Source organism: Zalophus californianus, chromosome 13, assembly GCF_009762305.2.
Source record: "Zalophus californianus isolate mZalCal1 chromosome 13, mZalCal1.pri.v2, whole genome shotgun sequence".
NCBI classification, from domain to species: domain Eukaryota; kingdom Metazoa; phylum Chordata; class Mammalia; order Carnivora; family Otariidae; genus Zalophus; species Zalophus californianus.
In genome coordinates, this window is record NC_045607.1 from 39938086 (window position 1) to 40003417 (window position 65332).

Sequence of the window (65332 nt, forward strand, 5' to 3'; positions counted from 1 at the left end):
CAAGGAACCCCGATAAGATCAACAGCTTATTTATCATCAGGAAAAAATGTGACCATAAGGCAATGAGATCCTGCATTTAAAGTATTGAAAGTTAAAAAAAAACTTTCAAGAATTTTATTCCCAAATTTTTAATATCAATAATAACACATTCTAAAATACTATTCTAGTGCCAAATGAAAGCTACATTTTTCCAACTAAATGCTTTCCATACTGTAGCAGATAAAAGAGGACAGTGTAGTACAGTAGAAAGAACATAGTATTTGCACTTAAGAAAACTATGTTTGAACGTAATTCCTTTCATTTCTTAGCTGTCTTGTAGTGGGGAAAAGTTATAGTCTCCATATCTCTAAAATAGGAATGAAAATACCTACGTCACAGGGTCATGATGAGAATTAACTATGGTGACACATGCATGGGTAGTGTCTAGCACAGGGTGGATGCCCAGTAAACGTTTGCTCTAGTAGAGAAAACTACCATTCTTAATATATGGGACACTGCACTAAGAACTTTATATATAAAGTTCATCTTAACTATTTTACCCAAAAGATTGGATAGATAGATTTATACTTTGAAGTGAATAAATGGTAACATAAATATGTAACAGGATTCATCCAATATCTTATATTTAGAAGATCTTTATTATAAGGCTCCATATACTTCTATGTTCTGAATTCTAAGAATTTGGTTGCTCTTTTCACTGCTGTTTTCCCGGTGCCTAAAACTGTGATTGGAAGGTGGTTGATACCCATAAGTATTTCTTGAGTGAATGAATGCAAATCTTAATCTCATTTCAGATATAATACCAGTCCTGCTGAAATAGGGGGAATTGCTAAAAAATTCAGTATTCGGTAAAACATAAGCCTTTGTATTATTTAAATTAAAAGAAAATCATTTAAGTTTTCCTGTATTCTTTTAAAATTTTGGCATAATATTCCAGTCAATATTCCAAAGAGTTAGTCTTTCTGTAGTCAAGAGGAAAACAAAATCTAGCTATTCTAGATTTTTACCAGGCTTTACATGAACAATAGTTTGAATTTTGACCATCATAAATTTAATGCATAAACTCCCCCAAAAATCTCACAAAATTCAACATGTCAGCAACATGTGATATCCATCAATTGGGAATGTGTGATGTTAGATATAGTATGTAAGCAACATATTAAATTAAAGTTGGACATTTTCCAATGAGTCACATCAGTGTCATTTATCAGTACCTGTCCTTGGTCAGGAAGCTCAAGAGATCACACATTAGTCAAAAAAAATTTTTTTCCAGAGAAACTAAATCGAATTTTGTCTGATTAACAAAGTGTCAACACTCGGGGGATTTCCACAAATGCCCTATTGCCAATGCTTGATTACAGTAGAATGATACGATGTTTTAAAGTATTCTAAATATTTCTTTATTATCTTAAGTAAGCCTTAAAATGTATAAGTAAAGCAAATTCACTTCTAAGTATTTCTTTATTATCTTAAGTAAACCTTAAAATGTGTAAATAAAGCAAATTCATTATGTAATTGACACTTAAAAATGAAGTCACTGGAATCCTACTGTATCATGATTCAGCAACAGAGTATAAATCAGTATACGCTGATAATGATTTAGACCTAAGTTTTCACAGTATCTTCAAGCTGCTCATAAAATATCCACTCCCTTTTATTACTGGGCACTAAGTTCTCTGACTCTCTTACAGTTAGATGAGACCATATGACTGTGTTCTTGCTAATGAAGTAGAATTACAATGTGACATTGCCAGACCAGGACTTTATGAAGTAAGTGTGCCCACTGCATTTTCTTCTTCCACTGGTGGCATTCAGGAAACACGAAGGCTTGGGGAATAGGAGAGTCACTAATGTCCCTTTAGCGTTTTGTAGCAGCAAGCTGACCCCCAATCAGATCTGTTATTAATGGATAAATGATTGAGCATAAAAGTTCTAGTATGTTTGGCCCATTACATATTTTGTGTCTGACTTTCAGTACAAACAAGGCATGCATTCATAAGCATGACATTAATTAATGCAAACCACTTTAACAATTGAAGTTAAAAGAATTTTATTTATCTATGGGTTCCTAGAGTTGTTCATTATGTAGTAGTCAAGGGCATACTTTGTGTTAGGCTTAGCATCAACACCAGGGATAAAATAATAAATAACGCTTGGTACTAGCTAATGAAGATTTTATTATTTCATTCCCTGAATGGACAGATTTCTTCTACTGACAACTCTACATTATGGAACAGTGAGCATGAATTTTGGTAGACTCTTTATTGTCTCTGTTACAGATATTTTTCCGGAATCTATAGTAAATCTGTGGAGTACATTGGAAAGATGTCCATTGATATTTTCAAAGTGTTTACATCTTCAGTCTAATAAAGTAACCACTCTTTCAGGAGCCTTTTTGGTTTAGCTCTTGTTTTAAAATATCCCGTGTTGATATTGTGAGAATTATGAATTATACTAACTCTAGTGGAGTCTAACAACTATATTTTGATGCTTCATTGTGATTGTGTGTGTGTATGTGTGTGTGTGTGTGTTTGAAAGTGATGTAACAAAAGAAAAATATCCATGATTGGTTTTGGAATGCTGATACATGATAAGCTTTTATGTTTTTAATTAACAACAGAATATTTATTATACTGTTTTTGTTGGCAAAGTTAAATAATACAAATTGTTTTTATTTTGGCCCTTAATTAACCAGTCTGGGAAATGGGAGGAAATATATTGAGTGGCAGGTGGAAGACAATCCAGACTTATACTTTGTGCTATATGAACAAATAACATTCTATGTAAGCATTTTATTTGAAAACAGAAGGTAATATAGTGGACTAAAAAATACCAAGTAGAATGAAATGTTTAACAACAGTCATTTCTATACATTTCTAGTTTGAGTATAAATGATGAAAAACTATTTTTCAATTTCTTATTTGTTTTAACATACACTTACTTACTCTAATCCTACATTTCTACTCCTAAGTATATATCTAAGAAGAATGCTGAAGTCTATAAAACATTTTATACAAAAATGTTTATATAACAGTTTTAGTCTTCACACCCAAACCAAGAAAATTCCAAATGCATTTCAATGGGAGAATAAACAAATAGTGATGTATTAATATAATGTAATACTACATAGCAATAACAATGAACAGACTCCTAACACAGGTAATAGAGCAGATTTGTTTCAAAAACATTTTGAGTAGAATAAGCTAAAAACGAATGCAAATTGTGTGAATTCATTAACATGTAGCTTGAGAACTGTGGAAATTAGTTTATATTAACCTAATATGACTGGAAATACCTTTAAAGAGATCATTAACTGGGAAAAGGCATAAGGAAACTGCCCATAGGTATGAAAATCCCTCTCATCTTGATTTAGTTCGTGGTCACCTAAGTGTATTGATATGAACAAAGTAAACATTTTAAAAAAATTAAATAATTAAAATACTTTTGAAAACATGGGATCACGTCTTCAGTTAAAATACCTGGGTCTCAGATTATTCATTTTCTCACCCATTTATTCTCTCAATATACATTAAAGATTTATTAAGTATTTACTTTGTAACAACTGCTTGGCTCAGTGGTGGGAATTTAAAGTGAATCAGGTATTGATTCTGTCTTCAAGAATCTCCCAGTGTATGAAGAAAATGAATACAAGAATTCATAATTAGTAATTGAATCCTTTCCATGTTAACAGTATTTGATTGCACGTGGTGTATCGCATGCAAGATGTGTGATTAAAGTAAGGAAGCATATGTAACAGATTCCATCTTCAGTGTTAGAAATAGCACCCTCCCCACAAATCACAAATATGGGAAAGTTTTGTGGCTAACCAATCTTGTCTGTATTAGCTTTTTTCCCTTCATTACTACCAGTAGTCTGAAAATTGACACCATTTCTAACACCAGCCACCTGGAAAATATGGATTTGCTATGGAATGGCAATTAATGAAATTGCTTTTGTAGACCCTCAATCTCAAATTCTTCATTGGAAATAATCAAATGACATACAGGAAAAAAAAATCCCTAACCCAAATTAGAATCTGAAAAATTAATAGAAATTTACAAAGAAAGTATCTAAAAATAAATGATGTAACTTTAATACTTTGAGATTTTCCATTCTGGCTGTGAAGGAAGAGGTTTCTTTCTTGCCATTGTATTTCTTCTTTCTAGTCTGGAACATAAGGCCCATCTTGAAATTCTCTTTTTCCCAACCCTCTGCTGAAAGCACCCAGATGGTCTCTTACACTTTTTTGGTGGACTCCTCCCATAGCTTTTGCCTTCATTGTAGTTATTTTCAGTTCTAGCACTAGCTCTCTCCTCTCTGCATTTTGAGTTGCAATGAGGGATGGCTGGATGCAAGGAGGGATGTTTCATGGGTCCTTTCCAGCCAACCCATGGTTAATGTGTGATATTTTATATTCCTTTTTCAAAGAGTAGTTATAGTGTTGTAGTGTTCTGAAATAAAATGAGAACACATCGTTTATGCAAACGGTAAGCTCTGTCTCCTTAATTGCAACGTCAATAACTTCAGTGAAAAATAAATAATTGAGCTAAGATCTCTGGCAGAATAAGAGTTAGGCTTATTTTGAAATTCTTTCTTCAAAGACCAAAGCATTAAACTGCATGGTTATAAACTCACAGTTCAAATAAAAAACCAAGTCATGCAAGGCAAATACTATTCCTGTAAAAGAAGTCACATAAGTAGAGAAAAGCTGAATCAAGTGGAAAGCTTGGCAAATATGTAAATATGTTAACAAAAGCTATTTTCTTACCAAAGCCAGATTGATGCTCCCTGTAGTTAAAAAAACAAACTATAGTACCATCTAGAAATCTCAAGCTTTATAAAAATGTATGGCTACAGAAAGAATGATCTAGGCAAATGCACATCATGTAATACATGCTGAATTTTACCGAGTAATAAAAATTTAAAAATGTAAAACCACAAAATAGTGGATTTCAAAGAGATTTTAGAAACAGCGCTGAGTAGGTTCTGTTTGTATTACCATTACAGGTGAATCACAAATACCAGATTCTGCACAAACCTCCAATCATTCACCCACTAGAAACTATTCAGAGGCATACACATCACTACTGGCCAAGAAACAATCAACTTAAAGGATCCATGAGTGACTATTGCATGAGCTAAATTGCACATAGCTCCCAAGTAAGAATTATTATTTAATCTGTCAAATTGTTCTTTCAGAAGAAGGTGTGTTTAGCACATTACCCTGGGAGTTGGGCTGGGGAACTTGTTCTCAACAGTGAGTAGCTCAGTTGTGTCTTTAGTACCTCACTGTAGGCCAAGAGTGGGAATTTTGTTTTACCTCTTTCTTTTTTTTTTTAATTTAATTTTATTATGTTATGTTAGTCACCATACATTACATCATTAGTTTTTGATGTAGTGTTCAATGATTTACTGTTTGCATATAACACCCAGTGCTCCATTCAATACGTGCCCTCCTTAATACCCATCACTGGGCTAATGCATCCCCCCACCCCTCTCCCCTCCAAAACCCCCAGTTAGTTTCTCAGAGTCCATAGTCTCCCATGGTTCGTCTCCCCCTCCGATTTCCCCCCTTCATTTTTCCCTTCCTACTATCTTCTTCTTCTTCTTCTTTTTAAACATATATTATTTGTTTCAGAGGTACAGGTCTGTGATTCATCAGTCTTACACAATTCACAGCGCTCACCATAGCACATACCCTCCCCAACACCTATCACCCAGCCACCCCCTCCCTCCCACCCCCCACCACTCCAGCAACCCTCAGTTTGTTTCCTGAGATTAAGAATTCCTCATATCAGTGAGATCATATGATACTTATCTTTCTCTGATTGACTTATTTCACTTAGCATAATACCCTCTAGTTCTATCCATGTCCTTGCAAATGGCAAGATTTCATTTTTGATGGCTGTATAATATTCCATTGTATATATACATATATATCTTCTTTATCCATTCATCTGTTGATGGACATCTTGGCTCTTTCCATAGTTTGGCTATTGTGGACATTGCTGCTATAAACATCAGGGTGCACGTACTCCTTTGGATCCCTACATTTGAATCTTTGGGGTAAATACCCGGTAGTACAATGGCTGGGTCGTATGGTAGCTCTATTTTCAACTTTTTGAGGAACCTCCATCCTGTTTTCCAGAGTGGCTGCACCAGCTTGCATTCCCACCAACAGTGTAGGAGGGTTCCCCTTTCTCCGCATCCTCGCCAACATCTGTCATTTCCTGACTTGTTAATTTTAGCCATTTTGACTGGTGTGAGGTGATATCTCATTGAGGTTTTGATTTGGATTTCCCTAATGCCAAATGATGTTGAACACTTTTTCATGTGTCTGTTGGCCATTTGGATGTCTTCTTTGGAGAAATGTCTGTTCATGTCTTCTGCCCATTTCTTGATTGGATCATTTGTTCTTTGGGTGTTGCATTTGATAAGTTCTTCATAGATTTTGGATACTAGCCCTTTATCTGATATGTCATTTGCAAATATCTTCTCCCATTCTGTTGGTTGTCTTTTGGTTTTCTTGACTGTTTCCTTTGCTGTTCAAAAGCTTTTTATCTTGATGAAGTCTCAGTAGTTCATTTTTGCCCTTGCTTCCTTTGCCTTTGGAGATGTTTCTAGAAAGAAGTTACTGTGGCCGAAGTTGAAGAGGTTGCTGCCTGTGTTCTCCTCTAGGATTTTGATGGATTCCTGTCTCACATTTAGGTCTTTTATCTCTTTCTTAATGAGAAAGCGACTCTTGGAATTTTCATCCACCATCCACATATGCAGGCTGCTCTGCATATTGACTATGGGTGGGAAGGAGGGGTCATTTTAATAGGTGTAGATGCAAGCATAGGAGGATTTGCTTGAGGTATGGGGGGGCGTTGTCCCATTGTTACCTATTTCTCTAGAAGTGAAGAAAGTAATTACAATAATATTGCAATGTATTTTGTTGTTGTGAAAGAAAAAGCAGGTAATATTTCACTGGCGTGGAATTGATTCTAGACATTTGGGTGCTTTCTTTCAAATTAAATACTTCCTTATACTGGAGAAATTTTCTGTCATTTGGCAGCATTGGATAAAATGATAAGGTGTGTGATGAAAATAAGATCTTTAGAAATCCCATAGTTTTATCCAACCTGGTCTGCTCAAAGTGCTTCCTTTTATTCTAGTGATCTCAGAGAAAGAATGGGAGTGCCTATTTGACCTTTTTCAAATAAACATACAACATATTATAACTCTTAAAAATATAAAAAGCAAAGTTTGTGTCCTTGCCAATAACCTTCTCATTCTAGTACAAATTAACATTGAAGCAAAAGCTTTCACTGAGTTATCAGAGCTATTCCATTTATTCTCTTGTCTCTGGAACTTTTCTTTTTTTCTCTTCCTCAGTTCTCTTCCAAAGGATTTTTACTTCTGAAGAAAAGACAAATTTATATTGCAGAACTGAAACACTGCTGTATTGCAGGCTGTCATTTTGTCATGGTAGACCAAGGTTCTTATAATATGTTCGTAAAACAGAACATCAAATACTTTCCTTACACGCACTTAGTAGAAATTATAAACTCTTCTATTTACTTTTACTGTAACGACTGCCTATACTTCTTCGGTATTCCTTATATGTGTGTTTATGCTTTTATTATTTTAATCCTTTTCTCTACAGTTTTAGATGTTTTCACTTTGAAAGCAGGAGTTTCCTGATAAGGTACAAATTCATCCATATTTGTTTTCTGTTGTACTTGATAAATCATAAACTATGTAAAGTTTTAAAATTAAGCATGAATAATCACTCTGAGTTATAAAGATGTATGCTGATCTTCTAAATCTATCCTTGTTTTTAAATATGCAATTATTTCGATTAGGTTATTTTCATGGAAGTTTGCCAGATGTTGCACTGGCATCCATATACTGCATTTTGATAAGTAGGACAATACATTTGGTGATAGTTCCAAATTGATGGTGCATAAACTATCATATGTTAAGTACGACAGTACCAGACTTATAGACTTGATTACTATTCTTTTTTATAAGAAATTTCCCCATTAAAAAAAAAAAAAAAAAAGAAATTTCCCCATTAGGGGAAAAGTTATTATATAACATTTAATTTCTGATGAGACACCAATGAACACTCAAATCTATACCTTAAGTCATTGATCTCATTAAAGCACCCATACCTTCTTCTATTTAAGTGTCAATTTTAGCATGAATTGATGTGTATACTTTTTTTTTCTGGGTGAGCAGAGAGTTTATTATTTCTAAATGTATAAATTCCAGCATTATATACTATAGTTCACTCTTAGCAAAAATAATTTTTTATTGACCCTATGAATCCACTTTCTATCCATAAGTAAATTTCCCCTTGCATTCCCTTAATTCTTTATCCATCATGTAGTCAGTAGTCCATCGTTATAAGCACTCTTTTCCAAAAATCTTTAGCTCCCTTCCCTCTGTTTTCCCATTTTCCTAATTTAGCAACATAGTCATCTATTTTCTCCGTGTCTTCAAACATGCAGCTGAGTATTGATGTTGAAAATTCCACAGCTCCAGAAATTGATGTTTAGGGTCGGAGCCACAAATGTTATGGAAATCAAATAGACGAGCAAAACTGCCTCAGTAATATGACTCTCATAATTTCAAAGAAGATTGTTTTACATCTTTTTTCACATCTAAATTTCATATCAGCCTTTACTTTGAGCCAATTTTAGCTTTACAGCTTTACTTACAATACAAAGTCACCAGGTTTAGATTCCCTATCTTTCAGTCAGCAGTTCCAAGCTTTGCAACTGCAATTCCCTGGTAACTTGACTAAAACACCAGTCCCTTTATTACTTGAGAACCTCCTAACTCTCACCATGTTTGCCTTTCCATCTTTTGCATTTGGAGACCACCAGTTTGAATTCAGAGACAAATCAAACACAATTATTAAACAGCTGCTAGTGTCAGAATCATACTATGAGCTCTGCAACAGAAGACACAATAGAATACTTGTATAATTAATTAATTAATTAATGAGTCCCAAGATTAATGAAGGCAGGCATAGTAAGCATTTGCAAGCCTGTTGCAGAGATGTGATTTGTTGTTTTAGCATGAATTATTAATTAGATAATCTACTTAACAGATTACTTATTAGCCTTTATTCAGTGTTAACAGAAATAAGGGAGACTTTAATCAGTGATACAGTTGATGGAAATTTTTGTCATATTTTTGGCTTGTTGGGGAGTTACATAAACAATAAAACCATCCATAAAACCAAGAACTATCTTTTTTAAAAAATCATTTAAGTATTTATTTTATGCCAGTCACTATGCTAAGTGTTTTAGAAGTATGATATCATTAAATCTCCACTTTGAGGTAGCTGCTCTTATTAACCATAATGTCACCATAACACCAACATTTTATAGATGAAAAAGTTGACGCTTAGAGGTAATATGCAACTCATCCAGGATCATTCAGCTAGTAAGAACACATCCAGGACCTTTGAATCCAGTGTGCAAATTACTAACAATCATCTCTTCCTTCCCTAATATTAGAATTTGAAAATGCTACTTCAGTCACCTGGAGAAAGAAGTTTATACTCTTATGTAACTTATAACAGACCTACATTCAGATTAGATAGTAATGACTACCATCTAATAATTTCTCTTTTTTTATGTCAGCAATTGCTATATTCTTTCTTAATATATCTGGTGAATGTTAATGTCAAAAACACTATTTTATTCTAGATAATCTACTGTCTTAAGACAGAGTCCTAAACATAAATATCCACATGTAGTGTTATCACACTGGATAGGTTTCATTTTAATCTGTTTAATTTATCTGTTAAATACCTAGGGATCTATGTCTCAGTCAATACTCTGATCTTTTCAAATTAAATTATCCTCCTTTAGGGAGATAGCCTGATAAAAATGATTTAAGTAGCTCTAACAATTTAAGTTCATTTCCCTTTTCTAGTTTGAATCCTATTAAAATAAGTGCCTTTTTTTTATTCTGAAATTGAATTACTAATATCTGCAGACATTGCTCTGAATGACTAAGGACTAAAATTAGAAACATAACCCCTAGATATTTAGGTAGTTTTTTAAACCTAGTGTTTTTTGAAAGATGCTAGTGATTCTTTATCCTTTCTTTCTTTATTATTTCTTTACATTGGCTTTACAGTTTGTAAAGCCGTTTTTCTGAAAATAATATAGAAAATATTGCAAATTAATTGTTACGTTAAGTGACTAAATTTTGTTTGATATTTGAAGTTGTCTTGAGATGAATTCTCTTCAGAAGTGGAAAATCTCTTATAATAAAAATTATCACTAAAGGTATGTGGTAAGTTAAGATATCCTGATTGATAGTTGAGACTAGTCGGCTGGATTTTGACTTTCCCTGAATAATAGATTTGTTAGCCAACAGTTCTTGTCACATGTATTTAATAAATAGAGTAGGTTCATATTTTTAAGAGCACTACTTGTTGGAGTGACCTTCAGATTCTACTATATAATTAAAAAAGACAGTTTAACTGATTAAAGTCAAATGGCAAAATGGCAACATAGATTTTTCTCTTTAACCATAATTTTTAAATATTTAATTTTTTAACATTAAAAATATTAGAGGAGTACTCTTGAAACCTTGTTTGTAATGAGATAGGATATAGTTAAAGGAAAATAACTCTTGCCCGGGTATAGCTTGCTGAAAGCTTTGCTCCCATGTGTCTTATTTCTGCTGTTTAATATTGGTAGTCAAGGACAGAATTATCTGTTAATTTGAAACAAAACCAGAAAGACATGCAGAAAGTGTATATGTGCACAAATAAAACCTAGGGAATGAATTGTATGTTAAAGACTAAAATTAAATATGTTAAAGATTTAATTGGCTTTGTTCAATTGTTCTCATATTTTTTCTTTATATAAATATAAATAAATGGATAATTTGTTTTAACTAGAACTTGTAAATCTATGTTCATTTGCTAATTCATTCCCCAAGAAAGGAATTCTCCAATGGACAATTGAACTCTGAACATATTGACTCAATTGTTCCAAATTCTTTCTTATTCCAAAAAATAACTGTAAATGAACATCAGTGCAACTATGATATTTGTTCTTACTTAAATCATGAAAGATATGTGTTAGAACAAACACAAATCCCTACCAAACTATACTGGGATAAATTAAGTTAATCATACTAACAGCTTGTTTCTTAAAATACAGCAATATTTTTGAATTTTTGAATTAAGGATATGAATGACTATAAACTCACACATCTAATATAAACACAATGTTTATAAATAATATTTGGAATTATATGCTTTCTATTGAATTGACTACAGTCTCTCACTTAAATTTTTAGTTGGTTGAGAAATTTTGTTTAAAATAAACTATTTCTGGAGTAAGAAATTTCATTTTCAAGATGACTATATTTACCTTCCTTTATATGTTCCATGAGGTCTCTAAGCAAGATGTGGGTTTTAACTTTTTTGGACCAAAACTCTATATGCTCAAATTTATACCTTTTTTTTTTCCTCTTCTGTATAATGTAGCAAATGGGCAACACAAAGAGTGGTAATTCTGTCACCATTCTAAAAGAGATATGTTGATTTATAAATTCATTTGATAGTTGATTCGGTTAATCTAAATCCTTAGTGATTCTTGAATGAGTTTGTTAACTGGCTTTTGTAAGGAATGCAAAATAAATAATCAAGGTAAACCCAACCCAATCTAGAAATCAGTGTTATAGTGTTCATCAAATATTTTACCCAAAATTTATCGTACACATCCCTCTGACCTATTCCCTATTTGTATCACGTAGTCCTGTTGACATTACTTTCTTACCATCTGTTGAATCCTTCCCTCCCCACTGTTATTGCCTTAGTTTATATTGCTGTCACAAATGTCCCTGTTTACTGTATTTTGTCCTGACTTCTTTCTCAAATTTACAATCTTCTCTCTTATGTTCCATTTTGATTCCATTTTCCATTTCATTATCAGAATAATACATTTTGGGGGCGCCTGGGTGGCTCAGTTGTTAAGTGTCTGCCTTCAGCTCAGGTCATGATCCCAGGGTCCTGGGATTGAGCCCCGCATCGGGCTCCCTGCTCCGCGGGAAGCCTGCCTCTCCCTCTCACGCTCCCTCTGCTTGTGTTCCCTCTCTCACTGTGTCTCTGTCAAATAAATAAATAAAATCTTTAAAAAAATGAATAATGCATTTTGTTTTTTAGGTTATTAAGAAATATAAAGCATTTGATAAAACTTTATTCCATCAAAATTATATGGATGTTTTTATATGTTTAGTATCTTATTTTTCATGTATTTGTGTTTCTATAAAATACGTTTTGTGTGTGTGGATTTGTGTATAGGAAAATTCAGAGATTAAACTTTTTTTTTAAAGATTTTATTTATTTATTTGACAGAGAGAGACACAGCAAGAGAGGGAACACAAGCAGGTGGAGTGGGAGAGGGAGAAGCAGGCTTCCCGCCAAGCCGGGAGCCCGATGTGGGGCTCGATCCCAGGACCCTGGGATCATCACTTAACGACTGAGCCACCCAGGCGCCCCTAGAGATTAAACTTTTTAAGATAGGTTAATTGGCCAACTTGTGAACTTTTATAGTGTATTTAGTGATTTTCCATCTTTTAACTAGAAAAACACATCAAAACATAACAATGCAATTTGTCTTCATGTTTCCAATAATTACACATGTACACTGCTTCTTATATTATATTAGGTTAAAAGAGTGTTTCTTTTTTTATTATTTTTTAAATTTATTTTTATTTATTTTTATTTTTAAATGTTTATTTGCTTGTCAGAGAGAGAGAGAGCACAAGCAGGGGGAAGCGGCAAGCAGAGGGGGGAGCGGCAGGCAGAGGGAGAAGCAGGCTCCCCGCTGAGCAAGGAACCTGATGTGGGACTCAATTCCAGGACTCTGGGATCATGACCTGAGCTGAAGGCAGATGCTTAACTGGGCCACTGAGGCGTCCCAAAAGAGTGGTTTCTTTAAAGTATGCTCTGTGAAACCCATAGGTAGGAAGATGCTGTTTCTTTGGGTTCATGCCCTTGTTATATCTATGGCAGTCTTACTCCTCTGTGATTCACCTACTACATTTCTGCAGACAGTTTAATTTGACAAAAGTTTACCTACTATTTTTCATAAATATGTAGTTATTATGTATGTCAAGTATTTTCATATATTTTTCAAAAATCTTGATTTATTTTCCTTCTTACAATAATGTTATTTTATAATTATCTTTGTTATGCCTCATAAGGTCTCTTAAGTGACCTGAACTCTGTTTTAGAATAGGAGAGTACTAAATATTTATATTATATATTAAGTAATATTACATTTTAATCAAATACATTGTAAAATAAGCAATTTAGGATATGCAACTATCTTCCATCATGAACATATCCCCTTCATGCCTTCCAAATTCCTCCTACTGTTCAGTTAGAAAAAAAGTTTTTGATATTTCCTGCCTGGAAAATTACATTTTCTGATCAGATTATTAACAGAATAACATATTTTCCATTTCTGTAAAATAGCCTTTTTCTTGTTCACTTCTTCTGTCATTGAATTAACTATCACCCCATCCCACACCAAGAGTTTCCTGGAATAGTTTGTGTGTGTGTGTTTTGTTTGTTTTTACAATGGATCTGGGTCACAAGCAACATATTGTAGTTGACAAGTCAGTATGGAATAGTGTCTAAGCCATGGATATGTTGAAGAAGTGTTTTGAAAGTCGTATTGGATTACATTTTACACATTGATTATTATTATAGTTTAGGTATTTGGCTAGAATAAAGTAAGACTAGTACAATCTCATTCAAAACAACTTCTATATCATTGCACATGACAAACTATATGGAAGCAACTTAGTACATAGTGCTGTACAATGCTTAAGTTGGTCATATGACCATTATGAGGATATATTTAGTGATTTAATGTTAATGTTTCAACTCTGGAGTATGTTAGTTTTCAACAGTAGATGCAGTGCAATATTGGTATATGTTTTGACCTACAGTTTTTGTATGTTCATTTTGGTGAAATGTTTTCAACATTCTGAGTTGGATAAATATTCATTTATCCTCTGTAATTTTAGAGCAATAAATTGCCTCAGTAAGTTTTATGAGGTAGTTTCAGTCTCTGCATTATTTGAAAGACTTAATGATTCACAGAAAATCAGAGATACGTTTTATGTCTGTGCATTTAAAATATCCACTTCATTGGAAATGAAGCCAAAGAGAAACTGGATCTTATTATATTGACAACAGTAACTATGAAAATATAATTTGGATTCATTAATGCATTCATTTATTTAAGATGTTTATTGAGAACCTACTATCTTACCAGGCACTTGGGATAGAACAATTAAGAAGTGGTTAATCACATATACCCTGCTATAATGGAGAACATATTTTAGAGAGTAAATACAAACAATATGTATGTGTGTATGTGTGTACACTGTGTACATGCATGGTGTTAGGGAATGATAAGTGCTGTAGGAGGAAAAAGGAAGCAGGAAGGTGAAGAGTGAGTATCTACAGAGGGGAGTTCATTTTTAAGTAGGTTGGTTAGGAGAAAACTCACTGAAAAATCTGTGATAGAACAAAAATAAACATGAATGAATGAATAATGAAGATATATGGTAGAAATTCCAGTCAAATTTAAGAGCCAGATCAAAGACTATGATGTTGCAATATGTATGGAGGTCAATACAGATGTAGCTGAGAAAGTGGGAGAATGAATAGTAGGTGAGTCCAAGGAGGTGATGGAGTACCAGACTGTCTTGATAATTGTGAGCAGTGATCAGGTTGTGAGCAGTGGCATAATATGACCCATGGTTTAAAAGGATAATATTGATGCTAGAGTAAAAATGGTTGGATAAAGACAAGAACAGAATTAGGGAGATGAGTTGAAAGATTGTCATAATAATCCTGATAAGAATGATAATGGTCGAACCAGTTCTGTGGTGATAGAGTCCCCTGTCAGGCTCCTTGCTCAGCAGGGAGCCAGCTTCTCCCTCTGCCTGCCACTCCCCCTGTGTGTGTGTGCTCTCTCACAAATAAATAAATCAAATCTTAAAAAAAAAAAAGCATCTATTTCTTGGTTGCCTCTCTCTCTCTCTTTCCTTTTGTTCATTTGCTTTGTTTCTTTAATTCCACATATGACTGAAATCATATGGTATTTGTCCTTCTCTGACTGGCTTATTTTGCTGAGCATTATATTCTTTACCTCCACCCATGTTCTTTAAAATGGCAAGATTTCATTCTTTTTATGGCTGAGTAATATTCCATTGTGTGTGTGTGTGTGTGTGTGTGTGTGTGTGTGTGTGTGTGTACCACCTCTTCTTTATCTGTTCATCTATCAATGGACACTTGTGCTGCTCCCATAATTTGGCTGTTTTAAATAATGCTGCCATAAACATAGAGGTGCATATATCCTTTTGAATTAGTGTTTTTGTATTTTGGGGGTAAATACCCAGCAGTGTGATTACTGGATCATAGGGTAGTTCTATTTTTTTAATTTTTTGAGGAACCTCCATACTGTTTTCCACAGTGGCTGCACCAGTTTGCATTCCCACCAACAGTATATGAAGGTTCCTTTTTCTCCACATTCTTACCAACACCTGTTGCTTTTTGTGTTTTTGATTTTAGCCACCCTGACAGATGTGAGGTGATATCTCATTGTGATTTTGATTTGCATTTCTCTGATGATGAGTGATGTTGAGCATCTTTCCATGTGTCTGTTGGCCATCTGGACATCTCTTTGGAAAAAAAGGTCTGTTCACGTTCTCTGCCAATTTTTGAATTGGATTATTTGGTTTTTGGGTGTTGAGTTTATCAGTTCTTTATATATTTTGGATGCTAACACTTTATTGGATATGTCATTCACAAATATCTTCTCCCATTCAGTAGGTTGTTTCTTAGTTTTGTTTCCTTTGCTTTGCAGAAACTGTTTATTTTGATGTAGTCCCAGTAATTTATTTTTGATTTTATTTCCCTTGCCTCAGGACACATATGTAGAAAAATGTTGCTATGGCTGATGTCTGAGAAATTACTGCTTGTGTTCTCTTCTAGGATTTTTATGGTTTCCTATCTCACATTTAGGTCCTTAATCCATTTTGAGTTTATTTTTGTCTATGGTATAATAAGGTCGTCCAGTTTCATTCTTCTGCCTGTTGCTGTCCAGTTTTCCCAACACCATTTGTTGAAGAGACTACCTTTTTTTTTCCATTGCATATTCTTGCCATTTTTGTTGAAGATCAATTGATCATATAATCATGGATTTGTTTCTGGGCATTCTGTTCTATTCCATTGATCTATGTGTCTATTTTTGTTCCAGTACCACACTGTTTTGATTATTACAGCTTTATAATATAACTTGAAATCTGGAATTGTGACACCTCCAGTTTTGTTTTTCTGATGAAAGATCATTTTCGCTATTTGGGGTCTTTTGTAGTTCCATACAAATTTTAGGACTATTTCTTTTAGTTCTGTGAAAAATGCTATTGGTACTTTTCAAAGGGGTTGCATTAAATCTATAGATTGCTTTGGGTAATATGGATATTTTAACAATATCTGTTTTCAGTGCATGAGCATGGAACATCTTTCCATTTGTTTATATAATCTTCAGTTTCTTTCATCAATATTATAGTTTTCAGAGTACTGTTCTTTCATCTCCTCAGTTAAGTTTATTCCCAAGTATTTTATTACGTTTGGTGCAATCATAAATGGGATGGCTTTCTTAATTCTCTTTTGTTTCATCATTAGTGTATAGAAATGCAATGGATTTCTGTACATTGATTTTGTATCCTCCATTCTTACTGAATTTATTTATCAGTTCTAGTAGTTTTTTGGTGGAGTGTGTAGGGTTTTCTATATGTAGTATAATGTCATCTGCAAATCATGAAAGTTCTACTTCTTTACCAATTTGGATGCCTTTTTATTTCTTTTTCTTGTCTGATTGCTGTGATAGGACATCCAGTACTGTGTTGAATCAAAGTGATGAGAGTGGGTGTCTTTGTCTTGTTCCTCATCTTAGGGGGAAAACTCTCAGTGTTTCACCATTGAGTATGTTGTTAGCTGTGGTTTTTCATATATGGCCTTTATTATGTTGAAGTATTTTTTTCCTCTAAACCTATTTTGTTGCAGGTTTTTATCATGAATGGATGTTGTACTTTGTCAAATGCTTTTTCTGCATCTATTGAAATGATCATATGGTTTTTATCCTTTCTCTTATGAATGTGATATATCACATTCATTGCTTTGCTAATATTGAACTACCTTGCATCTCAGGAATAAATTCCACTTGATCATGGTGAATAATTTTGTTAATTATTGTAGGATTTGGATTGCTAATATTTTGTTTAGGATTTTTCATTTGTTTATCAGGGATAGTGGCTGTAATTTTCTTTTTTTGTAGTGTCTTTATCTGGTTTTGGTATCAGGGTAATGCTGGGCTTGTAGAATGACTTTGGGAGCTTTCCTTCCTCTTCTTTTTTGGACTAGTATGAGTAGAGTAGGTATTAACTCTTCTTTAAATGTTTGGTAGAATGAGAGTTCTGAAATTACTGATTCAATTTCATTGCTCGTAATTGTCCTCTTCAAATTTTCTATTGCTTCCTGATTCAGTTTTGAGAGGTTATGTTTCTAGGAATTTATCCATTTTATCTAAGTTGTCCAGTTTGTTGGCATATGATTTTTCATAATATTCTCTTATATCCTTTGCATTTCTATAGTGCCAGTTGTTATTTTTCCTCTTTTATTTCTGATTCTGATTTTGTTCATCTGGGTCCTTTTTCTTCCTCTCCCCCCCCCCCTCTCTCTTTCTCTATATCTCTTTTTTTGGATGAATCTGACTAAAGGTTTACCAATTTTGTTGATCTTTTCTAAGAACCAGCTCATTTGGTCACAGCCTTTAAGTACCATTTTGTGATTAATGTAAGCCATGTTTTCTTTCCTTTTTCCATGCTAATTGGCATATCTCACATTAGGGTTGCCCTCTTTTCCTAGAAAAATGACAAATGGAACAGTGCCAAACACCACCTTGAAAAACTGCAGGGGTAACAGTTATAGTCAAACCACAAATCACCATTTAAATTGAGCAGGAAATAATCAAAATTGCAACTAGCTGAGCTTTGAAGGTCATTTATTACTAAGCATAGCTGCCCTACACATAAATCTATCTCACTTATTGAACCATTAGGTATTTTCCATTATAATCTGAGTTAGATACTCTGAGAAAGAGTTGAATATCAACAGAGAAAATTAAGCCTAAGGATTCCAGGTCCAATATAATTCAGCAAATACTCGTTGTGTTCTTATTTTTTAGGAAAATGTGCTGAGTTATACAGAGAGAACTGAGATTGATTTCTTGTCTTCAAGGAATTCATAATTTATGTGGAGAAAATTCACAAATATAATTACTTTAAGATGCGTTTCTGTAGTTACTAAGGGTGAAGCATAATTATGGTTCCAGAGAAATACTGAGAAGGAAGGAGGAGATTTTCCTCAAATTTACCATGAAGGGGTATCTCATGAAATAAAGAGGGTTCATAAGGCCAAGAAAAGTAGGGAAGGAATGCTGAAATGTTTGTACTTCCCTTTGCTGGGTGACCTAACTCCTTCCTTTGCTTTCCATCTCAGTGTGTGCATCCCTTCCCTAGTGTTTTTGCCTTAATAAGTACATGTGATCACTAAGAAAGAGAGCCTGCAACCAGGTGGGAAAAAAATGCTAAAGGTAGAGTTGAGATTTAAACCTAAGTCCTTTTTAATTGCAATTGGAAAATCATATTACACATGACAATGTCATAACAATCCAAATCTTATGAAATAAATGCTGGAGTATTCATTTTACCTAAAAACATTTTTTCCAGTTTAATATTCGGTGGGAAAAAGCAAACAAACAGTCTAAAACTGACACCCAGTTCAGGGAAAAGGTCCTTTCTTCTCATGTTACAAAAGCACATTGACTTAAAATTCCCCATTTTTTCGCCCAAGAATTAACAAAACATGTGAATAGTTACCTATTTGCATAACTTATTAGTGTATTACCAAATGTATTCAATGCTGACAAAACTGTGTCCATTTCAAGTGATTAAATGTACATCTCAACATCTCAGCTGAGTTCATGTGTCAGTGTTTTTTTTTTTTTTAAGATTTTATTTATTTATTTGACAGAGAGATAGAGCCAGAGAGCATAAGTGGAGAGAATGGCAGAGGGAGAGGGAGAAGCAGGCTCCCCACTTGAGCAGGGAGTCTGATGCGGGGCTCGATCCCAGGACCCTGGGATCATGACGTGAGCCGAAGGCAGATGCTTAACCATCTGAGCCACCCAGGCACCCCCATGTATCAGTTTTTAAAGTTACCAGATTCAAAACATGATTGCTTGTTTGAGTTAAACAAATCCCTGATATAAAATTATGTTCAGTGTAATAACATCTTTAGCATATTTGGATATGTCAGGAGCTTGACAAGCTAATTTATAGATTTGAAGTGTTGGAGAGTTTATTATAGACGATCTTTTATAACCACATCTCATTAGAGGCTAGGAAATTGAGGATAAGGGAAATTAAATTACTTTTTCAAAGATACAGAGATAATTAGTAACATAGCCAGCCTTATATATATTCCAGTATCGTCTTTTCACCATACCTCAGGTATGTGTGTGTGTGTGTGTGTGTGTGTTTATTTATATATATATATCAAATATTGTTCTTTCTGTTTCATCATAAACCTAGTTGGTTACAGGGCAATTTCAGCAGGTGGACCCTGACCAGGATGGCCTTGGGGAGGTTCTGTCTTTTTATAGTGCTCCTAAAATCTCCATGTCATGTCTGTCCTGTTCCATCTCTAGGTTGGAAGAGAGTTCTTGCAGAATACTATTTTTTTTAATCTTTCTTAAAGGAGAAAGCAGTCTCAGAGGTCACTAAACCAATTTGGATTGAAATATTTTGTGCCTCTTTATTTTAAAAAAATAATCATAGCTTATACTTTCTCAAAAATATGTGCATATTTGTATATACGACTCATTAATGTAGAAAAGCTAATGTATAATAACCTTGCTTTTCTGAAGTGAAAGAAGATTATGAACTTTCAGGGAGTAATCAAGACTTGGCATATCAAAGACATGGTTATGTGACTATAGTATTCAATCCATAGCCCTAGACTCCATCTTGATCACTGTGAGAACAGATGAAAGAATGTATATTAGTTTGGCTCTTTAGTGTTTTAGGCAACATAAACTTCTTTCCTTCAGGGGATAAAGGCTAATTGCAAGGATATAAAAGTTCTGTATCCTGGCAGAGATATAGAATGTAATTTATTTATGTTCAGGATTAAATAATAGATCTGGTAGTCTAACAATATCCTTGGTTACTCTCATCTCTTGTCATCTCCTCTGAAGTAGGTATTAATTCCTTTTTACACTCCTGATTCTTCTGATGTGTGCTTCAGCTTCTCTTGGAGTCTGAGTTTCTTTCTGCTTGTATAATTCTTTCTAACTTTGCTGCATTCCCTATGTAAATTATACACTAAAAACACTTGAGACACTGAGGCTGATTAGAATGTCCTCATATATTTGGGGAGACTTACCTTGTTCAACACCTTAGTAAAACAAAGATATTATTTCCCTAATCGATCTATGGGAGTCTTTAGATAGTATGCTGGTTTTCAGTCCCATGTGGCAAGGATAACAAGGCCATATGACTGAATCATAGCAAAATAAACATAATAATGGTGACAATAATGTAAATAGCTAAGCTTTAATAAGTGCTTAAATACATGCCAGCCATATTTCCAAGCACTTTGTGTATATTAATCCATGCAATCTTAATGACAAATCAATGAATTTAGAACCATCACTATGCCCAATTTATGAATGAGACTCTGGGTTTAAGTACTTTGTACGAGATGCCATAAATACTAAGGAATTACTTTTGATTTACTTATTTTTTTAAATTTTAAACAGGAACTTTGAACACACCATGTATTTAGTGCTCTCCTGGATTCTCCAGTATGTAGACCAATTAAATCACTGAAAATTTTTAAATTATACTTAGATGTACGCTATTAGTACTAGCGTAGTACTCTACTGCTTATTTTTATGTTCCTAAATTGTGTAATATCCATGTCCACACAAGAGCAAGTGTTCAGAACTTCTAGTAAAGAAAACAAGAACAAAATAGGAGATATAATGGCCATCTGTTGCTTCATTTTCTTGGCATCTCTTCTTTTCTCTGTATGCAAGAGCACCACTTCTTGTATGTAATAATCCATCAACCACCGAATCTGGTCTTGTTACACTGGAAGTTACAAAGCCATAGTAATACTTGTGATCCAAACCTTGACAATCATGTTGTTTCATTGTTTTTAATACTACAAGTACAAAAATGCAAATTTACAAAGAATCGTTTGTTCATTCATTTATTCTTTCATTTAGGCAATGTCTGAAGCAGCAAAATGCCTGAACAGATGAGCTTTGAAAGAAACTATTATAAAGAAGGCATAAATTATATACAACAGTCCATTAACTAATCATATATAGGAAATCAAGAAAATGCATATATTACTATTGTATGCACTTTTATTAGTTCCTCACTCAGGGATTTGTGAAGCATGAGTACAAAGTATTGCAAAGTATAATATCCCTTTCTGGTCCTCAGTGAAGCATTTCAAGTATTATATTTTTCCCCTCAAGCTATTGTTTTACCACAAGGACCAATTTTATCTAATTAGTGTTAATTTATCTAAAAGTCAATAAACTATCCGTAGAACTGGGATTAAAGGAATCCCTGGATTCATTTCCAGAGTACATGATCAATGAATACAAAGATGGGAATTTGAGAATTCCTCTTTCTGATAAATGAAACTTTATCACATGTAACTCATCCATCACAAGCTTGTATTCCTAAACCCTTGACAGATTAAACGTTCATAGTCTAAAATTTTAAAATTTAATCTAAATCATCTTCTAATTTGATTTTGGAGGTACTGGGTTTTGTTGTAGTTTTCTTAATTTCAGGCTTTGGCACATTTTGTTCCCAGAGATTTCATTTTTCAGAGATGTCAATAATTTACCATAATATAGAATGGAATATATTAGGCCTTGTTCTCCAAATTAGAATAAATGGTATCTTTTTTATTTTTATTTTATTAACCATTTTATAGTAATAAGGAAATGGGTTTTGTTGCAAAATCATACAAATTCTGTCAGAATCTGAAATCAGTAAATTCCAACTAATAATCTTAATCCCCAATTTGGGGTAGTATATGATGTTTTATTACACAAATATTCTTCCCTTTTACTTGTGAAAATGTAGAGATAAACCATTGATTACCAAGGCCACTGCCTTTATTATTCAAATGAAATGCAGCTGTCATTTACACAGAGCTTTGTGTCAAACTATTCACTAATGTGTTTGCTTTGAAATGAATTTCACATTTACTCCTATGCCCAAGGGTTTTTCATAAATCCATTCTTATTCGTGTAAATTCAGGCTACCTCTCTTTCTGCTTTCTTGGCATCAGTACCAATCAATACTGCCAACTCTTGATTGTCTATGTTAATGAAGTGTAGTATTAATGCAGATAATCCAAAACAGTGGCAAAATATCATGTGCTTTGGAAGTCTGTTCCCACAATATTTCTTGGATCCTACTTTACTCAGGTGATTGTATAAATTAAGCTACATTCCCTTGACATAGAGCAGTAGTGTGTAATGTTAAATATTCTGTATGATTAGGACATCCAGTATGAAATTAAACTGTTTGCATGTAAACTCCTTTAGAAAATAAAACATTAAAATATGCCATATGTGTATGACAAAGCTTGTCATAAAACAAACTTTTTTGAAATATGGGGCACAAAGGAAAGAGGAAGTTATTTAGAGAGCTAAACGTCTTGACCTTTCTCATAGGTATCTTTTATTCCTGGGATCTTCTAGAGCTAAAATAAAGCCATATTCTAAGCATTGACTCACTGTGAACTATCCTCCCCACCAACCCAGATTTCTTTAACACCAACATGACACACACAATTCCTGCTACAAAAGTACTATTTTAATTTTATTTTTTTATTTTTTTAAGTTTTTTTTTTTTTTTATTCATTTGAGACACAGAGATACAGAGAGAAAGAGAGAGATAGCATGAGCAGGGGGAGAGGCCAAGGGAGAGGGAGAAGCAGGCTCCCTGCTGAGCCAGGAGCCGGAAACGGGGCTCGATCCCAGGACCCTGGGATCATGACCTGAGCCGAAGGCAGACCCTTAACCATCTGAGACACCCAGGCGCCCCCTATTTTAATTTTATTAAAACTTGACATTCTCTCCAGATCTGCAATTAGAAACAGATACAGAAGTGATGTTTATGTGATTGTCCCTGATTGTTTATCTACTATGTTTATGAAAGAGAATGTTCTTTTCATCCATTAGTCACCGACACAAAAATAATTGGAATCTTCCCCTGAGATATGGATTGGCTCATGGTGTCCTGTCAAAATCAGATGTTTAAGACTACTGGGCCTGAGATGTTGGCAAAATTAATCAAGTTAATGCAACTCTGAGGGTTGTTGCTAGTGTGCTCGTTATTCTTTCCTAGCTAGCATCTCTCTAATTTATTACCATAGCTTGTTGAACTGCAGTCTCTCTAACTTTAAATAACTATGAAATATTATGTAAATTAATCATGCTATTATACATTTTATTTTATACTGAGAAGGGATATAAAATATCAAGTTATTTAAAAATTAATTTTCCTTAAAATGAAACTATATGTAATGGAATTATTGTTTTTTTGCATTTGATTAACCTTCCAGAAGTAACTCAGAGTCATGTGCTTTTGAGGATTTAAATAACTCAAAATTATGCTACGATCTATTTATTAGGATATAAATTAGTATCAACATAATGGACAGCTTAAAAATACCTATGCTTTTGACCCACTTGATCTTTAGATAGTGAACTTCAGGGGGAGAAACAAAACAAGTACACGCAAAGAGTTTACCAATAAGAATGTTCCATACAGTACTGTTTAAAATAATACAATTTTGGAGGAAGAAGTTAATGTTCAACCAAAAGAGGTGGTTTAAATAAATTATAGTCCAGAGGAATACTTTTCAACTATAAAAAAGAATGAAATTATATTTTATTATGAATTTTGATGGAAATATATTGATATTTAATATTTGGTAATGATTTTTCAAAGTTAATTTTGGAAATAGTATATATACTATGAACTGGTTTTATATAAAAATATGAATGTCCAGAAAATGATCAGGAATGGTAAATAACAATGTCATGAGTGATCTTTTCTAGATGACATGTTTCCTATTAGTTACCTAATGTTTTTATACTGTAGGTTATGACTTGTTCATAATGGAATCATACCATATATGCATTTAACTAAAACATATTTACTATATTTAGCTTATGCCCCAAAGATGGTCCACTTTCCATTTTTGGAACGTGCCTATCACAGAACAAGCATCTTACCAATGTTGACTTGCTAAATCTACTACCACTGACACCCCTTTATCATTGTATAACTAATTATAGGAAGTAACACATATTCTGAGACCTGGAGAGTGAGCTGTAATTATCTGAGGAGAAGACAATAGGGGTGATGTGAACAAGGGAATACTGTGTGTAAGACCAATCAGGTGACAGGGAGTATGGTTTTTGCAGTAGTTAGAAGAAAATTGTAGAGCTGCAGCATATAAAATCAGGCAAGTTGTGGGAGACTCTTCACAAAGTGGCAGATTATATAGGACTACAGAGATAAAGTTAAAGAATTGGGATTTTACTCCAAAAGGAACCTAAAGCCTCTAAAGGTTTGTTGTTGTTGTTGTTTTTGTTTTTTTTTAAGGGAATACAAAAGCAGGTTGTATTAATTGAATATAATTTTGTTCATTTCTCTGCAAAAAATAAATTGGGAAAGTAAGACATTTCTTGTTGTAAAGACAGGAGATGATACTAAGGCAAAGAAATTGGCAGGAGGAAAGATTTGTATGCATGATTAGATTTGGGGATATATAGAAAGAGGCATAAAAGTATGGATATTTTTATTGTAGTATTTTAATAATATCTGGAAGTCCAGTACACTAAAGTCATATAGTAAACCAAAAGCATAGTTCAAATAAATCGGGAAAAAAACTGTGTTCATGTTAGTCAGATTCACAATTCTGAATTAGGATTGAAGGTGGATTGTACTTTATAATTCATTAAAAATTCACTAATAGATAGGCATAAGGACATATATTAAGTAATCTAGTAAATTCAAAGCTTTTAAGATTTTATTATAGTAATCAGTTGAAAATTTTTATTCCTTAATTCTATCTATGGGCATGTGAGATTGCTCATTTAATCGAGATGATTTCTGCTGTATAGTGGAGGCCTTGGCAATCATTTAACTTTTCCACTTCAAAAGACGGATTGGTGATGGTATTAAAGAGGGCACGTTCTGCATGGAGCGCTGGGTGTTATACGCAAACAGTGAATCGTGGAACACTACATCAAAAACTAATGATGTAATGTATGGTGATTAACATAACATAATAAAATAAAAAATGTAAAATAAAAAAAGATAGATTGATGGGTGTTTTCAATAGAGTTGTCATTTAAAATTTGTCTTTCACCTCTGTGTGAATAAATTTGATTGAATATGTAGAATGTTGGATAGTATTATTTTCTGAGTTTTTCTTAGATTATGACATAGAGTAAATATGATATCTAAGATATACATATTATATACATTAGGTTGCAATTTGTTAGTGTATTCAAATGGTACAGCTAGGCATATATTCACTAGACTGAATATAATTGGGAGGTTGCAGAGTTGTTGTAGGGGGCTGACTGTAGAGATGCCTGCCATTATCCTAACTCCTGATGTTCATACTCTTATGTGATCTCATCTCCTTAAGGATATGGGAGGCCTGTGATTTACTTTTAGCCAGTAGAACACAGAGAGGTGACAGGACATACATGATTATGGGATTATGTTACAGAAGACCGTAGCACTCATCTTGTAGGAGTCTCTTGCTCTCTGTTGGTTGTTTTGTTGTTAGCCATTTTGGGAAATCCAATATAGAAGGGAACTGTGGGTGGTCTCTAGGAGCTAAAAGCAGCCTCCAATCAAAAGCCAGCAAAAAAAAGGGGGGGTGGTAGGATGGGAATCTTCAGTACCCACCAGGAAATGAATTTTGCCAACGACCTGAATGAAATTGGAAGCAGATCTTTCCTGAGTTGAGTTTCAGATGAGACTACATCCTGGCCAGCACCTTGATTGCAGGTGTGCACAGGACTCAGGTAGGCTGTGCTCAGGTAGGCTATAGGAAAATAAATATGTTTTTTTTTAAGATTTTATTTATTTATTTGAGTGGGAGAGAGAGAGAGCATGAGTGGGGGGAGGAGCAGAGGGAAAGGCAGAAACGACTCCCCGCTGAGCAAGAAGCCAGATGTGGGGCTCGAACCCAGGACCCTGGGATCATGACTCGAGTCAAAGGCAGACGTTTAACCAACTGAGCCACCTGGGTACCCCTAAAAATGTGTTTTTTAAGCAGTTAAGTTTGGGACAGTGTATTTGCACAGCGATAGAAACTAATAGAGATGGCTTGTGAGTAAACTCAAGGATAACTGAAAGATGGACATGTATCCTCCAGCACAATGACTCTGCCTTCCAACAAGGTTCCACTGGGCTCTGGACTGGAGATTGTCACACATGCTAACTCAGTGTCAACAGAGAAAACAAAGTGATTTCTTGCATGCTCCTCACATTTTCTTTTGCAAGGGATATTACTCCAAATAGCAGGTTTGTTTGTGATTAAGATGCTCTTGTCAGAGAAAACTTTTTTTTTTTTAGCATTATCCCAAACAAGTGGCAGCAGGAACTTCTTTATTTAAAGATAGTTAATAATCAGTTAGATGCACTTAGGACAAACATTTCCACGTAAAATGTCACTGTTTGTCTTTTATCATAATTATTTAAAGAAAAATAAACATGTCAACGGGGGCAGATAAGAATACTCTCTGTTAAAATTTCAGCCTGCACTGAGAAGAAAGTTAAATCTAGAGTATAAAAGCAGTAGGGGATTAATTACCATGTGCTATTTGAAGCTTGTTAATATGCCCGTGTGTCCATAAATATCTTGTTTTTCCTTGACTTATGTTTTTCTTCTAACAAATTTAGATGATCAGGATGCTTCCCATGCTTCTTGGGTTCAGCATCATGTTCCTATGATAATTACACAGAAAGTGGGGACCTTTATTTTATCACTGACACCTAAAAAAGGATGATGAGTACAGGACTGGTGTCATTACCTAGGCGAGGCAGGGAGCAAGTCTGTGCTAATCCCTGAGATGATGAAGACAGCATTAGGATATAGGACGTGGACAGCAGGCTAGGCCAGATGGAATTTACAAAGCACCATGAAAGAGGGCAGCTGGGTGAAAAGGGTAAGGATATGTGATACGTGATACCATATTTACCCACAACTCTGTTCGTTTATACAAGCTATTTCTGCTTTCTGGAATTCCTTTTATTCCAAATTTGTTTCAACACCAATAAAAGAAGCTTTTCCTTTAATATTCAGGCATAGTTAATATGTGTTGTCCTGTGGGTACACAGTACTTTACACCTAAATTCATTAATAATGAATTTGTAATAAATTTGTAACTTTCAGTCTCCCTTCAGTGTAAGGAATATGCAACTTCATGGTTTTAAATCTGTTTTTAGCATGGCATTAAGTAGATATTCAGTAGATATTTAGTTAGTTTTAAAGATTTTATTTATTTGAGAGACAGAGAGAGAGCGTGCACAAGCAGGGGAGCAGCAGAGAGAGAGGGAGAAACAGACTTTGTGCTGAGCAGGGAGACCAATGCAGGGCTCGAACCCAGGAATCCCCCGGATCATGAACTGAGCCCAAGGTAGACGCTTAACTGACTAAGCCACCCAGGTGCCCCCCTCGGTAGATATTTATTTAAAAAAAATGTTTTATTGCTGATTGGGAACGTGTGCAGGAGACAAGAGTTCATACTAGATCAGACTTGGCCACATCATTTTACATATTCTTGAAAACAAATTTTAATACATATACACACACACTACAGTTATACTCAAATTTGTACTTTAAAAAAATATCAGTTTTGAATATCAAATGGTCACATGAGATTTTTTTAAAAACTGGCTTTCTACCTATTTTTTAAAAATATTTATTTATTTAGAGAGCACTCGTGCAAGGGGGAGAGGGGCAGAGGAAGAGGGAAAGAGAGAATCTGCAGCAGACTCCACGCTGAGCATGGAGCTGGACTTGGGGCTTGATCCACGACCCTGAGATCATAACCTGAGCCAAAATCAAGACTCTGATGCTCCACCAATTGAGCTACCCAGGCGCCCCTGTTTTTCTACTTGTTAAGAATGTTTGCGTTCTTATGTGTTTTCTGAAAATGCAAAGGAACATTGTATTTTCCAAAATAAATTCTCTATCACTAATACTTGGTTATAGAATTAAAGACTTCCATATGGAAATCAGAATAATAAAACAATGTTTAAAAAAAGAACTTCTCAAAAATAAGAAAAATATACTGTAGTCTTGTGTGCTTCAGAGAAATAAACAAGAAAATCAGACTTATTCAGCCTTGTATCTAGTGTATAAGTGAAGATTTATTTACTACTTGTATACTAAGATTTTTGAAGTTTATTTTTTAATTAAAATAATGTTTGTGTTTTCTCATAAAGAAATGTATACTCGGTGTCAAAGGAAAATTCAGTAACCCATGAATATTAGCATCTGGAAGTAAGCATTGTTTTCATTGTCATGTATTTATTTTTATATAAATGTAAACAGGGACGCCTGGGTGGCTCAGTTGGTTAAGTGGCTGACTCTTGATTTCTACACAGGTCATGATCTCAGGGCCCTGGGATTGAGTCACATGTCAGGTTCTGCACTCAGTGGAGAGTCCCCTTGAAGTTTCTGTCTTTTCCTCTCCCTCTGCCCCCCACCCCTGTGATCTCTCTTGCTCTCTCTCTCTATATATAAAATAAATAAATAAATCTTTATATACATGTTATCGTTTATCTTTACATAGTAGAGATACTATTGGGCAAACATTGCTTTTTCTCTAACATTATAATATACCATGAATAGTCCTCTATCATTGAATTAAAATATTTATGAAATATTTTCCAGATATTGTTTTTATAAAAGGAATCTGAATGACATTATTTTATTTGTTTGGTGGACTTGTCTCTTTTAAAATCTCAATATATTTGAATAATTTTTAAGAATGAATACATGTGCAAAGACATTGAAATGATACAAAATAACTAGCTTTGTGGGAAAACTTGCTCCTATATTTTGTTAGTTATGACCATTTTGTTAAAAAGTGTCATATATGCAAAATCTTTAAGTATATTGCCAAATAGTCATAGATCTCAAGATTTTTTTCCCCAGGTGTATGCTACATTTAGGATATTGAAAAAATATAAAGGATTATTTCCCCTTGAATAACTCATTTTTAGATTACTCTGCCTATGACAAAATTGATTCAAATTCAATCATTATTTAAACCATTTTTCCTTAATTTTTAAAAATACATTAATTTTCTAAATTCAGTGACAAATTGTCCTGGTTCTGAGACTGAGGAGATTCCCAGGACATAGAATTTCAGTGTTAAAATCAGGATAGTCCCAGGCAAACCAGAACCGCTGATGGACTTATTCCTGTAGGAATGTTTTATGCTTCTCAGTGTTTTGTAGCAGGGTTTGTTCCCTTTTCTACAATTTCTTCTTCCCTCTTCTTCCTGAGCACAGAGCTAGACTCTATTTTCTAGCTCCTCATGCAGTTAAATGCAGCCGTGTATGTTACAGAAGAGAAAGTAATGTGTCCTACATTCAGGATGGCCCACTGAGACCTCCACACGTACTCTTTAAGGCCCCATTTCCCTTTAGCTGACTGGGATGAGGAAGGTCACAGCAACCTTGGAATTCAGATTCTGAGTAGCACCTTGGCCAGCCTGGGTTCCTGAACCACTGTTTACAGCGGGACCTCCCCTCCAACATGGACCCCTACTTTGGGCGGTTGCATTCGAGGAAATAAACTATTGGGTTTGAACCATAATCAGTTCTGGATCAGTATGTTATAGTAGCTAGAGTTAAAATACCCAATCCAATTTTTCACTTAAATAGTGAAAAAATAGTTAAAAATAGTTAAATACTATTTACTCAGTTACAAAGAATATCACTCAGCTGTTTGTGAGGTTTACATCTGGAGAAGGATGATCTGAGATTGTCATATTTTTTTTTCTTTAAGATTTTATTTATTTATTTGAGAGAGAGAGAATGGAAGAGAGAGAGCATGAGAGAGGGAAGAGTCAGAGGGTAAAGCAGACTCCCTGCTGAGCAGGGAGCCCGATGCGGGACTCCATCCCAGGACTCCAGGATCATGACCTGAGCCGAAGGCAGTTGCTTAACCAACTGAGCCACCCAGGCGCCCTGTCATATTTTTTAAAGAAATAAATTGCTGCACTTTGAGAAGGTGATAAGTAGAAGTAAAAAGAAGTAGATAAATAATTGGAATTAGGCCAGAACGCCAAGGTTAAAAGCTCTTCTCTTCTATGAGAGAGAGAAAAAAAAAATCATAGTGAGATTTTTATTAGTACTAAGAATATGAGCAATTTAATAGCCAGAAATCATTGGTATCTCAGTTTTATGAATTTGTTTTAAGATCACCCTTCACAATTCCATCTGTACATTTTACAACTTGATCATAAAATTATATTTAAAATTCAGTCATTCAGAAAAGAAATTCAACCGTTGCTAAAAGGAAAAGCTTGTTCTCAAAAAGTCTTCACTGAAGGCCACAGCTACACTAATAGCCACAGGGGGCGCCTGGGTGGCTCAGTGGTTAAAGGCTAGCTGGAGCCCCAGGATGGGTTTCCTGCTCAGCGTGGAGTCTGTTCCAGAATTCTCTCTTTCCCTCTACCTTCCCTCCCGCCCCTCCGCAGTGTGCTCTCTCTAAGACATATAAAACTTAAAAAAAAAGATTAATAGTCACCGAAATATGAGGCTTAGGGAAAAAATACTTTCAAAAGGCATAGCCAAAAGGGATGAGTTAGAAAGTTTATTTTCACATTACTTGAGAAGAATATTTTCTGAAGGTACATTAGTAGGATATAAATTAATAGAAAGATGAACAGCCCAGATGCAACATTTATTCCAAATGAAGTGAAAGGTATGTAGGGGAAGTATGGCTATTTTATATTAACCTTCAGTCTCCATTTTTTATTAAATACAAGATATGAAATTCATATTGAGAAATATAAACCTTCAAAGTTAATAAAATTGGTGTATTTACAAATAATAATTTAAAAAGTAGTTCAATCAATTAATTAACCTGGGATATTTTCATACTGTGATTCCAGTAGTGCCACATTTCTAATCATTCTTTATTTGATGACTATTTTTTATGATTGAAAAAGATATGGATTCAGCTTTTCCTTTAATATCCTTAGAAAGTGCAGGATTTCCTGTTATGAATATAAGCAGTCCAGTGGCTCCATGGTTTTAGAAAGCTTCTCTATTTTGTTTTTATTTTTTCTCTCATCCCTTGTGTATTACCCTTTTCCTGCATGGCTTATCTCCAAATCTCCATTCCAACAGCCTGTGGAAAATAAGTAAGGGAAACAAGATTGTTAGAACAAATAAATAAGCAAAAGACCACAACTTGGTATTTGGAAAATAAGCACTTGTATATTTATTTCTTCATTTAAATGTGAATAAGCAACAATAGGACAATATAAGGCAAATGAAAAATATACTGCAGCACAATTAATGGTGCAGTAAGGAGAACCACTCCTAGGAAAAATTAAAGAGAATAATACCTCTGAAAAAGAACTAAGATAGAAAATAACAACAACAAGAAGAGTTTTACAGAAGATCTGCTTTGCATTCTCAATAAGTACAGGTGATATTGCCTCTATAAAAATAAAACAGTAACATAAGAAGGGAGCAAGCAGAAGTGCAAAGACATAAATCTGAGAAGCAGGTTGCAAAGAGAAAAAGAACTTGTTTAATTAAGAACACAATGCAGGGAAATGAAAAATACAATAATGATTATAATTCTCATTGGAGGCCATAAAATCTTTAATGGAAATTGAAGAAATGGGAATAGAAATTTTAGAAGGTAAACTTTATTCATTCTCATAGAATGATTGCAGTAAAAAAAAGACAAATATGAGAAGGGAAGCTAATCAAAATCAAGGATTGGTGAGGAAAATATCCTAATTACAAATAAAATAGCCCAATAAGTACATAAAACAAACAAATAGATAAAATAAATAGAAGTGAAAATTAAACAAAAATATCTCTATTCTAAAATAACCTGAATCTGTAGGACAAAACTGCTCACCTTATTGTTGGCAAAATTAATGCAAAATTAAGGGACTATGGAAAGATGCTTAGATTTTGAAGATTAAAGAAAAATAATCTCAAATGATCAGGTAAAGAGGTTTAACAAACAAAAGAAACAGAAAAAAAAGAAATAAAGCAGAATTAATTTCCTTTTCTCTATGAAAAATCAAATGCAAGCCAGCAATATTCACAAAAGTTGCTTTTAATATTTGAGAGCAGTACATACTCTAACACAGGTATCTAGCTACTACTTCTCCCTTATCTCTGACTATTCTCCAAAAGATCCTTCAGGTGTAGCAATACCAGCTTCCTTGCAGTTTGAACATGTCACATGTCTTCCAGTCTCATTATCTTTGTATGTTTTTATTAGCTGAATTAGTCTTCCTACAAATAGACATCTGACTCCTTCAGGCCAAACCTTCAGATCTCAGCTCAAATATCACCTTTTGGAGAGGTCTTTTATGACTATCTAGGGGCATCCCCCTGCACTCATCGTTTATTAATTCTGCTTTGTTTTGATTCTTAGGACTTATCAATAACTAGTATCTCATTTAATGTCGTATTTATTTTTTGTTTTTTACAGGGACAAACTTTGTTTGTTTTTTTTTTTAAAGATTTTATTTATTTATTTGAGAGAGAGAGAGAATGAGAGTTAGAAAGCACGAGAGGGAAGAGGGTCAGAGGGAGAAGCAGACTCCCTGCTGAGCAGGAAGCCCGATGTGGGACTCGATCCCAGGACTCCAGGATCATGACCTGAGCCTAAGGCAGTTGCTTAACCAACTGAGCCACCCAGGCGCCCAACAGGGACAAACTTTGAACATTCACAGTTATATCAGAGCATGTAAAACAGTGTCTGGGAAATAGTGGGGCTCAAAAAATCTCAGCTGAATAAACGAATGAACAGAAAATCTGTAGGTGGGGGAATCACACAAATGAGCTTAAATACAGACTCAGAGGATTTGTTCATTTTCTGAGATTAAAAGAAAATAGACGATTTGAAGTTATGCCAGCTTGTAGAATAGATACTACCAAAGAATGCCTGACAAAAATAAGTAAAATTGTGAATAAAAGTAATTTACAACTTGTAAATAAGTCACTAAGCTAGCAGTGTAATGAGGAATCCAAACAAGGATTAGGCTGAAGTGAAAGTAGGAAAGTTAGAGGTTAAAAGATCATCAAGTTCTGGAGATGTCGAGGTTCTACTGCAATGACACGTTTTTAAACACCTGTATTCATGCAGACATTTTCTGAACAGAAGCAATTAGATATTAATTTTTAAAACAACTAAAAATGCATTTTTAAAACTTAAAAATGCAACTCTAACCACAAATGAAAAACCAGAATGGAAATAAATTATTAAAAATAATAACTGCAAGGGCGCCTGGGTAGCTCAGTTGGTTTGTCTGCCTTCAGCTCAGGTTATGGTCTTGGAGTCCTGGAATCAAGTCTCACATTGGGCTCCCTGCTCAGCAGGGAGTCTACTTCTCCCTCTCCCCCTCCTGCTGGTGCTCTTTCTCTCTCAAATAAATAAAATCTTTAAAATAAATAAATAAAAACAATAACTGCAGAATTATGTTTCAAAGTGTCCGAAAGGTAGATAAAGTTGTATTTAGATGGACATATATAGTTTTCCTTTGAGAAACAAGACCCACAGTAAAATATTCAGCTAAGAGTCCATAATAAGGTATTAACTAAAAGAAAGTGGAATAAAGTCAGACAATAGAAAGAAGGAAATGTCAAAGGTCGAATCTGTAATTAATGAGATCCTCTCTCTCGCTCTCTCAAATAAATAAATAAATCTTTAAAAAAAAATGGGGAGGCGCCTGGGTGGCTCAGTTGGTTAAGCATCTGACTTTTGATTTTGGCTCAGGTCATGATATCAGGGTCCTGGGATCAAGCCCGGAGTTGGGCTCCCTGCTCAGTGGAGAGTTTACTTGTCCCTCTACCCCTCCCCCGGCTTGTGCTCACTCTCTCTGTCTCTCTCTCTCAAATAAATAAATCTTTTTTTTTAAATGAGATTCAAAGCAAATTAAGTCAACAAAGCTTAAAGTTGGTTCTCTGAAACATATAGTAACATGAACTTCTTAAGATTGATCAAAATCAAAAGAGAAAGTAACAAAATATAAATGAAAAAGGAGACAACCATAGAGCTAACAAAAATATAAATTTAGGCCAATAATTTAAATTTTTCAAAAAAATCATTACTTTGAAAAATACTTTCTGAAAGTGACTCAAAAAGATGTTAAAAACACAGAATGCTTTTATAGCCATTAAAGAAAATTACAAGTAGTTAAAAGTCTTCCTGTAATGAAAATAGGTTTAGCTGCTTCACTGGCAAAGTCAATCATTTGAGGGACAGATGCCTTTTACACAAAATCTTAGTAAATAAAAGAAAAGGGAACATCTTTACACTAAAAAAGAGCATTTATACTACACCTATACATATATCCCACTTAATTTTGAAATAACAAAGCCATTTCCTTTCCTTTTAGTCAAAGCAATTTCAGAGATGTGTATGATCTTAACATATCTATGCAACATTGTCATGAGAAGAGAAATATAGTGTATAAAGTTTGAAAAGGAAAAACAAAAATCTCATAATTTTCAAATGATAGGATTATCTATGTAGAAAGTCCAAGATGGTTTAAGGTTTTTTCCTCCAATTATCATATATTTTATTGCCTTTTTAAAATCAGGACTTACAGTAAAACATTGATTAGAAATGGCAATAGTGGCTGTTGCTATCTTACTGTTGCTCTCGTAGGGAAACCTTTCAAAATTTTGTCTTTAAGTACAATGTTTGTTTTAGTTTTTATTTAAGATATCTTTTATCAGATATTATACTTTATTTTTTTAGTATGGTAGTTTTGTTTTTAGTGAATCAGCATTTCATCAAATGATTTTTCTGTATCTAATAAGATGTTTATAAGATTTTTATCTTTATCCTGTTAATATCATGCATTAAATATTTTTGTTTTCTATTTTAAAACTGCTTTTCTTGGGCACCTGGGTGGCTCAGTCAGTAAGCGTCTGCCTTCATTTCTGGTCATGATCCCAGGGTCCTGGGATCGAGCCCCGCATCGGGCTCTCAGCTCAGCGGGAAGCCTGCTTCTCCCTCTCCCGCTCCCCCTGCTTGTGTTCCCTCTCCTGCTGCCTCTCTCCCTGTCAAATAAATAAATAAAATCTTAAAAAAAAGTAAAACTGCTTTGCTTTTCATTAGATAGTAAAGTTGAACATACAATTTAATGTAAATATAAACTAGTAAATACATCCTGGGCAAAATGATTATGCCCCTGTCCCTGGAGACATGTACAGGACTGCTCATTGAAGTACTGTCCATAATTGCCAAAAAAAAAAAAGAAAAAGAAAATTGGTAAACAATTCATCATCTATCAAAAAGTACAGTGGAAAAACCCAATTTTGTTATACAATGAAGCACTAAAATGTATGGACTTCAGCTACATATGTAGAAATGGAGAAATTGCAAAAAAATTAAACAAAACAGGTAAATTGCTGAACAATACTTATACTATGATTCATTTTTATAATTTTTAATGATAGTGCTATTAACCATGTAGGTAGTAAAATTATGAAGAGATGCAATAGGATTGGCAAACTATTTGTGATAATGGTTCCTTTTGAGAGGTAGGATATGTAATGCTTTGGGGGTGAGATACAGAGGGTTATGACATGTATTGGGAATATGCTACTTCTTAAGCTGGGTATATATGAGTGTTGGTTTTATTATAAGTGTTTGAATTGTTCTACATTTATATAGTTTTTTAAATTAATATATACCACAATAAAGACTTTAAAATAATAAATGTATTACTATATAGCTGACTGTAGTAAAACTTTATTTCAATTAGAAAATAAAACGATTCTGTAGAAAACTAGTATTTTAAAAATAGACATATCTTCTCTGAAACAATCTGCTCTTATGGTTTTTTTTGACATTTTATCACAGATTTTCATTATGTATTTTTTTATTTTTAACTTGCTCTTGCTGGTCTTTTTTTTTTTAAGATTTTTATTTATTTGTCAGAGAGAGAGAGCACAAGCAGGGGGAGCAGCAGAGGGAGAGGGAGAAGCAGGCTCCTCACTGAGCAAGTAGCCCGATGTGGGACTCGATCCCAGGATCCTGGGATCATGACCTGAGGCGAAGGCAGACACTTAATGACTGAGCCACCCAGGTGTCCCGCTCTTGCTGGTCTTTTCCACCAATTTTAGGCTTCTTGATGGAGAAAGTGTAAAACACATGTAGCATATTGTCCGGCAAACAGTATTTGCTCAACATACATTTGTTAATGGGCTAATGCATTAAATAATAGTGAAATGCAAGTGGAGATATTACTAGATCTATCTGTATTTATATAAGATATATGTATCTATATAAGATATATACCTGTATATATCTATATAAGGCTCTGTTTATATTGAGCCTTACACCTAATTATTTAGGGATACTTAATTTTTCTCTAAACCAAGGACAGATATGATATAAACCAATTGTACTAAGTCCTATAGCCACAAAATGAGCAACAATAAAAAAATTCAAAAAAATTTTAAGAATAAACTAGAAAGTATAAGCTTATTTGGCTGACATTTTGCAGCTGCATTTCATAGTTCTCTTTGAATTATAGCCCAATTTAAAGGAGACATTAGCTTTCTGCAATGTCTGCAAAAATGTCTTTCTGCCATAAAACATTAAAACATCCCACATTTTCCTGGGGGAAATATTATTTCTCAATTTGTTATTGCAATAACGGAGACCATAGCTGTGAATGATAATCTCAGAATAGGGAATAAAATTACTGATACTTTTTTTCCTATAATGATAAATGCTCACCAGTAGAGTGGTTTTATTCCTTTTCAAAAGAAGAATCAACTTGTTCCACTGCTTATCTTTGTCAGAAATATTCATATGGCCTTTGAGCATATACTATAATTTCAGTTTAGATCCTCAATGAAAAACTCAGAGCTTTAGTTAGCTGCCAGTGATTAAACAATGATACATTTTCAGGAAGGTTATCTCCAAGTGCATTTAGGGGTTTTGCATTAAGGGGTTCTTCATTCTCCTTCATTAATTCTGTAAAGGACCAACCACTATCAGGTATACTTTGCAACTTCCCTCTTTGCTTTTCAGCAAATAATGAATTTAGTTACTATGGCATTGAGTTGTCAAGAATCTTTTTTTTAAGACTTTATTTTTATTTATGAGAGAGAGAATGAATGAATGAATAAGCAGGGGAGGTGGCAGAGGGAGAAAGAGAAGCAGACTCCCCACTGAGCAGGAAGCTGGATGCAGATTCAATCTCAGGACCCTGAGATCATGAGCTGAGCCTAGGGCAGACTCTTAACCAACTGAGCCACCCAGGCACCCCTAGTTGCCAAGAATCTTAAAGCTACTTGCAACTGCCACATTAACATCAATATTGGTAAGAATGAAAAGTTAAACATAAATACAACTGACCACATTAAGCTACTTATGTACAGCTGACCCTTAAATAACAGGGGGTTAGGGACACCAAGCCCCCCATGTAGTTGGATTGGATTCTTTGTGTAACTTTTGACTTCCCCAAAACTTAATAGCCTACTGTTGACTGTAAGCCTTAGATACCACACCATAAATAGTCAATTATCACAGATTTTGTATGTTCTATGTATTATATACTGTGTTCTTACAATAAAGTAAGCTAGAGAAAAAATGTTATTAAAAATCATAAGGAAGAGAAAATACATTTATGGTTTTGTACTGTATTTATTGAAAAAAAAATCCATGTATAAGTGTCCCCACATAGTTCAAGGCCCTGTTGTTGAAGAGTCAACTCTGTTTCCTGAATATACTGAAGATTTGGTGTTGTTAGTGTTTTTATATCATAAGGCACTGCCTGCAAATTGTATCCCATCCTCAACAAAGGCTCCCTGAATTATAAAATGCAAAGAGAGTTATCTCCACCGTTAATAGTATTAGACACTGAGTGGTAACCCAGTTGAGCCTACATGAGGAGGTAGAGAACGGGTATCTAATGAACTAGTAGTGCACACTCCCTCTGCCCACTACTCCTCTTGCTTGAGTTGATCCAGTATCTAAGTTTTCAAGTATTTATTAGGGGCCAACCAAGGAAGACATGGTGGTATTGGTATCTAAGCATTTCCTCCCAAGTAGATCTGATTCTTTGCATGGGAAACTTTAAATATAGGCTAAGAGAACTATAAAAGCATTTAAGGGACCTGTGTGGCTTAGCTGGTTAAACATCCAACTCTTGATTTCAGCTCGGGTCATGATCCCAGGGTTGTGAGATTGAGCCCTGTGTCAGTCTCTGCACTGGGGATGGAGCCTGTTTAAGATTCTCCCTATCCCTCCCTGTTCCCCTCCTCCACCTCTGCTTTGCACACACTCTCTCTCTGTCTAAAAAAAAAAAAAAAAAAAAAAAAGAGAGAGATCATAAAAAGCACTTAAGACTCCAGGGCACCAAGAGATCTATTTGAGAGTCCAAAAGATTAAACAGAATTCATTGACATCTCAATATCTTGCAGGATTTTTAATTCTTGGTCCACCTAAGCAAATACTTCCCCGATTGTCTTGCAGGCATCTGACAACAAAATGGTCAGAAGATAGTAAGAGGACAAAAGCAAACTTTGCCCTAAGAGCTTCTATTCATCAACCTGAGCCTCCTGAGAGGAATAGCTAACAGAGTAGAGGTTATATGTATCTGGTTAGAGCTGAGATCTTGCATAAATGCAGATGTGAGTTATTAGTTAATTTGAGCATTGATGGTTATATGAGCTCTTTGTACCTACAGATTGTCGTGGCCTAAAGAAATTTGTGTTGCACTCATTATTTATATCCATATTCATATTCAAATGTTATAAATTCAGGCTATAGTAATTTAAATTGTAGGATAATTGGTTAGAGTTAAATTTTACTACAGTTTAAATATACTGTTTCTCTGTGAATGATGAAAATTGATAATGTAGTTCAGATGTTGGTTATTGGGAGAATTTAAACAAATTTCCTTCATTACACTCAAGCATTTTATTTTATACATTTTGAAAGTTGCAGAATATTTCAAACATAAAAAAAGGACAGAAGAAATTTTAAAAACATCTCTGCACTCATGCAGTTTTGCATGTTTATGTATGTATGTATTTATTTATTTATATATTATGTATATATTTACTTGAGATCTATTTTTAAAACAATAAAAATAGAGATTCCATTAAACAAAATAGTCTGTTTTTTTCATTTTTTTCTCCCCAGAGGCAACTACCATCTTAAAGTTATTAAGCTTCTTTGTAGCCTCTTTTTATGCCATCCATATTCCTATGTGTCCACACATGATATACACTATTGCCATATATATTTAAAAAATTACATTGCATGCATAGAACTTATTTATTTTATAACTGGAAGTTTGTACTTTTGACCACCTTCCTCCAAGCCCCTCTACCCCACTTTAAGCCATTGGTAGCCACAATTTCTGATTTCTTTTTCTATGAGTTGGGTTTTTGTTTTGTTTTTAGGTTCCACATATAAGTGAGATAGATCATACTGTATTAGTCTTTCTCTGTCTGACTTCTTTCACTTAGCATAATGTCTTCAAGATTCATCCATATTGTCACAAATGGTAGAATTTCCTCTTTTTGTGGCTGAGTAATATTCTACTGTATATATATACCACTTCTTTATCCATTCATCTATTGATGGACACTTAGATTGTTTCCAAGTCTTAGCTATTGATAATAATGCTGCTATGAACATGGTGGTGCAGATAGCTTTTCAAGTTATTCTGCCTATGTTTTCATTTATTTTGGATATATTCCCAGAAGTGGAATTGCTAGATCATATGATAGTTCCATTTTTAATTTTTCGAGGATCCTCCATCCCATTTTCCACAGTGGCTGTACCAGTTTGCAATCCCACCAACAGTGCATTGGAATTCCCCTTTTTTCCATATACCTGCCAGCATTTGTTATTTCTTGTCCTTTTGAGATGGATATTCTTATAGGCAGGAAATGATATCCCATTGTGGTTTTAATTTGCATTTCCATAATGATTAGTGATGTTGAGCCTCTTTTCACATACCTGCCAGCCTTCTGTATGTCTGTTTTGGAGAAATGTCTATTCAGATCCTTGGCTCATTTAATTGTTGAGTTGTATGACTTCTTTATATGTTTTGGCTATTAACCCTTTACCAGATACATGGCTTGCCAATATCCTTCCCCATTCGCTTGACAGTTTGGCTTCTTTTGCTGTGTGGAAGCTTTTTAATTTGATGTAGTACCACTGGTTTATTTTCTATTTTGTTGCTTGTGCTTTAGGTATCCTATCCAAAAATTGGTACCAAAATCCATGTCAAGGAGCTGTTTTCTTCTCCTGCTCTTTTGTCTGAAGGCATTTTATGTCTGTGGAACAGTGTTCCATTCTTGCTTTTTTATCTGAGGACTTTTTCTGTCTTTGGAAATGCACTCAACTCATCCATAACAGGCCAGAAGTGCAGAAGAGTTAATACCCCTGGAGCAACTCTAAACAAATGAGAGATTGGTGGAAAACATGAGGTTAATACATCCAACCATGATTTCATAGTCATTATTTCCAGAAGGAGAGCACATAGTTAATGGATTTAAAGAAAAATATCAACCAAATGATATACAGGAGGATCACAGATAAAGCAAAATTCACAAAACTAGTTTGTGTGAACAATCTAAGAGCCCAAAAAGGAGTTTAAGGCATGGAGGGGAAACCTGTTCAAGGATTAAGGTTCTGAATTATGCTGAGTCCCTCTTTAATTGCTGTCTCTCATTTTCCTATTGATGTATTCATACCACAAGTATTCATTGATTCTGAGTTATATTTCACAACATCTTTGAGCATTCCTAGAAGAAATAAACAGAGTTGGCCACAACAGTGACACACTCATTTACATACTGTTACACACTGTTTTTTGTTGCTATTTTTGTTTTCTTTCCTTTAGTCCTTTCTCATTTTCCACATTTTCTTCTTCTTGTGCTTATCTTATAAATTACTTACCCCAAATCTTTGTCTGATGATATACTTTTGGGGGGTACCCCAGACCAAGACACGTGATCTAAAATGCCTTCTATGCACTTAACCTACTTTTATTTCTCACCATTTATTTTTAGTCCAGGCACATAAACAGCAACCACACTGAGGTCTCTGATATTCTGGAACAGGTGTTAGTAATTCCCATCTCTGTACTTTTGCCTGATCTCACTTATGGTCTTCATAGCCCAGTGTATGACTTACCTGTCAGGGGACGAGGCAGGCCCCCACCCACATGCCTGTGTCTGTGCTTTGGTTATTACCTCTTGCCTGAAATGCCCCTTACCATTGCCTTTGAAGTTCTGTTTCAGTATTTCACTTCACTGTATTGTCAAAGCTGTGTTATCATCTTCCCAAAACTTCCATATTACTTTGTCAAATTGAGGACTTACCACAGTGTTTTGGCTCAATATACTATCATTCCGTTACACATCTGTGCTTCTCAGTAAGTTGTGAATTCCTTGAGAGCACAAACTGTGTCTGTAAGTATTCTTTATAGTTATAAGTGTATTGATAGCTGCACAATAACCAATAATAATCTAATCAAACTAAATATCTGTTCTGAAGATATATATATTTTTAAATATTTTATTTGAGAGAGTGAGAGAGAGAGAGTGAGTGCACATGAGGGCAGGAAAGAGCAGAGGGAGAAGGAAAAGCAGACTCCCCACTGCTCACTGAGCAGGGAGCCAGACATGGGGCTTCTCAGGATCCCAAGATCATGACCTGAGCTGGAGGCAGACGCTTAACCAACTGAGCCACCCAGGCACCCCAGTTCTGAAGATATTTTTAATAGTTTTGTAAGCTAGCTTTAATTTCCTAAACAGACTTGGTAAATAAATTTAATTACAATTTTTAAATTTAATATTGTTACTTGTCTTAATTATTCTGAAAAAAGTGACATACGGTAAAAAGTAAATCATATTATTTGCATAGTAAGCAAGTGTGATAGACTGAAACATTGTCTATAATTGTTCATCTTTACCAATATCCATACCTTTGTTTTTGCTTCATCATATGGACAGCATTCTCCCTCATTTCTAGATTGTGGATTTAACTGTGTTATTTGTTTGGGACAAAGATATATGTATGAAAATGACAATGAACCATTGATGAATCAAGATCATAAGGGAACTCTTATGAGTCTATTTCTTTTTTTGTGTGTGTATGCCTCTAAGGTTACCACGGGAACAGCTTCCCTTGGGTATCCCTTCAGCTTCAGACCCAGAATGATGAAAATGGTGAAGACCAAAGCCATTTAGTAGAACTATATTCTGGAGAAGGGAACCACCAGCTGGGAGCAGAATGTCAGATTTTACCACCATTAGAAATTCTAATAGATTTTATCATGTAAGAAATATGAGTCTAAAAAATGGCATGATAAAGGAGTAAGTTCATTGTTAATGCCACATTCCCTAATTTTATTATTTTTGTCAATTTTGTTTGATTAATTAAACTGTCTATAGGTTCAGATAAGTGCTAGCCAGGTCATGTTTTCACTAAGTTTTTACAAAGAGCCTCAAAAAAGATGAATTATCAGCTTTAATGACTCCATCTTCCAGTTACAATCAACAACAACAATAATATTTAAAAAGCTCTAGATATCAAAAGGGAGAGGTTTCATTGACTCACAGTTATAGGTTTATCACATAACCAGCTGTATTCCATTCAAACAATTCAGACATGCCTCTGGCACTGGAAAACTAATTACACTCTTTTTTTTACACTTAATAAGTCCCATAAATCATAATGTTTAATTTTGTGGCATGCTATTCCATCTTATACATGATGGAAAGAAAGGTAGCTTTCCTTTGGTGGGAAAATAACATAACTATTACTAGTAAATAAGAGAGACACTGGTCTATACATGCACATTATTAGATTAGTTCATTGTTTTGGCCACTTGTGGTTAATATTAAAGCCTTGAGTCTTTGTTTTTCTGGTCCACTTCTTTATTAAAACTAGAATGTAACCATAATTCAAAGGTGGAACCATAGCAAGACTTAAGACAGTTACACCTATTTCAAACCAAACAGTTCTGTTCAAGTTGGTCTCTGTAGGCTAATTCCTGCATTTCAAAATAAGACAAGGAAGGCCTTGGAAACTTAGCTGGGAGAGAATGGCAGCTTTTAAAATCCTCTGTGAAAGAGGCTGAGAATGCAGTTTGCTGCTGTTTGAGTTTCATATAGATTTGAAAGATAGAATTGTAGACAGTTATTGAGGAATTTCAAAACTTGTTAGTGGAGATCTAGGAATATTTTTATTTTTCGCACCTTTTATTATTATCCATATTCTCTACTTTGAAAAAATATCTATAAATATACCAAAATTGTTAATTAAAACATTTTATTACCAAAAGACAAACTATTTAGGATCATGGTGTCTCAGGGTTGGAGAACATATAAAATATTATTTCTTAAGCTTTTCCTTCACTCCTGGATTTTGGGAGTCAGCAAACTACACAGCCTGAAGACCAAATCTAGACTGCCACCTTTCAGTAATGTTTTATGGGAACACAACCGCACCTGTCTGTATATTGTCTCTGGCGGCTTTTGCACCTCAGTGACAGAGGGGAGGAGTTGCACCAGACGCTGAATGTGCTACAAAGCCTAAGGTATTTACTACCTAACCCTTTACAGAATATGTTTACTGAATCCTGCTATATTCAGTAATATTCAATATGCATGCTTACTGTGGTGGAATGGTACACAGTACAATGAATAAAATGAGAAAATTGGATATTTAGAGAATTAAAATGGTTGCTTAAAATATATAGTCAACTAAGGACAATTCGAGTACTCAACTGATACTGCATTGTTCTGAATTCAGTGTTTTTCCTCTACTTCAAGAAATTGAGACATGTCTCATTAAGCTGCAGGACCTAGACATCATTTATAAATAAGGCACTTATGAAAAAAATAGTCATTAGCTCTTTTGAACTGAGATTTTCATTTGTGTATAGATTATTGTATATATTTTATATAATAAAGTATAGTTGGGGGATTGAATCATTTTGGCTGCATAATAATCTTTATCATGATAATCGTTATCATGTTCTTAGTTGAAGGTATCATCTCATCCAATACTCTGACGTCTTAGCTTCTGACTACCATCTTTTGCCCATGACCACTTATTATCAGGAGCCAAACCATCTGTCATCACTCATGGATGTTGGATGCTTATTTGCAAAAGGACAAAATTATAGATTTTTCTCTGAGCTTTTATTATGCTCCAAATCTGTTCCCTAAAAAACCAATATTTATCTATCAAAAATGCATATTCCTTTTGATTCAGAAATTTACTTCAAGGCATTTATATCAGAAGTTATTCTTACACTTGTCTACAAAAATATATTTTATTTTGTAGTAGCGAAAATAATCTGCCAATTACCTAAATGGTAATAAAAAAGGTAATTAAATTGGTATATCCAGCTATTAAAAATAATGAATTCACTTTTTATAAAGTTCTATCTTTACCTGTTACGTGTATAATGTAATCAAAAGAGCAAGATGCGCAATTATGAGTGTCTCTTCTCCCCCATCTCCTCTCTTTAGTGTGATGGTCTATTTGTCTTCCTCTGTTTAGCTTGATTATATTGCCATGAGCTAGGTAACCCAAATAGAAACCCAGTCCCCTTTGTACCTCCTTATCCCTTAGCTATTATGGGTCAGAAAGTTTTGTGAATAGTGTCTCCAAAAAGACTCTCAGGCTCAAATCTTCTACCTCATTCTAGCTGTCACAACTCTAGGTCAAGCTCTTATTTCTCTTTGCTGAACTTCTGAACTCCTGCAATAAACTCCCAACCCCTATCCTAAGAAGCAATATTTTCAAGTCTTGGAATGAATTCCCCACATTGCCTTCAAGCAATAGTTCTGAAGAATCACTTGATTATGTCAATCTCCTTGTTCAAAACTTTGAATCACCCCATTGCTCCATGACAAAGCCTAACGTCCTGTCATGGATTATCTTTTCTTTCATGACCTAGCAACTGCTGAGTTCTTTAGTGGGGGGGGGGGGGGGTCAGATATCTCATGTCTACAAGAACCAGGAAGGAGATGTAAATGAACAAGATGAACCTAGTGGGGTGCATGCCCTGGTTCATTTGGACAGCTGCTCTTCAGCTGCTCCTCAGTCTTAGTCGGTGCTGCCATCTGAGTTGTGTGTGTCCAGTCTCTGCCTTTACGCTCACCAACACCTCCTGTTGTTAAATACACAAGGCCAGCGCTAATATCACTTTCCTTTTCTAGCTATCTCTGACCAGTGCTTCCTCCATCTCCTGCCCAAGTTCAAATTAAATGTTCCCTCATCTGTGTCCAGAATACTCCATATATATTCTTATGATGTCCTTTATCACCATGTATTTTAGCTATTATTGATATGTCTTTTTTTCTTCCTAAAATGTGATCTTCATAAGGGTGGGAAGCATAACATTTCTTTTGTATAATTCTCAATGCAGAGGCCTTGAATATATGAGAAATAATTGGTGTTTGAAACATGGAAAAGTATGAATATGAACAAAATGTTTCAAGGACTGAAAAGAAAAGGGTGTGGTTAATTCAGTCTTAACATCTAGTGGGATGGTAAATGCTTCACTAGGAGATGATTTTTCAGATGAATCTTTAAGAGCAATTAGGAATTTGCAGGTACAAGATGACAGGGTGAAGGATGGAGGAAAGTGAGAGGAAAGGATTCTGTACTCAGAAAACAAGCATTTGCAGACTCATACTGAGTGTGGCGTGCACTGGCAATGACAGCTATCCACAGTGGTCCCTTGCGTGGGATTAAGAGCGTGGGGATTAGGGATGGGAGTGCAGCCTGAGTTCAAAGGGATGAGCATGCTTCAAGTGTCAACCTGAGGTTTTGGGATTTTATTTATGGGCTGTGGGAAGTCAGGGATGTTTTTTTAAGTACAATATTGGCATGATTTATCTTGAATGTGTTACTCAGGAAAAATATAGTTCTTTCATCTCTGTAGAGATTAACTTGGAAGACAGAAACACAGGTTTGGGGGGAGGACACACTGAGGAGGTTGCTGAAAACATAAAAGGTACCAAGGATGAAGCATCAAGCTTGAAGAGTGACAGATCCGAGAGCCACAGATGGTAGATATACAGAGCTTGCAGTTTGTGAATCTCCTGTCTTGCCAGTGCAGACAAGACTTTGCCAGACATTTTTTTCTGGCTAGAAGGCTGACTGCTTCACCTACGTGCTCACTTCCTACTTACTCTTCAACACACAGAGCCCTGTCACTTTGGGGAGGAAGCATTCTTTGGCAAACCACACATTCCTCAACCTTAGTCTATATGAGGGACTCCTGGTCCTCTGTGTTCGCCTGGCCCTTCTGCACACCCTAGTAATACATGGTTCTACACTATGTGTCTCTGCTAATCTTTTGTTTTATCTCAAGCTGTCAGCATCTTGAGGAAGATATCTGTGAGTTGTCTTGTGGCATCTCTTTTTAGTACCAAGCACTGTAAGCAGCAGTAGAAGTTCACTGAATTAATAAATAAAGAAGGACTGACAAAGTAATTGTGGCAAATAGGAGACAGCAGATTGTTAATATAACTGGAATTATTACTTTTAAATCTTTCTAGCTTGGACTAGTGGACTAGCTTTACTGTTTTGCCTCAATAATTGGAGATAATGCTTTCCTTAATGATTAAGTGTACAAATGGATTGTTAATTTTTACTTAATAAAACACATACTGTGTTTTAAGTGCTACATCATCAAAAACCTGATATAGATTCAGCTTTGAAAATTTAATTAAATTTTGTCTCATACAAGCTGTCTAAAAATTACTCTATATAATGTAGCTATGTTATAAGAGAGCTCACACTGAAATAGTGCTAAAGATTTTCAGTCAATTGAAGTATAAAGGAGAACAAAATGAAAATTTAAGAAGATAATTCATTCTTTTATGATCGAATTAAACTTATAGAAAAATTCACATTTTGCAATCAATTAGCATATACATCACATTCCACACATTTCAGCTTATATTCTTTAATGCTTTAATATATCAAACTATGAGAGGATATTCAATTCATTGTTTTCTCTTACCTAAATATGGTTACTCTTGTGAACTTTATCCAAAGAGGACCAGTTGTGGCCATTGTGAATAAGCCCTTGGCTTGCATTAGTTAGCATCAGTTCTCCATGGGTGTTTTTACAGTAATGGAAATGCATTGAGCACCATTATCACTGTTTCCTACATCTCTCTATACTACCCAGCTAAACACCATCAAGGTCAATTTAATAATATCTATGTTTTCCTAATAATTAAAAAAGATAGGGCAGTGGTGCTGGGAGCCTCGCAGGCGCAGCGCCGTTACTCGTGGTCGGATGGCGGCCACGGAGGCACCCTGCCGCCACGGCTCCTGCACTGGTGCAGCCACCCTTGCTCCCTCTGCTCTTCCCTTCGCTCGCACCAGGGCTGATCATCGTTCGCACCAGGGCTGATCAGCTGACCGAAGAGATTGCTGGGTTCAAAGAAGCTTTCTCCCTATTTGACAAAGATGGCGATGACAGCGTCACAACAAAGGAACTTGGAACTGTCATGAGGTCACTGGGTCAGAACCCAACAAACAGAAGCCGAATTGCAGGATTTGATCAATGATGGGGATGCTGACGGAAACGGCACCATTGACTTACCAGAATTTTTTACTATGATGGCTAGAAAAATGAAAGATACAGACAGTGAAGAAGAAATCCGTGAGGCATTCTGAGTCTTTGACAAGGATGGCAACGGTTACATCAGCGCGGCAGAGCTACGTCACGTCATGACCAACTTAGGAGAAAACCTAACAGATGAAGAAGTAGATGAAATGATCAGAGAAGCAGATATTGATAGAGATGGGCAAGTCAACTGTGAAGAATTCATACAGATGATGACTGCAAAATGAAGGCCTACTTTCAACTCCTTTCCCCCTTCTAGAAGAACCAAATTGAATCTTTCACTTACCTCTTGCAAAAACAAAACAAAACAAAACAAAACAAAAACTTCATTTACTCATTCTGTTTCTATATAGCAAAACTGAATGTCAAAAGTACCTTCTGTCCACACACACAAAATCTGCATGTATTGATTGGTGGTCCTGTCCCCTAAAGATCAAGCTACACATCAGTTTTACTATATAAATACTTGTATTACCTTAATGATAAGGAAGCACCTAGTGGACTCCTTGCAGTTCCATTTGCTCATGAATAATACACTGTTTGAGCTGGCCAGTTTTTCATGCATGCAGCTTGACAATTGAGCACAGGCATTTGTATTAAAAATGAAAAATGAAAAAACAAATTTAAAACTTCTTAAAAAATATTATAGACTATATGTAACTAAAGTGTGGACAGTGAAATATAAAGTCACCCCCGGTTTTGGAAGGAGAATAAATTGTTAGTGTTTTAGAAAATGGGGCTCTATATAACCAAATATTTACGAAGTCTTTTGGGGGGTTGTGGAGATAAATAGGCTGAGCATAGAGGATTTTTAGAGCAATGAAAATAACTCTATGATAGTGTAAGGTAGATATATGTAATTATATATTTGCTCAAACCCACACGATATATGACATCAAGAGTGAATTCTAATGTAAACTGTGGACTTTAGATGATTATGATATAACAATGTAGGTTTATCCTTGATAAAAAATTATACATTCTAGTGAGTCATGTTGATAATGGAGGAAGCTGTACACCTCTGGCAGCAGGGTGCTTACGGGAAATGTCTGTACCTCCTTTTACTTTTATTACCAACCTGAAACGGCTCTAAAAAATACACTCTTGAAAAAATTATTGCTGGAATTATTTTTCATAATGCCAGAGCTTAGAACATGTATTTGCCTTCCCATCTACCCAGAGTAACACTGAAATGACTTAGAGTGAAGTAACTTAGAGCTATGTAGTCATACTGAAAAGATGAAAAAAAGGAAACAAGAAAAAACAAAAATGTCCTCTGAGGAGGAGAGACTGAGTTATTGTAAGAGAGGGAGCACATGATATCATTTTAACATTTAAACCCAAGTAGATGAAAACCTCAAGTCCAAAATGACATTAAAGAAAGTTTCAGAGAAGATGGGGCTTTTTTTTTTTTTTTTTCAAGTGTGCATTCATTCCAAGATTAGAAAACCTTGTTGGCTTCAGTACCAAATACAGATATGTGGGATCTAGTCACTTCTTATCACCTGCACTGCAAAAGCCCTGGTCTGAATCACCACCTCTCTGGAGGACTGCAGTAAACAGGTCCCCTGCTTTGCCTGCCAAGCCCCAATAGTCGGTTCTCAAGACAGTTGTAGTGCAAGACTTAAAGCCAGATCATGTTGCTTCTCTGTCCAAAGCAGGTGCATTCCTGCTTCTCTAGAACCAGAAGTCACATTCCTTGAGTGACCTCTGAGGCCCTAAGGGATCAGCATGACCCTTCTTTCTGACCTCCTCACCTACAACTCTCCTCCTTGCTTCAGCCGCCTCTGGCCACTGGCCTTCTTCTTCTTCTTCTTCTTTTTTTAAATATTTTATTTATTTATTTGACAGAAAGAGACATAGCGAGAGAGCGAACACAAGCAGGGGGACTGGTAGAGGGAGAAGCAGGCTTCCCACTGAGCAGGGAGTCCGACGTCGGGCTCGATCCCAGGACCCTGGGATCATGACCTGAGCTGAAGGCAGACTCTTAATGACTGAGCCACCCAGGCACCCTGCAGCCAGCCTTCTATTATATTCACATAGGCTAAGGACCCTCGGACTCCTGTTGTGTGAATTGATGCTTTGGTTGGCCCATACTGCTCTTCCCATAGATGCTCATGTGTTTAACACTCTTGCTGCTTCAATGTCTGCCCAAATCTTACTGTCTCAGTGAGGTCTGCCCTAACATCGAGATTTAATAGAGAGAACTTCATCCTTTGTTAACCTCCACAAATGCCATTATGCTGCTTAACTTCTTTCTTAGTTATCTTAAACTGTTAACATACTAAATGATAAATTTATTTATTATGTTTTGTCTCTCTTTTTTTTTTTTTTTGGTCTCTCTTTTCTTAATGTACTGTAACCTCCATAATGATAAGGATATTAGTCTGCTATATTCAGTAGCGAGAATCCCAGAATCTAGAACATTCTTTAGTACATAAGGGGTGTGTTATAAATAACAGTCAAGTCAACCAGTGGTTAAAGACTAACTGAAGCCTTTAGATTAACAACAACAACAACAACAACACTCCTGTTTCTCTGCAGCTTTCCCCATCTTTGGGTGGGAGCCACTGCTGGGTTCTGGCTTCCTGTGGGCTGGAGGGTGAGGCGGCAGGGGCAGCAGCCCTGCTGCCCCAGCACCCAGCGTCTCGAAGTCCATTGCCCCCACCTGGTGTCCCTCTGCCCTCCTGCTATACCCTGAGCCTGCAGCTTCTCACCTCAGCATCCTGCCACCACTGTAGCCCAGCGATAGGCCCAATGTCAGCCATCATGTGTGTGGTGGTGGGAGACGGAGCTGTAGGTAGAACTTGCCTACTCATCAGTTACATAACCAATGCATTTCCTAGGGAATATATCCCCACTGTCTTTGACAGCTATTCTGCCAATGTTATGGTAGATGGAAAACCAGTGAATCTGGGTTTACGAGCTACAGCTGGACAAGAAGATTATGACAGATTTGTCCCTTATCCTACCTGCATATGGATGTATTCTTAATTTGCTTTTCTCTTATGTGTCCTGCATCATTTGAAAATGTTTGAGCAAAGTGGTACCCTAAAGTGTGACACCACTGTTCCAACACCCCCGTCATCCTGGTGCAGAATAAACTTGATCTCGTAGACCACAGAGACAGGATTGAGAAACTGAAGGAGAAGAGGCTGACACCACCTACCCACAGGCTTTGGCCATGGCTACGGAGATCGATGCTATAAAATACTTCCAGCACTCCCCACTCAGTGAGGCCTCGACAGTGTTTGATGTAGCTCTCCCAGTGGTTCTGTGCCCTCCTCCAGTCAAGATGAGGAAGAGAAAATGGCCTGTCCTCCTCAGAATCTTTGTAGGCTTTGCTCAAAAATGGTGAAGTCCTACACTCAGGGCCAAGTTTTTGTTACAGATTTTTTTTTTCATAAAACCATTTTGAACCAATCAGTAATATTTAAGTTTTATTTGTTTAAAGTGTAAGACTTCAAACTTTCACATTAAATTAAAATTTTGTCCCAAAATGGCAAGCTTTCTTAAAGCCTTATTTTTTCTAAAGCCCCTATTGTTACGCAGATTAAGGATTGCCAAATTACCTTAATAACCAAATTGCGTTGTTGTACTGAGAACACTAAGCACTAAATCACTAAAGACCTTTGTCTTTAAGAAGAGACTGATGCTTCCCAAGTTTGGCAATGCAGATACTTCTTAACTAGTTTCTGATACAAGAGCAGCACAGCCTCCTTTATGAAATGTTCCCATCTAACCCTGCATAATTTATCAACACTTGTCCATTCCCTAACACTTGTACTATATGTCAAAATGGAATGAGTGTAATGACTTAGCTCTTTGAATCAATCTTTTTGATTTGATTTTGTAATGAGACTTAAAAAAAAAAGCCCAGCAACAACCACCACAGCAAAAAAACAGCATATTCACTTTTGCTGAGATTTTGAATAGACCTCTTACTCCCCTGTCCTAATGAAGTATCTGCTCTAGCTGGGGGCTGACTGGGGTGGGATGTGTGCAGCACCTGTCATGATCAAAGAATGAAGACAGTATTTTGACAAAAACTGGAGGTTAATTTACACTACATTGTGCATGTCATAATTAAGCTGAGTAAAAGTGTCATGGGTAAAATTTTAAAAGGTTAATTTCTGTCAAGTGCAGTAAATGATGAAGAAAGGTTGGTATTATCACTGTCTTTAAGCTTTTCCTTTTTCTTAGACCTGACTGCCATCCCTCCTGAAACTGGGCATTTAATTCATCTTTGAGGTGGTCGTTCTGTGAGGGTTCTATAAGTCTGTGCTCTGTGCTAATGAAGTTCTGTACAGCTTACCCACTGGCAAGAATACAAGGTTGGACCTTTCAACCACTAGAACAAAATTTTTTAAATTGACAGCTGCAGAATTCTCGAGTGGTTTTACATTGACCTTTTGCTACTGCAATTAGCAGTATGTTTTGATGTATGACTTAATAAATTCCTGAATCATAAAACAATGTTAAGCAGAATGAATTAAAGAAAATGGTGAAGAGAGATCCATGGATCGTAGTGAAATTAAATAATATCTAAGGATAAGCAAAACTTTCTACAAAGCTTCCTGATAAAGTTTTTATAAAAAATAGGATCATTTTGGCTCCAGATTTGCCTTCAACAATATGAGTCTTTAGGAGGCATTCAATCTTTGCCCTCAAGGTTCTGAGTCAAAATACGTTTGAATTTAGACTTATATACTTAGCCAGACAGTATTCATATATGAATGCAGAATAAAGGTATTTTGAAGATTCACAGGCTGAGGAAAGTTTTTCTCTCACCAAACTATTCTGAAATATTAGTCAAAGGTATACATTACCAAAATGAAACTGAAATATAAGAATGATCATAATTGTGATTCAGAAAATAGCAAGTCACAACTAGAATGCAACAAAAAGCAAAGCAAAACAGAGAGGGAAGCAATGGACCGCCATAGCAATTGGCTCAATTCAGCATGCGAAAGAGGGATTGTATGATAAAGCAAATGAAAAAAACCTTAATGTTATAATTAAAAATATATGTAAATTTTGTCAATGGAAAAGCATTTAAAAATCTAAGCGATAATCAAGCCATATAGAAAATATTGAAAATATGGAGCAAAATCATGACACAATTTTGAGCTTTCACAGGTGTTTTAAAAAAGCACACCCATCTGCTCTTCATGCCTGCACTGGTGTCTTTCAGATTTCATAAATACAGTTATATGAAATTATATACTATTTTTATTGATGTAATCACATTACCCTGTTCAGTAGAAAGGTGTATTTAAATTCTCATAATATTGGGGATGCTATTTATACAGTTTTTAATTTATATAATCAGCTCTTATACAAGCACACTAAACATACTTATAGATGAGATAGTCCATTTTCTAAATTAAAGCATTATAAAATGGATATATCTGTCTTATATCTGAGTGGTAGAGGAAGGAGATATAGTCTTGTATACAGATGATGATGTTTTCATTCTTTTATAGTAGTGCAGAGTCAACATGTTTACTTAAAAATAATTATTCCGAATGGAAATATTTAAATATATACTTAAGGGGAACCATTAGAACTAAAAAATAAAATAACACAAAATGGGGAATGGAGAAGCAGTTTTTTTTTTAAGATTCATTTATTTTAGAGAGAGGGAGAGAGCACAAGTGGAGTAGGGGCAGAGGGAGAGGGAAAGAATCTCAAGCAGACTCCATGTTGAGTGTGGAACCTGATGTAGGGCTCAATCCCATGACTCTGAGATCATGACCTGAGCTGAAACCAAGAGTTGGACATCCAAGCAACTGAGCCACCCAGGTGCCCCAACATCAAACTTTTTCTAAGTAGTTTAACTGCCTTATAGAATAGAGCTCAAAAGTATTGTTAGGAATAATAAAAAAAAAAATCCAAAAATCAACAAAGTGAAATTCATAGTGTCTGAAATCCAAAAAAGCATTACCAGATTTGCAATTAAAAAGAAGAATATGGCCCATATAAAGAGAAAAACAAATTCATCAAAACCAAGTCAGAAGTATTAAAAATATCAGACTAGGTGCATGATGTCATAGGATAATTATTCCAACTGTATTCCAATTGTTCAAAAAGCTCAAGATCAAACATATTATCTGGAGAAAGGAAATGTATATTAAAAATACCCCAGTGAAGTTTCTAAGGATGAAAACTATAATGTCTGGGATGAAAAGTACAATAATGGGAAACAACTTGAGTAAATAAATAGCAAGAAAAACAATTAAAAAAAAAAAAAAAACAGAAGACCCTCTCCTAAGGGCAGTGGTTGAGAGAGGGGAAGAGAGTTTCATTTACTGTAGTGAAACTTCAAGGTGCAAATTATACATGTAGTTGGACTTTGCTAACAGAATAGAGAGAGGAGGAAGAGAAAAAACTAACCATGCATGATACTACACCAAACACATCAAAATCAAATTGCGTAAAACCAGTGATAAAGAGAGAGTCTTAAAGGTAGCCAGAGAAAAATGGCACAGTATGTACATAAGAACAAAGATAAAAATGAGGGTAAAGTTCTGGTTAGAAACAGTAGAAGTGAAAAAACAATTAAGTAACATCTTTAAAACACTTAAAGAAAAAGAATATCTGCCAATTTACTTTTCTATAAACAATAAAAAATAATTTTTAAAATGAAGGCAAATTGAAGACTACTTCACATATACAAAAACTGAAGAAATTCATCACTATAACAATAAAGAAATACTGGAGTCCTAAGGCAGAAGATAAATGATATCAAATGTATATATGTATGACCAAGTAAACAAATAGTATGAGACATAGTATACATATGGGCAAATATTATTTTTCTTATTACTTAAATATCTTTAATATATGATTGTTTCAACAAAAATAAAAATAGTGTAATACACAGTTTATAACGCATGTAGAAGTAAAGTATATGCAATAACACAATTGTTAAAAGGGGAGAAATGGAAATACATTGTTATAATGTTCTTATATGTGGAATGGTTTATTGTTACTTAAGGCTAACTATGTTAAAGTTGTACACTATAAACCCTAAAGCAACCACTAAAAGAAAAAAAATGCTATTAGCCAATAAGCCCACAAAGGTGATAAAATCTGAATCATAAAAAAGAAAAAACTCAATCAAAGAGAAATCAGACCTAAAAGGAAAGGGGAACTTATGGGAAAGGTAAGAAACAAAGAGAAAGCTGGTAGAATTAAACTTCATCATATTAGAAACTATATTAAAGGTAAATGATCTAAATCTCCCCATCAGAAGGCAGAAATTGTCAGATTGGATAAAAAGACAAGAATTGACTACATGCATCCTACAAGAAAGCAACATTGAGTAAAAAAAAAAAAAAAATAAGGGGTGCCTGGGTGGCTCAGTTGGTTAAGCCACCAGCTCTTGATTTTGGCTCGGGTCATGATCTCAACCCCTAGTTGGGCTCCACACTCAGCAGGGAGACTGCTTGAGGATTCTCTCTCTTCCTCTCCCTTTCCTCCTCCCCCTGTTCATGCTCTGTCTCTTTCCCTCTCTCTAATAAATAAATAAATCTTAAAAAAATTAGGTTGCATGTAAAAATATGAAAAACTATACTGTATTTATAGTAGTTACAAGAGAGCTGGGTAGCTATATTAATATCAAAGTAAATTTCAGATCAAAGATTATGACCAGAAGAAAAAAGTCATCTCATATTATTTAAGGGGTCAATTTAGCAAACAGACAAAGGAATCCTAAGCATTTATGCATCCAATGACAAATATTCAACATATATGTTATAAAATGAATAATAGTCTTTTCATCAAATGCCGCTGGAACAAGAGAGTATTGGAAAAAAGTGAACTTCAATCCAGTCATCACATTATATATGCGAAAGCACTCAAAGTGGAAAACACACCTAAATATAAAATCTAAAAGTATACAATTTCTATATTAAAACATAAGATACAATCCTTATAAATCTTGGGATTAAGCATAAGATTTCTTAGATTTGATATCAAAAGCCCAATCCATTAGACACAAATTGATAAAATGAAGTTCATTAAAACTAATAGCTTCTGCTTTTTGAAATATAATGTTTAGAGAATTAAAAGTCAAACCACAGACTGGAGAAACATTTGCAAATCATATATATGGTAAAATGCTTGTTTTAAGGATATATAAGGAACTCTCAAAATATAATAAGTACATAATCCAATAAAAATGGGTAAAAATATTCAGATGGCATAAATACATGTCAAGATGCTTAATATCACCCAAAGAATACAAGAACACTAATTCAAAGGGATACATGCATCCCTATGCTTATAGCAGCATTATTTGTAATAGTCAAGATATGGAGGCAGCCCAAGTGTCCATTGATTTATGAATAGATCAAGAAGATGTAGGATGTGTGTGTGTATATATATATATATATATGTATGGAATGGAATATTATTCACCCATAAAAAAGAATGAAATCTTGCCATTTGCAACAACATGGATGGAGCTAGAGTACAATGCCAATTGAAATAAATCATTCAGAGAAAGACAAATACCAGAGAATTTCACCCATATGTAGAATTTAAGAAACAAATGAGAAAAGGGGGGAAAAAGAGAGACAAAGCAAGAAACAGACTCTTAATTATAGGGAACAATCTGATGATTTTTTCTTTAAGATTTTATTTATTTATTTGTGTGAGAGAGAGCACACAAGCAGGGGGAGCTGCAGGCAGAGCAGGCAGAGGGAGAAGCAGGCTCTCCGCTGAGCAAGGAGCCCAATGCAGGCTCAATCCCAGGGCCCTGGGATCCTGACCTGAGCGGAAGGGAGACGCTTAACCAACTGAGCCACCGAGGCATCCTGGAGAATAATCGGATGATTGCCGGAAGGGAGATGGATGGGTGGATGGGTGAAATAGGTGATAGGGATTCATGGGGGGCACTTGTGGTGACGAACACCTGGTGATGGAAGTGTTGAATCACTATATCATACACCAGAAACTAACATAACACTATAGGTTAACTAACTGGAATCAAAATAAAAGCTTAAAAAAAAAGTTGCTTAATATCATTAGTCATCAGAGAAATGCAAATTAAAGCCATAATAAAACAGTATACCTATTCCAAAGGCCAATATTAAAAAGATTGGCTATATCTAATGTCAATGAGATTGATTGTTGTGTGAATGTAAAACGGACAGACAGTTTGAAAAGTGGTTTGTCATTTTATTTATTTGTTTTTTTTTTTAATTAAACACATACCTACCACATATGAAGCCATCCCACTGCTAGTGGAAATGAAGGCATGTAAGCATATGTCCTTTCACTGGCTTATACATGAATGTGCATAGCAGTTTTCTTTGTAATAGCCAAAACTGGAAACAATCCATATATCGACTGACAGATGAATATGCTGTCACAATACACAGTGGTGTACGTATATATAATGGCATAATACTCAGGATTAAAAATAGAAATATTAATACATGTAGCAACATGGCTAAATCTTAATTATGCTGAGTGATTGAAAGCAGTCAAAAAGCATACATACTGTATGATTCCATTTATATGGACATGTAAACTCATGAACAGTGACTGAAGGTGGTTTTGTGGTTGCCTAAGGATGTGGTGAGGATGAGTGGAGTAGGGAATAGAAAGGGATTAAGAGGGAATAGAAAGGGATTATTGCTATGTTAAAGATATTGATTCTGTATATTCTGCTTTCTGATTCAAATAATAAAACATTGTGCTAATGGCCATTATATAGAATACTGCCACCTTTGCATATAGCTATAATTAGCCCTCATCTTATACTAACTGGACATCTTAAGTTAATTATCATTGTGCTTTGGATATAGTCTCAGTCTTGCAGAAACCTACATAATTTTAAAATGTTCAGAAAATATCTCGTGTTTTCTTTCTTTTTCATATCTCTTTCCACTCTTGTCAGTATCTGCACTGAGCAAATTGCCTAGGAACTCCCACTATCTTTAAAATGGGAAAACAATTTGACTGAGGGAGACAAGTCAGGGCTTGATCCCAGGACCCTGAGATCATGACCTCAGCTGAAATCAAGAGTGAGATGCTCAACAGACTGAGCCACACAGGCACCCCATGGAAAAGCAGGTTTATCTGGTGATATAAACTCACTGAACAGCTCACTTTTAATACAAAGTTAATAGAATGCATCTAAGTTTTATAACTTTAGGTCAAGAGTCACAAATATAAAATGTAAAGTTTTGATGATAATTACCAAAAAAGCTAAAAAGAGAAATTCTTAACAGTTAAAATGAAATATATGTCTAGCATCTGAAAAAATATGTTAATGTTAATTGTGTTCATTTCTAGTTTGTGGCATTCAGATGATTTCATTGATTTTTTAAAAAAAACTTTGTGTATTTCTATGTTTTTGCAATTTATAGCCAGAAAAAAATGATAAAATTATTAAGCTTAAATGTGTTAAGTCATATAAAAAAACTATACTTTCAGGTCTCAAAATTATAGGATTTTCTAAGAAATTACTGCCCAAAATTTTATAATCTATTCTCATTTGTCTGGCTTGATCTGTAGTAGTATTAAAAGAATACAAAAATCATGTACTGGGGGAAATAGGTTTATCAATAATAATTATAATTCACTGTCTCAAGTGTGGAAACAATAGTGTATATGCATTTTGTAGATACCAAAGAAAGAGAAAAATCTAATGCTGAAAAACAATTATTGTGACCAGGGGTAAAGCAAGAGTAGCTTCACTAAGATTGTGAGAATATACTTGTGTTTGAAAAAAAGAAAGGAATTTCTTTATCTGAGGAAGGGAAGAAGAATATTCAGAAAGCATGCTGCATAAATAAATTTATTTTTTAATTTAATTTAATTTTATTATGTTATGTTAGTCATCATAAAATGCATCATTAGTTTTTGATGTAATGATCCATGATTCATTGTTTTCATATAACACCCAGTGCTCCATGCAAAGCGTGCCCTCTTCAATACCCATCACTGGGCTAGCCCATCCCCCACCCCCCTCCCCTCTAGAACCCTGTTTGTTTCTCAGAGTCCGTAGTCTCTCATGGTTCATCTCTCCGTCCGATTACCCTCCTCTTTCATTTTTCCCTTCCTTCTCCTAACGTCCTCCCTGCTATTCCTTATGTTCCACAAATAAGTGAAACCATATGATAATTGACTTTCTCTGCTTGGCTTATTTCACTTAGCATCATCTCCTCCAGTCCCATCCATGTTGATGTAAAAGTTGGGTATTCATCCTTTCTGATGGCTGAGTAATATTCCATTGTATATATGGACCACATCTTCTCTATCCATTCATCTGCTGAAGGGCATCTCAGCTCTTTCCACAGCATAAATAAATTTAAAACAGAATTCACAGCTTAGGGGGATAGATATCTGTTAATTACTAGGTTACTAAGGTAATTTTTCCCTTATATTGAAAATAGAGTATTATTCACTTTTTAAATTCAGATTTAATTGCCTGCTGGAAAGAAATCTAGGTCATGTGCCTTAGCCAAAAACTACAGGAGGAACACAATGAGTTACTACTGCACACCTGAGTGAGTATACTACAGGCTAAAATAGTATATATATTAGCCAAATTAAAAAAAAAATCTGTCCTTACCAACTGTTGATATAAAGGAAGTAGACTCTTAAACACTGCTGGTGGAAAGTTAAAACCATACAACCACTAATGTTGGCTAGTTGATCATAATAAAAATATATATAGGAATAAAAAAAGAAAACAGACTTTAAAAATATTAGACCACATTTTTAAATATTTGTTTCATGAAAATCTATGCAATTCTCTCTTCCCTAATAATCATGAATGGGGAATTGATGTATTTCTGTGCTGTTTATAGTGTTTTATATTTTAGTCATACACAAATCATTTATGCTTCATGTTAAAATTTATACATAAATGGTTACCCATTCCACAGCATAGTTTGTGAAAAAGGTCTCCTATGTATGGCAATATTTATTTAAAAAGCCTCAATAATCTAAAAATATTATTTGAATAATGAACTTTATCAAGAAGCAAAACAATTAAAATATTCTAGCATGTGGTCAAATGTAAATAATGAGGGACCTCAGATTTCAAAAGTAACAAATATTGAGTAATCTTAAAACCCCTAAGCCTTGAGTGAATTAATTAAAGATACCATAGCAAAGTGACTTCTTTAGTCTCAAAGGAATGGAAAGGGTTTTGCCCTCAATATACCAGAGAACCCATTCTAGAGAAACAAAAATTAGCATTCAACCCAGATGTGCCAACATTTGTTTGCCTGTTTTCTGGGGAAGAATAAGTGTTAAAGAAAAAAATGCAATTAATAGAAAATTGTGCAAGATAGGGGTGTCTGGGTGTCACAGTTGGTTGAGCATCTACCTTCAGCTCAGGTCATGATCCCAGGATCCTGGGATGGAGCCCCACATCAGGCTCTCTGCTCAGTAGGGAGCCTGCTTCTCCCTCTCCCTCTGCTGCTCCTCTGCTCTCCTCTGAGGATTGGAAAGGTTATTTGGAGACCACAAATTTTACTCAAGGCTGAAGACTCAACAATTATTCACAATCATATATTTTACTTTGTAAACTACATTTTCCAGAATCTTGGCCCTTAGAGTCAACCAATGAAGCGCATTTAATCAAATATCGGGAAGTGGAAGGGGAATAAAAGCCAGTATTTTGTTTTGGCAGTTATAGACAGACAGTTTTGAATATCAGTAGTAGCTCTCCTTGACTTTGGACTCCTACCAAGAACCACTTGTAGTCCAGCAGTTGGAATCACACTCACCAGGAGCAGACAGCTCAGAACATCATCAGGAACTTTTCTTTGATTCTGGAGGTTTTCAGGAGAATCATTCATTTAAATGCTCTAGAGAGCTGGATTCACTGGCTGCAGAGTTGAGATATTTACACTTTGATATTTCCTGAGAGCAGTTTACTGTCCTTTTCTCTTCCAGTCCTTCCATAGTTTGTGTAAACTCTATATACTAAATCATTCTGTATTTAAAATGGTTATATTTGTTTGTCATCAAACTCTGATAAAGTTATTGGTAGTCTCCTAATTGTGTGATAACATTGACTTCCCAGGCCAAATCTTTTTCTTTCCCAACCTTCCCAGAATTTAGTATAATTGGCGAGATCATCCTCTTGAAGCTGCTCCTCCACCCCTTTTATATTTTATGATCATGTACACTTTCAATCACCTACTTCTCTTTTAAGCATTCTTTCTGACACATTTGTTAACTTCTCAAGGATAGAGTCAGTAAGATATCTATATATAATTCCATTTGTGCATGATTCCTTTAAACAATACTGTGATTTGGCTCCTCTTCTTTTTATCTATCATAAAGTCAGGTTTTACTAGCAATTTATGTTAAATCCTCTTTTCACATGTCTCATTTGGATGATCCAATATATGTGTTAATAAAAAAAACATGGGCTTTAGGCAGATATGAGTAAAGAGTCTGCCTATAACTTTTATAATTATATGATCTTAACTAAATTGCACCATATTCTAAATGAAAAAAAGTGGGAATAATACTATTTACCGCATATCTTATTATATGATTAAATAATACTGTATGTTACATTGCTAATAAATTGTTTGGTGTGTAATGTTTTTAATAAAATGTGCCTCTTATATTTAACAGCATTAAAATGACCTTGTTAGTGTTTTATAGATATTTATATTTGAATTAAGGAAGAACAGAATACATTTCTGACAAATCCCATTTTATAAATATCTTTCCTTTTTTATAACTGAAATATTTTAAAAGTCTTTACACACCTATTGATTTACCATCTGTAGAAGGATGTGACACACATATGTAGTGATGACTGTAGTAGTACCCTTGAAGTTAAAGTTGAAAAGACACTTGCAATATACTTTAATTAACTTCCAAAAATATAATATCAAAAATTGAAATGTCATATTTTCCACCTAACGGTTTATAAATTTAGCCTAAAGCAGTTGCTGCTCTTTTTCTGGATCTCAAAAATCATAATACATTTTCTACTATAATCAAAGGATTTCAAAATTGGGCTTGGTGTTGGGTTAACTAGGAATACTGTTTGAAATCTGTGTTACTGATATGAAGAATAATTTTGATGGCAAAAATGATGGCATATGAATACTTACCATCCCAATTTGGATTAATATACTTTTAATTATTTATCTTCTAATTAATAATACTTCTAGTTATTTATCATAGTAATGACACAAGAAAGTTATATTTAAACATGAGAAGAAATTTTTATGATTTTATTGACATATTTACTTAATTATTTTATAGCAAGCTCATTTCAAAGATAAAAGCATTCATATAATACTATTCCTGTGGTGAACTATGTTGCAACAATAAGCCTCTATAATTAGTACCTTTCTTTCTTATGTAATGGTCTATTAAATTTGAAAGCTAATGTTATAATGAACTCAGATAATGACACAGCAGATGCATAAATGAAACCTGAGGTGAATAACTGATGAAATTATGGAAAATTGTTATTGAGTCAACATTTGTTGGATAATTTTTTTAGTATACACCTGGATTTCAAAATGAGGATTAATTAAGTCTGGTTGAGAGTCTATGCCTGTTCTTTAACCAAATATTGTCAGATAAAATGAATGTTTTACAGGAAATGGAGATCCATATGAGTCTAATCTAGCCAGTAGTAGGCTGTGGCAGATACTCGGTGCTCAACAAATATTCCATCTTCTGCCCATATGTCGCAGCCTCCCTTCCATTTAAAATGGGGCCATGTGACTAGTTTTGTCAGTGGATGGAGAGAAAAAGTAATATGCATCACTTCTGTTTTGAGGCACTTAAAAGCAATTAATGCCTTTTCCACCACTCTTTCTCGCTACAAGCATAAAACGATGAAAGGAGCCCAGGAACTAGAGTGATTGGAGAGAGGAGCTTCCCTGCTGATTCACATTAGAATCTCAGAAAATATGAAATATGAAATTAATTTATTAATTTAGGTCACTGGAGTATTGTTTTTGTGACAAAATAGTGCCTATTTTCCTGAATAACAATAATTAAAATGGAGTAAAAATATGTGGCTAAAGTCTAGGCTATACCCAGGAAATTTTTGTTACCGATTCTATGCTTTTAAGGAGCTGAAACCAGTCAGAAGCAAAAATAATCTTAATATGAACATTCAGTCTCATTGGTTAGCTAAACATAGAGTGTGCCGCTTGACTTACAGCTGACTCTGGTTTGTTTGTTAGGATATAAAGAATGGTCTTAACTCAAAGACCTCACATAAACATGGAAATACAAATTCTTAGGAAGGATTTTAGGTAGGATTTTAATGGGGAAAAAAAAACACATAATGTGGTTTGCTCTAATTAGCACATATTTTAGACATGAGTACTCAAATTTATTTTTATTTTTACTTATTTATTTTTTTAGGGAGAGAGAGAAAATCTTAAGCCCAGTGCGGAGCCCAAGGTAGGGCTCCATCTTACAACCCTGATATCATTACCTTAGCCATAATCAAGAGTCAGATGCTTAACTGACTGAGCCACACAGGCACCCAAGTACTCAAAAAAAAAAAAAAAAGTATGGCACAATGTGAATAGCTTCTTCTAAAGTTGTATAATATAATGGTCCTGACTACTGACACTATTTTTAACTCCAACAAGTTCCTATTTGGAAGTGCTAATGGAGAAAATATATACTTGGTAGAAAACTATTTAATTGGTCAGATTTTCTTTTTTTTTTTTTTTTAAAGATTTTATTTATTTATTCATGAGAGACAGAGAGAATGGCAGAGGGAGAAGCAGGCTCCCAAGGAGCAGGGAGCCCGATGCGGGACTCGATCCCAGGACCCTGGGATCATGACCTGAGCCGAAGGCAGACGCTTAACCGTCTGAGCCACCCAGGCGCCCAATTGGTCAGATTTTCTAATCAAAACAGTACTGGTGTCCTCTGAGTTCATTAATTTCTTTCTTCCTTTGTCTGATTATCTGTGTGAACATATCTCCACTGATAACTTGACTACTATATTAATGACTTTATAGCTTATACTTCAAAGTATATCTGTCAGTAGAACTCTAGATTCATTTGTCTAACTGCTTTCTGGATATTTCCATTAGATTGAACTATTGGACAAAAAACCCAAACTTAATTTTATTTATACCACCAACATAAAATTGTTGCATGTGGCCTAGATTATGAGCTTACGACGGTCTGTTGGCTATGGAATATTCCTAGTGGAACTCTCGTAGAGAGCTGTCTAGCCAAGGTCTTTTCCTTGTCATCCTCTAACAGGCCTTCTTCTGTTTGTTTCTAGGCTTCTAACAAGCTTCAGCAGAGGGCTTATGAACAAAATCTAAATTCCAAGGATAAATTCTCCAAAAAAATGTCACTGTAACAGAATTTGCATTTGACTACTGGGGAAAAAAAGTTTGTAAGACTTTTGGCTTGGAAAGAGAGACAAGATTTAAATTAATAATCAATCTAAGTAATATAATGTTTATAAGTATGACCACTGTTTCAGTAAATTTCTGTTTGTTTTTAAATTATGGAAGAATAGATTATGATATTAAAAAGAGCTTAATCATTTATTGTGTGAATAAATGGATGCACAATAAAACTAGTGGTTTTCATGAAGTGGAACTAAGAAATACAACCAAAGTATATTTTATATCTTAAAATTATTGTAAATATGTTCATTCACCAAATATCTGTTTCATCCTGTACCCAACAACCTGATTTCCATTGCTATGTTTATAATGGGAACTTTTATATTGCTGGTTCATGTTATCAAAAGCTATTGGGTCTCTTTTGCTAAAATGGAATATATAGATAGAGATATCTATATATACAGAGAGAGGGAGAGGCTACATGCTGATGATAGTGATGGGGCAGAAAGGTAGTAGTCTTATTTTTATGACTTCCTTTAAGAGCTACATTATGCTTAAGATTTGTGCCTTCAGAATTTTATTTTAACATTTATTTATTTATTAGAGAGAGAGCGGCAGGGAGGGACAGAGTGAGACTGAGAGAGTATCTCCAACAGACTCTCCGTTGAGCGTGGAGCCCGACCCCAATGCGGGGCTGATCTCATCACTCTGAGATCATGACTTGAGCTGAAACCAAGAGTCAGACATCTGACCACCTTCACCACCCAGGCGCCCTTGTGCCTTCAGAATTTTTATTTCAATGAAAAAAATAAATTCTCTATGTAATCACTTTTTGTCAAGTCTTCTGTAATTTGCACCTTAATACAAACCTAAATAATTTATTCACTTTCCTAC

General features: G+C 34.8%; 2 pseudogenes; both read left to right on the forward strand.

Moving 5' to 3' along the window:
• Positions 1-47967: 47967 nt before the first annotated feature.
• Positions 47968-48533, forward strand: LOC113934856 (annotated as a pseudogene).
• Positions 48534-50858: 2325 nt separating this feature from the next.
• On the forward strand, positions 50859-51459 carry LOC113934136 (annotated as a pseudogene).
• The last annotated feature ends 13873 nt before the right edge of the window (positions 51460-65332 follow it).